General features: G+C 39.6%; 1 protein-coding gene and 1 pseudogene across 4 annotated transcripts; one reads left to right on the forward strand and one right to left on the reverse strand.

The window, feature by feature from the left end:
- Nucleotides 1-5,770: 5,770 nt before the first annotated feature.
- Nucleotides 5,771-6,167, reverse strand: LOC113934144 (annotated as a pseudogene).
- Nucleotides 6,168-16,069: 9,902 nt separating this feature from the next.
- On the forward strand, nt 16,070-48,438 carry CDC7 (cell division cycle 7). 4 transcript variants are annotated; one of them, XM_027614633.1, is made up of 12 exons: nt 16,070-16,175; nt 16,899-17,093; nt 32,674-32,757; nt 34,512-34,647; nt 37,940-38,033; nt 38,115-38,257; nt 39,215-39,467; nt 40,086-40,181; nt 40,954-41,132; nt 41,956-42,038; nt 44,259-44,408; nt 46,707-48,438. In XM_027614633.1, exons 2-12 carry the CDS (start codon nt 16,979-16,981, stop codon nt 47,099-47,101), a joined length of 1,728 nt encoding a protein of 575 aa, XP_027470434.1. In that variant the 5' UTR covers nt 16,070-16,175; nt 16,899-16,978; the 3' UTR covers nt 47,102-48,438. The 4 variants fall into 4 exon arrangements, with proteins under 4 accessions (XP_027470434.1, XP_027470447.1, XP_027470443.1 ...); XM_027614641.1 differs by having other exon boundaries at nt 16,071-16,175; nt 16,916-17,093; nt 46,707-47,101; XM_027614646.1 differs by lacking the exon at nt 40,086-40,181.
- The last annotated feature ends 23,651 nt before the right edge of the window (nt 48,439-72,089 follow it).

The raw sequence follows: 72,089 nt of genomic DNA on the forward strand, positions 1-72,089 counted from the left end.
GAGAAGCAGGCTTCCGGCGGAGCAGGGAGCCCGATGCGGGGCTCGATCCCAGGACTCTGGGATCATGACCTGAGCCAAAGCAGACGCTTAATGACTGAGCCACCCAGGCGCCCCTAGATAGTAAATATTTTAGATTTCGTGGGCCACACAGCTCTGTGGCAACTACTCATCCTGCCATGGTAGGCAAAAGTAACCACAGACAATACATAAACAAATGAGTGTGGCTGTGTACCAATAAAACTTTTTTTATGGACACTGAAATTTGTTTTTTATAAAATTTCATGTCACAAAATATTATTTAAATTTTTTTCAATAATTAAAGATGTAAAAATACATTCTTGCTATATGCACAAAAACAGACAACGAACTAGATTTGGCACACAGAGTATAATTCACAGACCACTGATGCTCCAATGTCAAACTCATTAAAGTTTATCATTGTGTGTAAAGCTCAAGAGTAAATTCTGCCTGTGGCTCCATTTAAATTACATTTTAACACTTTGGGGGAGGGGCAGGGATTTATAACCTAACTGTAAAGTTCTTTTTGGGGATAAAATTTGGTATTTAAAACCTAAAGCCAAGAAAAAAAATTATTCCACATCTGAAAAATCTCTAGCACTGAACCCCAATCGACATCACTGTATTAAACTATATCTTGATAAACTATTTTAAAATTAATGGCCATTTACCCCCTTTGGGTTTTTTTTTTTAAGATTTTATTTATTTATTCATGAAAGACAGAGAGAGAGAGAGAGGCAGAGGGAGAAGCAGGCTCCTAAGGAGCAGGGAGCCCGACGCGGGACTCGATCCCAGGACCCTGGGATCATGACCTGAGCCTAAGGCAGACGCTTAACCATCTGAGCCACCCAGGCGCCCCCCACTTTGGGTTTTTTAAATAAAAGTTGACTAATTGTATAATTGTAATCTTATTCTGGAATTTTAAAACATACAGGGATATTAAAAGTTCTATATAATACTGATACATCATTTTAAGAATTTCCTCTCTAGTGTATTTCTTTTCCAGCAAAAGGGCACCAAGACAAAGGCCCTGAACTTGGAATTTCTAGGGATTTTTCAAAATGTTAAATCATCTTCTTTAAAGATAACAAGGAATTTGGAAGCCAAACCATTATGACTTCACTGGAGTGAATATTCTTCCCATTAATGGCTAAACTGAAATTGTCAGCCTACTTCAAAGTGGTACCAGATGCTACAGAGTTTCAGTGCCTGGAGATGAAACTTGACACATCACAGAATTTGCTCCTTGACCTCCCAATTCTACTAGTGTTTTACTTCATGAAGGAGCCCAGTGAATTAAAAAAGAAAAAAGACAAAACAAACAAAACAAAACTCAACTTTTGTAAGTTTACATTTAAATTTTAAAAATACAAATTTGGTCCTCTAATTCTCTGAATTTAGTAATAATGACAAGATTTATTTCAGAGTGTTTGAAATCTATGTTTTGGGGGGAAAATATGTTTTTTTCTTTGTATGCTTCAGTCACCTTCAGGTATAGCATGTTTATTTTATCCTATAAATACTTTTTCTTCTTTGTTAGATTTCCAGATATTTCTTACAGCACTTCCCATTCTTCACATTTTTATTTTTATTTTATTTATTTAAGATTTATTTATTTATTTATTTATTTATATTTTTATTTTAAGATCTTATTTTTTTAAAGATTTTTTATTTATTTATTTGAGAGAGAGAATGAGATAGAGAGCATGAGAGGGGAGAGGGTCAGAGGGAGAAGCAGACTCCCTGCTGAGCAGGGAGCCCGAGGCAGGGCTCCATCCCAGGACCCTGAGATCATGACCTGAGCTGAAGGCAGACGCTTAACCAACTGAGCCACCCAGGCGCCCTTAAGATCTTATTTTTTTAAGTAATCTCTACACCCAACATGGGGGCTCAAACTCACGACGCCAAGCTCAAGAGTCACATGTTCCTCTGACTGAGGCAGCCGGGTGCCTCTTTATATTTTTAATTTTGAAACTGGGTTACAACTACCCACAGGTACCACAAAGATGGACAGATGAACAGACAGACAAGACAACAAGACAGGTATTATACTAAACAGCTTGGCTTCCTTTTTTTTTTTTTAAGATTTTATTTATTTACTTGATAGACAGAGAGAGCACAAGCAGGTGGAGAGTCAGAGGGAGAAGCAGACTCCCCACTGAGCAGGGAGCCCGAGGCAGGGCTCCATCCCAGGACCCTGAGATCATGACCTGAGCTGAAGGCAGACGCTTAACCAACTGAGCCACCCAGGCGCCCCTTGGCTTCCTTTTTTTTTAAAATTTTTTATAGTTATGTTAATCACCATACATTACATCATTAGTTTTTTGATGTAGTGTTCCATGATTCATTGTGTGTGTATAACACCAAGTGCTCCATGCAGAACGTGCTCTCTTTAATACCTATCACCAGGCTAACCCATCCCCCACCCCCTCCCCTCTAGAACCCTCAGTTAAAACCTAATCCTAAAAGAATTCTATCTCTTTAAACTATGCCACAAAATCAGTATGTTCTTTCCAATGTGGAATATGAAATCATTTGTACTTTCAAACTGAATTTAAAATTAACTTAACCTGAGCCATTTATGTGTTAGCTATGTTGATAAAAACTTTTTTTTTAAAGGGGGGAGAAAGGAGGTGTGGGGAGGGGTGGAGGGAGAGAATCTTAAGCAGGCTCCACACCCACCAAGGAGCCCAACACAGGGCTTGATCTCATGACCTAAGTTGAAATCGAGTCTGATGCTTAACCAATTGAGCCACCCAGGTGCCCTGAACAAGACATTTTAAAAAATATAGTTGAGGTCGTGGCTCCTGGGTGCCTCAGTCAGTTGAACCTCTGACTCTTGAATGCGGCTCAGGTCATGATCTCAGGGTCGTGAGATTGAGCCCCACATCTCCCTCTGCCTCTCCCCCTGTTCATGAGCATGTGCTTTCTCTCTCTCAAATAAATAAATAAAATCTTTAAAATATATATATATATATATATATTTGATGTCTACTGGAAAGACTGAATATCCACATGCAAAAGAATGGAGTTGAGCTTTTACCTAAAACTATATACAAAAATGGACCAAAATGGTCCATTAAATGCACCAAAATCCTAAACATAAGAGCTAAATGGACCAAAATCCTAAACATAAGAGCTAAAACTATATCTCTTAGAAGAAAACAAAGGCATATCTTCACAACATTAGACTTGGCAATGATTTCTTGGATATGACAGCAAAGGTACAGTCAACAAAAGAAAAAATAGACTAATTGGGTTTTATGAAAATGAAAAAAATTTTGTGCATCAAAAGACACTAACAACAGAGTAATAAGGCAACCCAGAGAATAGGAGAAAATATTTGTAAATCATATAGCTGATAGGGGATTAACATCCAGAATATATAGGGAATACCTAAAATTCAACAACAACAAAATCCAATTCAAAAAATGGGCAAAGGACATGAATAGACATTTCTTCAAAGAAGATAATACAAGTGATCAACAAGCACTTGAAAAGATGCTCAACTTCACTAATCATTAGGGAAATGCAAGTCAAAACCACAATGAGATACAACCTCACACCCATTAGAATGGCTCCTATTTCACCAAGATGTCCATCAACAGATGAATGGATAAAGATATGGTATATATATATATATATATATATATATACACACACACACAATGGAATATTATGCAGGCATAAAAAAACCAAAATCTTGCCATTTGCAACGACATGGATGGAACTAGATGGTATAATGCTAAATGAAATAAGTCAATCAGAGAAAGACATGTATCATATGATCCCACTGATATGAGGAATTCTTAATCTCAGGAAACAAACTGAGTGTTGCTGGAGTGGTGGGGGGTGGGAGGGATGGGGTGGCTGGGTGATGGGCATTGGGGAGGGTATGTGCTACGGTGAGTGCTGTGAATTGTGTAAGACTGATGAATCACTGACCTGTACCTTTGAAACAAATAATACATTATATGTTAAAAAGAAGAAGAAGAAGAAGATAGTAGGAAGGGAAAAATGAAGGGGGGAAAATAGGAGGGGGAGACGAACCATGAGAGACTATGGACTCTGAGAAACAAACTGAGGGTTCTAGAGGGGAGTGGGGTGGGGGGATGGGTTAGCCTGGTGATGCGTATTAAAGAGGGCATGTACTGAATGGAGCACATATTAAATGGAGCACTGGGTGTTATATGCAAACAATGAATCATGGAACACTACATCAAAAACTAATGATGTAATGTATGGTGATTAACATAACAATAAAATTAAATTAAATAAAAGAGTGGCTCCTATTTCAAAACAAAACAAAACAAAACAGAAAATGACAAGTGTTAATGAGAATGTAGAGAAATTAGAACACTTGTGCACTGTTGATAGGAATGTAAAATGGGACAGCTGCTGTGGAAAACTGTATGGCAATTCCTCAAAAAATTAAAAATAGAATTACCATATAATCCACTACTTCTAGTTATATACCCCAAAGAATTGAAAGTGAGGTCTCTAAGAGATATGTGGATACCCATATTCATAGTAGCATTATTCACAATAGCTAAAATGTAGAAGCAACCTAAATGTCCACCAATGGATGAGTGAATAATCAAAATGTGGTATAGGCATACAATCAAATATTATTCAGCCTGAGAAAGAAAATTCTGACATATGCCACAACATGGATAAACCTTGAGGATATTTTGCTAAGTGGAATAAGTTGGGCACAAAAAGACAAATACTGTATGATTCTGTTTACATGTGGTATCTAAAATAGTCAAATTCATAGAAACAGAAAATAGAATGAAGGTTGCCAGGAATTGGGGGAGGTGAGGAATGGGGACTGACTGTTTCATGGGTGTAGAGTTTTAGTCTTGTAGAATGAAAAGAGTTCTGAAGATAGATGGTGATGTTGCTCTGTGACAATAGGAATGTACTTAATACCACTGAACTGTACACTTAAAAATGGGTAAGATGGTTAAGATTTTGTGTATTTTACCACAATAAAAAAGTTTTTTAAAAATATAATTGATATCGAATATAAATAAAGACCTTTGTAACCAAAGAGTCCTAAATTCCAATTCCAGCTCTACCACTTACTGGCTTGTCAGCAATTTAGCCGTTTCTAAAGCTCACTTTCCTGGTCCATAAAAAGGTTCAATAATGAAAGAATTAATAAGATAGCATATAAAAGTCGTAATTCAGTGCCGATTCAGTGCTTATGATACACTCATTTAATGTACCCTCTTCTTTTTCTCTCATTATACCAATAATTCAAGCGTACAGCAAAAGGGATTGAGAAGGACTTCTTGGAGGTTTCCCTTAATGCACTTCTATTGTTGAACTTTCCTAGTTTCTTTTTCTTTTTTAAGATTTATTTATTTATTTATTTATTTATTTATTTATTTATTTATTTATTTATTTATTTATTTATTTAGAGAAAGGATGCATGAACAGGGAGAGGGGCAGAAGGAGGAGAGAATCTCAAGCAGACTCCTCCGGCTGAGCACGCAGCTCCACTCCAGGCTTCATCTCACGACCCTGAGACCTGAGCCAAAATCAAGAGTTGGACACTCAGCCACCTGAGCCACCCAGTTGCGCCAAACTTTCCTAATTTCTGTTCAGGATGCCTGAATGGGAGTGAAGTCTTAACAGTTTGGTCACTATAATTATGTCCCTCGATGCCACGGGAAAATGCCCATTTTCCTCACTATTTTTTTTTTTGTCCATTGAGGCATTTTATTTGCAAGTATGTATTACATCCCTAGAAAAAGAATCCCAGGATTTTCCCTCCTTTGTGTTTTCGTCTTGCTTCTTCATGGTCCATGATGCGAGCTGAGGTTGTCCAGTACAATGAAACCAAACTGGTGGGACGGGAGCAGGTTATTCTGCCATTTTTCTAGATCTTTCAGTTATACATCAAATCTGGGGCTGATCACTCCACACTTGTTTAACCTGCCCGTGAGGTTAACAACAATCTTCCCTGCTCTGTGATCATCAGTGATCTCAAATTCGCCAATGTAACCATGCTTCATCATCACAGTGAGAAACTGGACGCTGACTTTGGAGCATGGCCTAATAAGAACCTGGTGTTTGCCTCACTTCTCAACATTGTTAATGCTCTTGAGAGCATCTGCCAGGACATTCATGCGCACCATTATGGCGGCGCGGAAAGATGGCGGAAAAAGCTTCCTCACTATTTTAATGCAGGACTAAGCTTAAATATTATTTACCTACCTCAACTACAACCAAACCCTGAAGAAAGGGGTTTGGGTTGGAATCATTTACCCCAGTTGTCTCTCAACTATTCACCAGCTTCTTTTTTTTTTCAAGTAGGCTCCACACCCAGTGTGAAGCCCAACACTGGGCTTGAGCCCAGGATCCTGAGATCAAGACCTGAGCTGAGATCAAGAGTCAGATGCCCAACGGGCTGAGCCAGAAAGGCACCTCCTCCAAAAATGGCTACATAAAAAGAAGGGAACTATTTTTCATTGGCTAATTTGTTCCTACATTCACTCATTAGAATTGTTGACTTAGTTAATATTGCTTCAACTGTTTTCTCTTGTAAAGGAGACCACATTGGCAACACTAGAAACAACATTCTTGTGGTCAGGTCAGCAATGATGAGAACAGAGTTGCTACTTTTGCTTTCTTGTACACCTTTTAGTTCATAAGCAAACTAGAGGCTTGCTCTCCTTTCAACATCCCACAGGGAGATATAAACCCAAGCAAAATAGAAATGACTTGAATGCCGCATAAAGCCATGAAAGAGGAAACACACAAAAAATGAAGCTTTTCCAAAAAGAGACCATTTCAGGTCTGTTTCAAGTTCTTGCTCCTACTAACTCTAAACATTTATTGAATAGGTCACCCAATTATAGCCTCTTTCTCCTATAGTTAATTTTCTGCACTCTTCCCAAAGTGATCTTAATAAAACTCAGTTTATATTTTTCTTACCCCCGTTTAACTTTATTATCTTGCTATTACCCGTTTTGGAGAATAGCACACAAGGAGGTTCTTGATGAAGTCCGTTTCTACTCTCTAGCTCCTCTCCCTCCAATCTTTTTCTTTTCTAAACAACTTATAGTTCCCTGAGCACATTTGTCTGTTCCAGTTCTCTTTCAATGGCTAAGAGAATGCCTCTTCCTTCCCCCATTCACCTGGTGGTAAACTCATTAATTTTTTAAAACTCAGCTTGGGCTTCAGTTTCCCCAGAAAAGTTCTCTGATTCAGAGTTAATAACTCGTTCTTCTGTGCACTTACTCCATTTTACTCATTCATTCATTTGACAAGATTCAATAACATTCAACAGATATTTACTGACCTAGTTAACCCATGTCAAGTACTGTGCTAGGGAATCTCATCTTCACCTCTGTCTTCCTGGCTAATACTCACGTACAGTTCACCATGTGGCAGGCACTGTTCTAAACAACACACATTTATTAATTTATTTACCTGAGCAACAACTTTGTGAAGTAGATACTCTTACTATCACCATTGTATAAATGAAGCAACTGAATCCCAGAGAGGTTAAGTAAGTTTCCCACGGTCACCCTAACAGTCCAGCTTCTGAGCGCATGTTCAAGACAGGCCTCGTCCCTATTATAAGAGATAACAAGTCTAATGAGGAAGATCAACATTAACAAGTAATTGTAACAAAATTGATAAAAGAAAGTACAGAATGCTCTGGAAGCAGACACCTAGAGACCTAACCTGTTCAGTTGGCGACGCTTCCTTGAGAAAGAGGTGCTGAAAGCCAGGTCATGAAGGATGAACATGAAAACTGTTTCTTTCAGCCCCTAGATAGACTTTAAGCCACTTAGAAGAGGAGTCCTCTTCTTAGTCATGTCCATACGACAGGACCTATTCTATTGGCTAGGCACAAGTATGAGAAGGTATTTATTAATTTAATAAATTAATTAAAATGCTAGATGTCTTCTATGAGCTTTACCAAAAGCTTTAAATGTTTTATTCAATCTGTGTAACATTCCTGCAATCCCAGGACCCCGGGATCATGACCTGAGCCGAAGGCAGGTGTTTAACTGACTGAGTCACCCAGGCGCCCTATAGTTTTATTTTTGAAATAGTATTTCCCCATGAAATGCTAAGTGTTTTGTCCCACGTGTATTTTACAATGAATGTGTAGACTTTCATTTTATAATATGGAGGTTTATTTCATGTACCTATTTTGTCTTAGTCCATTCAGGCTGCTATAACAAAACTGCTGCAGATTGGTGGCTTAAACAACAGACACTTATTTCTCACATTTCTGGAGGCTGGCAAGTCCAAGATCAAGGACCAGATGGATGAGAACATTTTCCTGGTTTTGTTGTGCCCTCACCTGGCAGAAGGGACAAGGGAGCTCTGTGGGGTCTCTTTATAAGGACATTAATTCCAACTGCAGCTCTCACTCCCAGGATCTAATCACCTCTCAAAGGCATCACCTCTTTACACCATCACAACAGGGATTAGGTTTCAAAATCAACATGTGAAAGGGGGGCCTCCAGAAACATTAAATCTATAGCTATTGTCTTAAGAGAAATTTTCTGTTCATATTCAAAAGCTATGTATTTGTTTTATCTTTATCCTAGGTTATCTATCTTTGGGGATTTCCTGAGAGAGTGCCTCTGCTTCATAGTGGAGGTTAAAAAAAAAAAAGTGGGAAAGGGGATAAGACTTCCAATAACTTTTCCTGTTAACAGGTGCCTCCACGAGAAGAAAAAAAGATGAGCAAAATTCTTTGAAAGTTGTGCTGGGAACTTATTCTGAGTTGATCATACAACTGACAGGGACTCCCTACTTTTCCTAGAGGGAGCGGCTTCACCCAACTCAAATTTCCACCTGCTCCAAGGTCTCCACCTGCTGGGTACCAGGTTTTCCCAGAGAAGTTATCTATAATCACTTAGCATCTAAACACAGATTGTCTGATGCCCAAGCAGTTTGAAACGCACTAAGATTGTCCCCATGTGTTCCCTATGAGAAAGGAGAAAAATAGGAGGGCAGGACAACCTTTGCTGCAGCACAGACCCACAATCTCACTAGTAACAAGAGGTCCATAGCTTCTCTTGCTCACTGTTAGCTAATAACTTTTCCCAATAAAGTTTATTCCTTTTTCCAGACTGTGTGATTCTGACACTATGGAATTCACTCTTAGCCACCTTGGAGGACAGCCTTAAATGATTCCTTATTTGTCAAATAAAAATTTCTGCTTTACGTAGCACTCAGGAGTAAAAGGTTTTGAGAAGCAGCCGTGTTAGGGGTTTGAGGGGGAGAAGTGGTCTGCTGACAGGGAAAGATTTTTAACACAACTGGATAAACATAGGCAGACTTGGGGCCATATGGTACCCCATGCCCCAGCCCAGGTAGACAATGGCTTAATTGTCCCTCTAATTGCTCACTCCTCCAATGAAAAATGCACAGGCTTTGGGACATGAAGAGTAGAATTGTAAGTCCTGACTTACCTGTTTTATTGTGTGAACTTATCAAGCAAGTTCGACTTCCAACTCAGCTGTTCAAAAAACTGCTGCATTTATTTACCTGAATCCAATTTAATTTGCCCCTGAGACATCATTCTGCTGAGATGGTAGGAAATTCATTCTCTTCATCCCCTCTGACCCTGGCAGGAATTATGCAAAGATTCCAGGTTGGTGTCTTATGTAGCACCAAAGCACTGGGGAGACCACCTCTTAGTGATGAGGTATCCATTGTCCCATTGTCCAGCCCACCTGGTCCCTCCCTGCTCCTGTCAACTGAGATGGGCATCTTGCCAGGCCTAGGAAGCAGTCTTCCTAGAAGCACTGCTCATTCTCCATTCAAGTCTTCCATCTCCCCCTCCAGGGGACAGGATCTACCAACATGGTTGTCCCCCACTGAAGGAACCCCACCCCCCCCATTAACTTTTTCCCTCTCTTACAGGACATCTAGAATAATAAGATTAAAGCTTGCACAGTGGTCTGTACTTTCACAGGTTAATTCCCTTCTCTACTTCCACTTTCTTTCTTACTTCCCCTTAGCATTCCCTATCTCTTACCTTTGAAGATAAAGAATTCAAAACAGTTATTTTACATAGTCCTTGTCTTTTCTCTGACACAGTTTAGAATCATAGAAGGACCTATGTAAAAACCCTGTTCTGCTATCAGTTGCCTAAAATCACTGCAGAACTTTCTCATGCCTTTGAAATAAAATGACCTCCAGATTCCTATTCCAATGGTTTCTGCTTCTGTCTCTTTTAAGTCTCAGTCCCCAATTCTCTGTTTCCCCTTCTTGGCAATCCTTCACTTTTGCCTGTGTAAGTGGAGGAAAGAGAGAACAACCTACTGTTACAGGGTTTCTTTTCCTTTAGTGCCCACGGTTCTTGGTCACGCTGCTTCAAAGAATGAAGAGGTAGACCAGATGAAGAGTGGTGGGCAGCAAAGCAAAGTTTAATGAGCAATAGTATCAAGTGCAGTACAAAGCTCCCGAAGAGGGAGGGGACCCAAGAGGGTTGCCACTGGAGTTTCTAAACCTAGGGGTTTTTATGGGCTTGTTGGTGGGTTGTTTTAATCTGATTAACCCTCTGTGTGCCTGTCACCCAAACAGGTTTTTGTCAACTATCTGTCATGTGGGAAAGGGTGGAGGGTCCTTCCAGGGTGGTGTAAAATCCCTCTAAGCATGGTTTCCTCTTAGGGTGACTAGGTTCCCTAGTCCCTGCCTACCTTTCTTCTGTCCTCCATTGCTACTGGATAAACAAACTCCCTTTCTCAGAATATGAGTTCATTTACGTAGGATCAAAAACTCAGTAGATACATTGTACACTGGAAACTAATATAACACTGTATGTGTTAACTAACTGTAATTAAAATAAAAACTTAAAAAACTCAGCATATGTTGATGATGACTGCAAAAAGCATTAGTAAAACACCTACTCTGTGGCTAGCATGGAATTAAGTGCTATGACGGATAAAAGAGATCCTTAGAAGAAAAGGTCCTTCTCCACAAGACTGCAGTCAAGTTGGAACATGAAATGCACAGAAGAGCAGTGCACTTCAGAGAACATGAAAGTATATTTAATAAGGAACTAAATTGTTCAATAGTTAATTAGAAAACAAAACAGCACATGATAAGTTTACTTGTAGATGGTCCATAAGGAGTTAACCATGAATTAGGAAAGGGACAGATCCTGGGGTGCCTGGGTGGCTCAGATGGTTAAGCGTCTGCCTTCGGCTCAGGTCATGATCCCAGAGTCCTGGGATCGAGTCCCACATCGGGCTCCCTGCTCCTTGGGAGCCTGCTTCTCCCTCTGCCTCTCTTTCTCTCTCTCTCTCCCCCTCTCTCTGTCTCTCATGAATAAATAAATAAAATTTAAAAAAAAAAAAAAAGGAAAGGGACAGATCCTGAGCTGGGATATCTGGAGAAATGGAACCTTCACTAACTTTAGAGGATGCATAGATATAAAAGAAAATACATAAAAGATAAAAACGAGACACACACACCACAACACACACACACACACACACACACACACACACACTCTGTGGAGGCCGAATAAACATGCTGTTAACGGAAAAATAGTGAAAGCTCTGGTCTGACCCTAAAGAAAACTTTGTGTTACAGAGTTATCAACATCCCTAAGTAACAACTCTTAATTCAACACACAAGTCAACAATTATTAAACTTCTATTTAATAATTAAATGTCAATTATATGCCCATTTGTATTATTAAACTGAATTTTATAATTAAAATTCAACAATCATTAAATCAACTCATCTTCTATTTGTTCCTGGAGATAAAAAAGCAACCAGCCATTTAAAACCTAAATTCTAGGGGCGCCTGGGTGGCTCAGGTGGTTGTGTCTGACTCTTGATTTTGGCTCAAGCCATGATCTCAGAGTTGGGTGGATGTGGAGCCTGCTTAAGAGTCCCCTCTCTCCCTCTGCCTCTGCCCCTCCTCCCCCACTCTCTGCCTCTCTCCCTCTTTAAAAAAAGTAAAAATAATAATAATAATAAAATCTAAACTCTAATTGTTCATTAATTCCATAGTCATTTATTGTGTCTCTACTTTGTGGACAGCACTGGGGATAGGACATAGGGAAAGAGGAAAAAATACCGAATATAAATGAAATGAGCTAACATAGTCAGGCTTACTAGGCTAAGCATTTTAACATGTCTTATTTTACTTTATCTAACTCAATCCCTCCAGCAAAACCAAGCAAGGATTTTGTCCATTTTACATTTTTGAAATAGTTACTGTCTCTCACTCAGATATTGAGTAATCCATGCAGGCTACACAGGTAGTATAAAGCTTATAAACAATTTGAGACACAAGATACAGTCATTCAAATAAGTAGTTACTGCGCACTTAGTGTAAAAGATAGAAAAGAGAGGTTAAAAACTACAGAGGTAATTCTATGATTAAATGAAGGGAAATAGGGGCGCCTGTGTGGCTCAGTCGGTTAAGAGACTAACTTCGGCTCAGGTTATGATCCCAGGGGTCCTGGGATCAAGCCCTGCATCAGACTCCTTGCTGGGGTGGCAGGGGGAGTCTGCCTCTCCCTCTCCATCTGCCTCTCCCCCAGCTCATGCTCTCTCTCTCTCAAATAAATAAATAAAATCTTTAAAAAATAAAAAATAAATGAGGGGAAATAACTTTGGCAAAGATTATGATAACAAGCTTTAGAGATTAATGTGACCAAATCTAAATTAGTGTTTTTTACCCTGTTGCACATTGGCGTCAAATGGGGGAGCTTTAAAGGAATCTGATGTTTGGATCCCAACTCCAGAAATTCTGATGTAATTGATCTGAGGTATAGTCTGGGCTTCAGAATTTTAACAGCTTCTCAAGTGATTCGAATGTGCAGGCAAGGTTGAGAGCCGGTGTTCTAGAACAGTGCTTCTGAGGCTTTAGAGATCATACAAATAACCTGGGGAGCCTGTTTTACTGAAGATTCTGATTCCGTAGGTCTGTGGTAGGGCTCAGATTCTTCATGTCTTTCCTATGCCTGTGTGCTGAAATGGCAGCATGCATAAAATACTAATGGAACCCAGAGGAGGGGATATTACTTACTGCTTGGGGAGAAAGTGCATTAGGCAAAATAACTGATATCTTCCTGGCCTGAGCATGGGTTTTGGACTCAGGATAATACAATCTTTTCGCACCAAAACAGATCTTTTTCTCCAGCAAAGTAAACTACCCTCTCGAATGCTTGTTATCTCTGAAATCCCAATTTTCACCATTCTGTGCACCATCTACTAGCTCTATCCTTTTAGCTCAACCTTATACTTCAATTATACCAATTCTTAGATTACAGAGAGTTCCAATCCATAGTTCCCAGGACTTTTTATCTATGTATTGATCTGTCAATCTATATATCAGGATCTATCACCTTCCTATAACCTTTCCTTCTTGCCTCCCAAAGATTCCATGATGCATTATTACAATCATTTCCTTATAAACACCCTCATTTGCCCCTCTGTGTGATATTCATCCTCAGTTAAGTCCAACCATTCTTTTCCATGTCTTCCTTCTCTTGACTGAAGGTTAATTGAGAAATTCATACCACTATTCCATCTGGACTCACTTTATTTTTTTTTTAAGATTTTATTTATTTATTTGACAGAGAGAGAGTGAGAGAGGGAACACAAGCAGGGGGAGTGGGAGAGGGAGAAGCAGGCTTCCCGTGGAGCAGGGAGCCCTATCCCAGGACCCTGGGATCATGACCTGAGCCGAAGGCACACACTCAACGACTGAGCCACCCAGGCGCCCCTGGACTCACTTTAAATTGAAAATACGTGCTCAATTCAGCTGGCAATATCACAGTCTTTCCACAGTTCACCTTCTCACTCTCAGAATATATCTCTGGTCTTCTCACCCCTCTGCCCTCTTACCCCCGCTTTGCCTCACTCTCAGCTGAAGACCTCATCTCATTTTATTAAGAAAATGCATGTGATCTGGTAGGAACTACTTTATCTTCCCACCCATACACAAACCATCTGCACCTGAATTCATCTTCTGTTTTTTCCCTCCTGTTAAAAGGATGGGAATCTAGGTTCTTCCCCCCCCCCCCCCATCTAGGTTCTTTTCGAAGGCCCACTTATGTTTTGGATCCATTCCTTCATTCTCCTCTATGATTTCATTCCTGTAGCTATTCCCTTTTTCTCCAACATCAACAATTTCTCTCCCTACTACACCATTTCCATCATTATATAAGCATTTATCTGTCAACAACATTAATAAAAAACTCCCCTTGCTCTGTTGAACCCACTCTAGCCACCATCCTATTTCTCCAATCTTCAACCCCCCACCGCACCCCACCAAAAAAACTCCAAGAAACCAACCAAAGAAACAAAACTTTAAGACTTGTCCACACTTGTTCATCTTCTGTTCTTTAGTACACTTCAGTCTTTCTGCCTCACATCCTGAAACTATTCTCGCCAGAGACTCTAATGATTGCTATGTTGCCAAATCCATTGGTCATTTCTGTATACTCACTACATGACTTCTATGCAGCATTTGCTATAGTTGACCACTTCCTTTCAATTGGAAAACTTCCTTCTCTTGACTTCTATGACATCAACTTCTCACCTCACAGGTCGTTCCTTCTTAGTCTCTTGTTAGCTCTTCTTCCTCTGCCCAACTTTGAAATGTTGGAGGTTCTCACAGCTCAGTTCTCTGTCTGTAGTCTGCCTAGGTAATCTCAAGTAGTCCCAAGGTTTTAGGTTTCGTGTATAAACTCATAACTGCCAATTTTATGTCTCCAGCCTAGACTCAGACCAATATATCCATCTGTTTACTTGACGTTACCATTTGGATATCTAATAGGCCTCTCAGACTTGATTATTGTCAATGCCCATCAACCAAAAACCACTGGGAATAAAACTGTAGTTGAACAAGCTGGGTTTATTGTCTTAGTAGGTGAGAACACACACCATGGAGAACCTTGGGCATCTTAGTAAGAGGGTGTTAGAAATTTGGACTTGTTAGGTGATTTACAGGAGGGTTCAAGGAAGAGGGACTTTGCTCTGGATTGGAAAATGTAGGAGGCAGGAGTAATTTTATAATTGGAAATTTTAATAAGTATTATCTAGAAGGACTGAGTATTATCTACTGGGCTGAGGCTAAACCTGTAATCGGTAAAGCAGCGGCAGTCACTCATATTAGCCAGGATAGGAAAATGTTTGCTTATTTTCGTGCCTCAGGCAATGTTTCTGTTTTGCCTACAGTTAGATATGGTTACAGGTATAATTACAAAAATAACTTTTATTTTTGTCTTGATTTATCATGGTCATAGGGTAGCTTTGTCAGATGTTGATTTTCTGTGAATTTACACCCCCTCTTACCACCTCCCCCAACATACCAAGTTCATTTCTACCCCTGCACTTGCTCTATCCCTTGCCTGGTAGTCTCTTTCCCTATCGGCTCCCACCATGGTGCTTCTTTTCTAGTCACTTACACATCCTTCCACTTGATTTCCTTCAAAGAGCTAATCAATATCTGGAAGAAATTTGTTCATTTGTTCGTTTCTTTGTTGTCGTCTCCTTACTGGAATTTTGCTTCATACAGGGTTGATGTTTTTCTGCGGTGTTCCCGGGTGTAACCCCAGCCTCCAGAAACCTGCCTTACAGCCATGGGCTCAGTAGGAATGAACGAATGTTTGAATGTCGCTGGGCTCATTTCTGCAATAAAATCATAAACAACCGGCAGTTGCATTTTTTGTTTGTTCTAATTTAGTAGGGCGCTCAACAAAAAGAAGTGAAAAGCAGGGGTCAGGAAACTGACCATCTTTTATCCACAGTGTGCCCAGTGTCTTGTGTGGCCACGGTATGTCAGGATGTGCTAGAACTTCTAGAACCTGAGACCTTTCTGTATCTGAATTATCTTTCCTGAAAATAGTGCTGGATCCTTAACCTTACGGCTCACTATTTTTTTTTAAGCAAAGAATTATTCCCGGGCTTTAGTTCTGTAACCGCTCTTTTAGCCAACCACCGCCTAGGGGAAGAAACCCAACCCTCTTGCGCAAGCGCCCAGTAGCCGATTGCGCGACTCCGAGGGCTCTACAGTGCGCATGAGCAACCTGAAGCGGCGAGGCGGGAAGTGTTGCGCAGGCGCGTTTGGCAGACTCGCTAGGTGGGGAGCTCTTGGAGGCGGCGACCCAGGCGTCTGGGGAGCCACAGAAGTCGTATTCCCTTAAACTGTGAGTTTCCGACGGTTTGTTCCATGGCGCGGGATTTTGAGGGATTAGAAACGAATTCTGGATCGTGACTTCGGTCTTGTCGCAGCGCAGTAACTCCCTCACCCCCTTCGGATCCCGCTGACCCACGGCGGGAAAGTCCTGCGCCTGCGCACTAAGCATCCCGTTCGCTCTCGGGTCTGAGGGAGGAAGGTCCTTCCCGGCTGAGCTCGCGGCCTGTGCTCCTAGAAGGATCCCATTCATTCCATTTTCTCTTTGCCCGGCGTTCGTGGCCTGTATCGGATCAGTTCTCCATCAGCTTGCACGGGGCATCGGACAAGCCTCCTGGCGCTCCCTTTGAGTAGTCACACCATTTCCTCCTTCAGTCCTCTCCCTCAGGTCAAACCGCTCTCCTCACAAGGCCTACCCCAACCTGTCCCTACTCCCCCATTCTCCAGCTGGCTGGTGCCGGGGCGGGCTGCCACCCCGGTTCCCACCAACACCCTTTCCTTTGCCGCCGGCCGCCGAGGATGCTCCCCTGACTAGGACATTTTGCCTTCGTTCCCCCTGCTTGTGTTTCTGGAAGGTGAAAGTGAAGCAAATGGAATCCTTAGAAATGGCCCACAGGTTTCCCACCTTTGGGGATTTTAGACATATGGTGCATTCTTAAATGTTTGCCCCTTGGGGGAGAGTGGCATTTTTTAGTGCTTGGTTCAGTAAGTGACTTAAACTTCTCATCTTCTCCAGTATTCTAATTTTCACAGCTGCTTTGTTCCCCCTGTGGACATGACCCCTTAGCTGGCATTTTGCATCCCAGTTGTTTGGTGATGGAGGCATCTTTGGGGATTCAGATGGATGAACCAATGGCTTTTTCTCCCCAGCGTGACCAGGTTCAGGCGGATGGCTCGTTAAAAAAACACGAGCAGAATTTTAAACTACCAGGTATGTGTTTAATTCCAAGGATGTGCAGGCAACAATTCTGTGATTTCGATTATTTTTTTTTAAAGGGAACTTCCTGAATGGTAAAGTGAGTTGTATGTTTATATGGGAGCATTTTACAAATCAGTAAAGCATCCTAAGATCTAGATTTAGGATTGGATTGCTATCCAGTGGGATGGATAGCAATGGATTACAGACCATCGGCGTCATTTTACAGATGAAGTTGCTAAGGTGGTTATCCAAGAACACAGTTTGTTGATAACTCAAACTAGAATTTCTTTTCTCCTAGGCCTGTGTTCTTATCTCTAGTCACCATATTGCATTAAACTTGGATTTAGAAGTCAACATTGGAGGGATTTTCAGTTAAAGTATTGAAAAGCAGAATTCACTGACAAAAATAAATGGTTTACCAATAGTAAAGCACTGTTTCTCCGTGTACCTTATGAAGTGGTGTTTGACCCTAATCCAGACCCTGAAGTGAGAAGGAGGGGAACGAACAGTACTTGATCTTGTACACTAAAATGTGCACCTTCATTCCTGCTCCAGCAGTGCCTGGGACATAATAGACCTTTAATAAATACTTGTTAAATAGGGGAGTCCCAGTTGACCATTTTTCTTTTTCCTAAAAGGTAGCTAAATCTTTTCCATCTTTGTTTTAAACATATTTAGTGCTTGTCCAAAAGATACTAATTTGACCTCCTATCCATGATAAACTTATTCACTACAAAATAGACTTTAACAACACCCTAGAAGAATGACATCACTTGCTTTTGCTTTTTGACTGAAAGTAAACTCTTCTTTGGTTTCAAAATGAGTACCCTTTCTGATGTCCCTATTTTTGGTGATGAAAGCCACTATTATTCCAGTTACCTGTGCTTAAAACTTTAAAGATGTCTTCACTTGTGATTTGTATTTGCTCCCCATATCCGGTTACCCAGCTTTATCTTCTTTTTAATATATGTATGGCATTGCTTCTTTCCATTCCCACTTCTACTACAGTAATTTGTTCCCTTACACTTTGCTCCTGAACTGCAATGAAGTTTCTTATCTAAACTGCCTGCTTTCACTTCTTTTCCATCCTCCAGTTCATCTGGGACACTGCTACTAGAACAATCTTAAAATGCCACTTCATCCAGTTTCATGGATGCTGTCCCTCTTCCATTTTTCCTGTTCTTCGCAATTCAGCTTTCCCCTATGTCATTGGACACATAATACAATAACAGTCATTGTATTATCGTTTTTGTATTTTTTAGCACTCCGTGTATTTTGTCTTTCCAGTTATCCTGTAAGCTCCTTGAAGGCAGTATCTCATACAGCTCCTGGTGTATGTTGTGCTTCAGGCAGAGTATATGAACAGATGCATCTGACTTGGTTCTAGTATTATGTTCAAGTGAAAGCTACTTTTCTAATATTCTTCTGAAAATCTGAGAAATAAAAGATGAATTTTATTCTAAATTTCTAAAGTTTTATGGCTTTTACATATCAGAACATTGAACCTTATAAGCAGTACTTTTTTTTTTTAAGATTTTATTTATTTATTTGACAGAGAGAGACACAGTGAGAGAGGGAACACAAGCAGGGGGAGTGGGAGAGGGAGAAGCAGGCTTCCTGCTCAGCAGGGAGCCCGATGTGGGGCTTGATCCCAGGACCCTGGGATCATGATCTGAGCCGAAGGCAGACACTTAACCAACTGAGCCACCCAGGCGCCCCAAGCAATACCTTTGATAATTCATAAAACATGCTGAAATTTTAGTCATACCTTTTTTCTAATGACTCTTAGTAAAAGCTAAGGTTATATCAAAAACAACTTCAGTCAGGAGTAAAGCTGATGAGATCCAGGCCCATAACTGTCTCATGATCTAATATGATTTACTTTCCCTTGATGGAATAACTTTTGAATGCTGGGAACTTTTTATGTATCTTTGTATTCCCGGAACCTAATAGTGTCTAGCACATAGTAGGTGCTTGAAAATACTTGAATGAATGGTTTATTTTCTTTTAAAGATTTTATTTATTCATTTGAGAGAGAGAGAGCACAAGCAGGGGAGGGGCAGAGGGAGAAGCTGACTCCTCGCTGAGCGGGGAGCCGGACTTGGGGCTCCATTCTAGGACCCTAAGATCATGACCTGAGCTGAAGACATGCCCAGGTGTCCCTGAGCCACCCATGCACCCCCAGTGAATGGCTTAATGCAAGGATATAAAGTAAAATACTTAGTGTAATGGATGAATAGCATGATCTTTTGTTTTGGGATATTTGTCAGTTTTTTATAGCTTTTTTTTTGATAAAAAATTATACATGCTTATTGAAGAAAATTTACAAAGTATAGAAAGCCAAAATAAGGAAATAGTATCCCACTATATAAATACTACCACTGTTGACATTTTGTTACAGCCCTTATTCTTCCTGTGCATACAGAGGTACATTTAAGAAAAGAATAAATTAGGAATGTAACAAACTTACTTCTAATCTTTATTTTTTTTACTTAGCAATATGTAACTTGAACATTTCTTATGTAATTAAATCTACAGCTTGATTTAAATTGACTGCCTAATGTTTCATTGCATAGTATGCTATAATTTAATTACCTTTTTTATTGAAACTTTAGATCGTTTTCCATTTTTACCTATTAAGAAAAATGCTCCAATGAACAAAGTACTGGGCATAATATTGTATCAAATGTTTATTTTCCTCTGTATTGTTGAACTATACCATAAGGCATGCATTTGGTGTGTTATGTGGGTGCTCTTAGTTGATACTACTAAAATAGGTTATACGTGCCATATGATTTGCCTGGGACAGATCCAGTTTATGCCTGTTGTCACACTGTCCTTATTATTAGCACCCCTTTTCACTCTCAAGACTGCCTCAGTTTGGGTTAAATTATATGATCTTCCTAGTTTAAGAGATGTAAGTCAGGCAGTACATGAAGCTCCAGAATAAGCATCACATATATTCCTAGAGTGTCAGTTTTACTCCTTGGTAAGTAATTGAAAACATTTCATTTATATGATGAATATTAAATGTTTATTATGTGCAGTTACTTCTCTAGGTGCTGGGATAAATCAGTGCATAAAATAGACAAAAATCAATGCCCTCAGTCTAGGGGAAAGATAGACAATAAAGAAATATTCAAAAGTGGTTTAGTACTGTGAAGAAAATATAGAAGGGAAGTGGAGATAGGAAGCATTGGAGGAGGAGATTGTGATTTTAATAAGTGTAATTGGTCAGAGAAGACCTCAGTGTGGTAACAGTTGAACTAAGACTTGAAGGTGGTAAAGGAGTGAGCTATGTAGAAATCTGGGGGAGAGCATTCCCTGGCAGAGGAAACAGCAAGGGAGAAGGCCCTGAGATGGGAGGTGCCTAGCATTTAGGAGTAGCAAGGAGGTCCTTGTGACTGGAAGCTGGAGGGTGATGGGATTGATGGCAGAGAGGTGTGAGGAGGGGAGGTAGTTCCTTGGCTTTTATACGAAGCGAGTTATGAAACTATTAGTGAGTTTGAGCAAAATGGTGACATGGTGACTTAGCTTTCACAGGATCACTCTGGCTATGTTACAAATAGATTATATAGGCCAGCAATGATGAAAACAGTGAGTATAGTGGCTTTATTAAAACCACTTGGATATGTTTGGAAAAAAATAAATAAAACCACTTGGATATATTATGTAGCAGGAAAAAAAATTTTACTTAAAATTTCAAAACAGAAGCCTAGACCTTTATGTTTAAAATATAGGCATTTAATTTTTTGGCTTGTAGACTTTTCACAGTCTTGCCCTCATCCTCAAAGTATATATTCATTCATCTCTGCCTTTAATAGTAGTTTCCATTGTTTAACATTAACACTCTGCTGTTTACTCTCATCTCCACTTTAGATTTGAGGATTTTGCATTTAGTTTGGTTGTCAGAAAGTTTTACTGTTGTTTAAAAATGTCAGAGTTGTTGTGTAGTGACAGGAAACTAAGCATATTTTGAGTTTTGTAAAGACCGGTAAGTACATAGCAAGTTAGTGAATGGTATGGAAGCACATTGAGCTTACATAGTCATTCACATGGTTTGTGCATTACAGTAGTTCCTTATTACATGTATTTTTCTCTGGTGATTTCTAATAGTTAACCAGCATCTCTACTACTAACTGCCAGCTCATGCTACTACAGAGGGAAGTTCCAAAATATGGAGCTCAGACTTGGAAGTAAAGTTTGTCTAATCTGACCCCTTTGATTTGCAGGTTAAGAAACTGGACATTAATGTGGTTTAGTGATAAAGAGTTGAATCTAGGCTCTCTTCTATATCAGCACTCTAGTAGTACCTTCTGTGATAATGGAGATGTCTCTGTTGTCACCTGTGGCTAGTGTGACTGGGAAAATTTTTAATTTTTTTAAACTTTAGCTTAAATTTAAATAGTAGCATGAAACTAGTAGACAGCACAACCCTGTGTCATACTACTACAAAGCTTTTGGTGTTATTAATCATATATACACATACAACAAAAGATGCACACAAACACTTTAATATATTTAGTAATAAAAAGACTACAAACAGGCTTCTTAACATATTTCATCATATATAAATATCATTGTTAGATACACCATTTTATATACTGCTCAGAAATGCTGCCAGTTATACTATGACACAATGCTTTCTTATCACCTAGAATTTTTAATTTAAACTTTTTGAAAGAGTTCTTTGAGATCTAATTAGACAAATAATTGTATGTCTCTGGTACATAATTAAAAAGGAAAACAAACATTTCACCTCTTTCTCTTCTGAATCAATTTTAGTACTTAGACTCACTGACATCCTATTTTTCCCCCCTCACAATATTGTTCTCTCTACATTAGTGATGCAGCATTTCTTTGAAGAGTTTATTTTTTTAAAGCCATTGTTAATGGACTCCTAAAAGCCCAATTATGTGGAGTTGGCCTACGTCTGATTTCTCCTTCACCACCTTTACCATTGCTCCCTACAACCATCTGCACTTAAGGGTTAAATGTGAATGCTCCTTTATGATTTCTTGGATTTTCTTTAAGGTACTGATACCTGTTCTGTAAGTTTGTTGATGCTGGCTGACAGTAATTGTAGGTTGCATCCCAATTTCAGAGTTTTAAAAATTGTTTTTCAGAATCAAGGAAATGTAATATAAAATTGAACATACCCATTTTAGTACCTTTCATGGTACCTTTTCTATAACACTGGAATTTGAAGCTGGTTGGAATTGACACTCATTAGGAAAGATTGTAATTGACTGTGGCAACTATGACTGCTAGAAAGCTGACTTTACCCCCCAGGCCTTGGTTTTGGTTTTTAGAGTGAAGTAGTGTGGTAACTGATAGTGAGGTAGCTGTTACTGTCTTTGGCTTCACTCTTTTGTAGCTTCTTAAACTTTGATTTTTTTTTTCCCCACAGCTATCTCTGAATGCCCCATAATGATAGTAATCATTCACTCATTGAACAAATATGCCAGGCATTTCTAACTAGGAGCTGAATGTACTATGGTAAATTATATAAATAGGGAAATGTACTGATGGAGCTTATATTCTAGTGGGAGGAGGCAGACAGCAAACAAACAAACAGGATGATTTTATAGTGAGTAAGTACTCTAAAGACAATAAGCAGGGTAATTTGAGTAATGAGAGGAATGCTTTTAAATAGGGTGTCAGAGAAGACTGAACATTGAGCCAGCCACATGAAATTATATGGGAAAAAGATTTCAAGTAGAGGGAATAATAAAAGCAGAAGTGATAAATAATGTTAATAACAATAATTACAATAAGAATTATCACTTTTATTTAATATTTACTATGTGCCAGGCATTGTTGTTAAAAGTTTCTCTTATGTATATTATTTCATTTAATCCTCACAGTATCTCAGTGGCATGGGTACAGTTATTACCCCTTTTCTGTAGATGGGGAGACTAAGGCTCAAGGTGATAAGCTGTGTGCTCAAGGAAGGTCATACTGCCTCTTAAATATTGGAGCCAGGATTTTAATTTAGGCCTCCCGTCTCTAATACTGGTACGCATAATTACGGTTATAGTCTTGCCTCTTGTATTGAAACCCATAAAGCTTCTCCACTTCACCTATGAAGTAGATGGGAAAGTAATCTTTATATTGATTGATAGAGTGGAAAGAATATTGGACTAGATCTTCTTGGCCTGTTACATAGTTCCAGCTCTTTTTTTTTTTTATTCATTTGAGAGAGAGAATGTGTGTGCGCACCCCCCCCCACACACACACACTAGAGCATGGGGGGAGGTCAGAGGGAGAGGGAGAAGCAGCTTCCCACTGAGCAGGGAGTCCCATGCAGGACTTGATCCCAGGACCCTAGGATCATGACCTAAGCCAAAGGCAGCCACTTAACTGACTGAGCCACCCAGGCGCCCCTAGTCTCTGAAAGCTCTTAATGTTGTTCTTCCTTCCCCTCAAATTCGTCTTCTACTTATCATCCTGCTTAAAAATTTCCATTGCTTTCACTTGTATTCTCTGTCCTTCCCTTCTTCAGCCACATTGAATTTCATTACTTCCCTCACCCACCTCTCCCCCCCAAAATAATCCACGTCTTTTTCCTTTTCCATGTCTTTACATACATAATTCCTTCTTCCTAAAATACCTCATCCACTTTTTCTACTTGGTGAGTGCTTCAGAACACAGCTTAACTGTCACCTGAAGCTTCCTGGTACCTTCAGATATGTTCATGCCCCTCCCCCTCCTTCTATCTAGTAATATATGCATTCCTGTATTATTATAATTACTGTCTTATATTCAGAGTGAGCTTTTAAAATCTGTCTTTCCCACTAGACTGAGTTCCTAGAGAACAGGGGCTGCACCAAATTGTTAAATTTTTTTTAACTACCCATCGCTAAGCATTTTTAAAAAATACAGTGTTTGTTAAATGGACAAATGATTTCACTTCCCTGAGTAGGGTTTCTTATCTGAAAATCAGGATAATCGCTTCTCGGCCTTTTGGCTAAGATCAAGTGAAAATCAGGATAATACCTGTTCTCCCAATATCTCAGTGCTATTGTGAAGATCTGAAAAGATAATACATGTGAAAACGATTTGAAAATAGCTTAAACCATTATATACACTATTCATATTATTATTATAACTGAAAAAGTAGCTGATGGTTGGCTTAGATACTGTAATAAAATCCAATGACTTTTTATTATGTTAATCACCATACATTACATCGTTATTTTTTTTTTAAAGATTATATTTATTTATTTGACAGAGAGAGACACAGTGAAAGAGGGAACACAAGCAAGGGGGAGTGGGAGAGGGAGAAGCAGGCTTGCTGCCAAGCAGGGAGCCCGAAGTGGGACTCGATCCCAGGACCCTGGGACCCTGGCCTGAGCCAAAGGCAGACGCCTAACAACTGAGCCACCCAGGCGCCCCACATCATTAGTTTTTTTGATGTAGTGTTCCATGATTCATTGTTTGCATATAACACCCAGTGCTCCATTCAATACGTGCCCTCTTTAATACCCATCACCAGGCTAACCCATCCCCCCACCCCCCTCCCCTCTAGAACCCTCAGTTTGTTTCTCAGAGTCCTAGTCTCATATGGTTTGTTTCCCCCTCCGATTTCCCTCCCTTCATTTTTCCCTTCCTACTATCTTCTTCTTTTTTTTTTTTAACATATAATGTATTATTTGTTTCAGAGGTACAGGTCTGTGATTCAACAGTCTTAACACAATTCATAGCGCTCACCATAGCACATACCCTCCCCATTGTCTATCACCCAGCCACTCCATCCCTCCCACCCCCCACCACTCCAGCAACTCTCAGTTTGTTTCCTGAGATTAAGAATTCCTCATATCATTGAGGTCATATGATACATGTATTTCTCTGATTGACTTATTTCACTCAGCATAATACCCTCCAGTTCCATCCACGTCATTGCAAATGGCAAGATCTCATTCCTTTTGATGGCTGCATAATATTCCGTTGTATATATATATACCACATCTTTATCCATTCATCTGTCGATGGACATCTTGGCTCTTTCCATAGTTTGGCTATTGTGGACATTGCTGTTATCAACATTGGAGTGCACGTACCCCTTTGGATCCCTACATTTGTATCTTTGTGGTGAATACCCAGTAGTGCAATTGCTGGATCGTATGGTAGCTCTATTTTCAACTTTTTGAGGACCCTCCATACTGTTTTCCAGAGTGGCTGCCCCAGCTTGCATTCCCACCAACAGTGTAGGAGGGTTCCCCTTTCTCCGCATCCCCGCCAACATCTGTTGTTTACTGACTTATTAATTTTAGCCATTCTGACTGGTGTGAGGTGGTAGCTCATTTGAGGTTTTGATTTGGATTTCCCTGATGCTGAGTGATGTTGAGCACTTTTTCATGTGTCTGTTGGCCATTTGGATGTCATCTTTGGAAAAATATCTGTTCGTGTCTTCTGCCCATTTCTTGGTTGGATCATTTGTTCTTTGGGTGTCGAGTTTGATAAGTTCTTTATAGATTTTGGATATTAGCCCTTTATCTGATAGGTCATTTGCAAGTATCTTCTCCCATTCTGTCAGTTGTCTTTTGGTTTTGTGGACTGTTTCTTTGGCTGTGCAAAAGCTTTTTATCTTGATGAAGTCCCTGTAAGTTCATTTTTGCCCTTGCTTCCCTTGCCTTTGGCAATGTTTCTAGGAAGAAGTTGCTGTGGCTGAGATCGAAGAGGTTGCTGCCTGTGTTCTCCTTTAGGATTTTGATGGACTCCTGTCTCACATTGAGGTCTTTCAACCATTTGGAGTCTATTTTCGTGTGTGGTGTAAGGAAATGGTCCAGTTTCATTCTTCTGCATGTGGCTGTCCAATTTTCCCAACACCATTTGTTGAAGAGACTTTTTTCCATTGGACATTCTTTCCTGCTTTGTCAAAGATGAGTTGACCATAGAGTTGTGGGTCCATTTCTGGGCTCTCTATTCCGTTCCATTGATCTATGTGTTTTTGTGCCAGTACCATACTGTCTTGATGATTACAGCTTTGTAATAGAGCTTGAAGTCTGGCATTATGATGCCACCAGCTTTGCTTTTCTTTTTCAACATTCCTCTGGCTATTTGGGTTCTTTTCTGGTTCCATACAAATTTTAGGATTATTTGTTCCATTTCTTTGAAAAAAGTGGATGGTATTTTGATAGGGATTGCATTGAATGTGTAGATTGCTCTAGGTAGCCATTGACATCTTCACAGTATTTGTTCTTCCAATCCATGAGCATGGAACGTTTTTCCATTTCTTCGTGTCTTCCTCAGTTTCTTTCATGAGTATTTTATAGTTTTCTGAGTACAGATTCTTTGCCCCTTTGGTTAGATTTATTCGTAGGTAGGGCACCTGGGTGGCTCAGTTGGTTAAGCGACTGGCTTCGGCTCAGGTCATGATCCTGGAGTCCCGGGATCGAGTCCCGCATCGGGCTCCCTGCTCAGCAGGGAGTCTGCTTCTCCCTCTGACCCTCCCCCCTCTCATGCTCTCTCTCTCTCTATCTCATTCTCTCTCTCAAATAAATAAAATAAAATCTTTCAAAAAAAATTCTATTAAATAAAAAAGATTTATTCCTAGGTATCTTATGCTTTTGGGTGTAATTATAAATGGGATAGACTCCTTAATTTCTCTCTCTTCTGTCTTGTTGGTGTATAGGAATGCCACTGCTTTCTGTGCATTGATTTTATATCCTGCCACTTTACTGAATTCCTGTATGAGTTCTAGCAGTTTTGGGGTGGAGGGGTTTGGGTTTTCCACATAAAGTATCATATCATCTGCAAATAGAGTTTGACTTCTTCTTTGCTGATTCGGATGCCTTTTATTTCTTTTTGTTGTCTCATTGCTGTGGCTAGGACTTCTAATACTATGTTGAATAGCACTGGTGATAGTGGACATCCCTGCCGAGTTCCTGACCTTAGGGGGAAAGCTCTCAGTTTTTCCTCGCTGTGGGTTTTTCATAGATGGCTTTTATGATATTGAGGTATGTACCCTCTAAACCTATACTCTGAGGAGTTTTGATCAAGAAAGGATGCTGTACGTTGTGAAATGCTTTTTCTGCATCTATTAAGAGGATCATATGTTCTTGTTCTTTCTTTTATTAATGTATCACATTGATTGATTTGCAGATGTTGAACCAACCTTGCAGCCCAGGCATAAATCCCACTTAGTCATGGTGAATAATCCTTTTAATGTACTCTTGGATCCTACTGGCTAGTATTTTGGTGAGAATTTTTGCATTGATGTTCATCAAGGATACTGGTCTGTAATTCTTTTTGATGGGGTCTTTGTTTTGGGGATCGAGGTAATGGTGGCCTCATAAAACGAGTTTGGAAGTTTTCCTTCCATTTCTATTTTTTTGGAACAGTTTCAGAAGAATAGGTATTAGTTCTTCTTTAAATGTTTGGTAGAATTCCCCTGGGAAGCCATCTGGCCCTGGGCTCTTGTTGGGAGATTTTTGATGACTGCTTCAATTTCCTTAGTGGTTATAGGTCTGTTCAGGTTTTCTATTTCTTCCTGGTTCAATTTTGGTAGTTTATACATCTCTAGGAATGCATCTATTTCTTCCACATTATCTAATTTACTGGCATATAGTTGCTCATAATATGTTCTTATAATTGTTTGTATTTCTTTGGTGTTGGTTGTGATCTCTCCTCTTTCATTCATGATTTTGTTGATTTGGGTCATTTTTCTTTTTGATAAGTCTGGCCATGGGTTTATCAATCTTGTTAATTCTTTCAGAGAACCAGCTCCTAGTTTCGTTGATCTGTTCTGTTCTTTTGGTTTCTGTTTTTTTGATTTCTGCTCTGATCTTTATTATTCCTGTTCTCCTGCTGGGTTTAGGCTTTATTTGCTTTTCTTTCTCCAGCTCCTTTAGGTGGAGGGTTAGGTTGTGTATTTGAGACCTTTCTTGTTTCTTGAGAAAGGCTTTTATTGCTATATACTTTCCCCTTAGGACTGCCTTTGCTGCATCCCAAAGATTTTGAACAGTTGTGTTTTCATTTTCATTGGTTTCCATGAATTTTTTTAATTCTTTAATTTCCTGGTTGACCCATTCATTCTTTAGTAGGATGCTCTTTAGCCTCCGTGTATTTGAGTTCTTTCCGACTTTCCTCTTGTGATTGAGTTCTAGTTTCAAAGCATTGTGGTCTGAAAATATGCAGGGAATGATCCCAGTCTTTTGGTACCGGTTGAGACCTGATTTGTGACCTAGGATGTGATCAATTCTGGAGAATGTTCCATGGGCACTAGAGAAGAATGTGTATTCTGTTGCTTTGGGATGGAATGTTCTGAATATATCTGTGAAGTCCATTTGGTCCAGTGTGTCATTTAAAGTCTTTATTTCCTTGTTGATCTTTTGCTTAGATGATCTGTCCATTTCAGTGTTAAAGTCCCCCACTATTATTGTATTGTTGTCGATGTGTTTCTTTGCTTTTGTTATTAATTGGCTTATATAATTGGTTGCTCCCATGTTAGGGGCATAGATATTTACAATTGTTAGATCTTCTTGTTGGATAGACCCTTTAAGTATGATATAGTGTCCTTCCTCATCTCTTATTATAGTCTTTAGTTTAAAATCTAATTTGTCTGATATAAGGATTGCCACCTCAGCTTTCTTTTGGTGTTCATCAGCATGGTAAATGGTTTTCCACCCCCTCAGTTTCAATCCGGGGGTGTTTTGGGGTCTAAAATGAGTCTCTTGTAGACAGCATATCGATGGGTCTTATTTTTTTATCCAGTCTGATAGCCTGTGTCTTTTGATTGGGGCATTTAGTCCATTTACATTCAGGTTTTACTTTTTTTTTTAACGATTTTTATTTATTTATTTGACAGAGAGGGAGGGAGCAAGCACAAGCAGGGGGGATGGCAGGCAGGGGAGAAGCAGACTCTCTGCCAAGCAGGGAGCCTGATGCGGGGCTCGATCCCAGGACCCTGGGACCATGATCCGAGCCGAAGGCAGCGGCTTAACCGACTGAGCCACTCAGGCACCACCAGGGTTTACTATTGAAAGATATGAATTTAGTGCCATTGTATTGCCTGTAAGGTGACTGTTACTGTATATTGTCTGTGTTCCTTTCTGGGCTGTGTTACATTTAGGCTCTCTCTTTGCTTAGAGGACCCCTTTCAATATTTCTTGTAGGGCTGGTTTCATGTTTGCAAATTCCTTTAGTTTTTGTTTGTCCTGGAAGCTTTTTATCTCTCCTATTTTCTTTTTTTTTTTTAAGATTTTATTTATTTCTTTTACAAAGAGAGAGACAGAGAGGGAACACAGCAAGGGGGAGTGGGAGAGGGAGGAGAAGCAGGCCTCCCGCCTAGCAGGGAGCCCGATGTGGGGCTTGATCCCAGGACCCTGGGATCATGACCTGAGCCGAAGGCAGACGCTTAACGACTGAACCACCCAGGTGCCCCTCTCCTATTTTCAGTGACAGCCTAGGTGGATAGAGTATTCTTGGCTGCATATTTTTCTCATTTAGTTCTCTGAATATATCATGCCAGTCCTTTCTGGCCTGCCAGGTCTCTGTGGATAGGTCTGTTGCCAATCTAATGTTTCTACCATTGTAGGTTACAGGTCTCTTCTCCCGAGCTGCTTTCAGGATTTTCTCTTTGTCTCTGAGACTCGTAAGTTTTACTATTAAATGTTGGGGTGTTGACCTATTTTTATTGATTTTGAGGGGTTTTCTCTGTGCCTCCTGGATTTTGATGCCTGTTTCCTTCTCCAAATTAGGGAAGTTCTCTGCTATAATTGGCTCCAATATACCTTCTGCCCCTCTCTCTCTTTCTTCTTCTTCTGGGATCCCAATTATTCTAATATTGTTTTGTCTTATGGTATCACTTATCTCTCAAATTCTGCCCTCGTGATCCAGTAGTTGTTTATCTCTCTTTTTCTCAGCTTCTTTATTTTCCATCATTTGGTCTTCTGTATCACTAATTCTCTCTTCTGTGTCATTTATCCTAGCAGAGCCTCCATTTTTTATTGCACCTCATTAGTAGCCTTTTTGATTTTGACTTGGTTGGATTTTAGTTTATTTCTCCAGAAAGGGTTTCTCTAATATCTTCCATGCTTTTTTCAAGCCAGCTAGTATCTTTAAAATCATCATTCTGAACTCTAGTTCAGACATCTTACTAATGTCTATATTGATTAGGTTCCTGGCAGTTGGTACTGCCTCTTGTTCTTTTTGTTGAGGTGATTTTTTTCCATCTTGTCATTTTGTCCAGAGGAGAATAGATGAATGAGAGAACAAAATGCTAACAGGGTAACAACATCCCCAGAAAAATACACACTAAAAAAATCAGAAAAGACCTGAAACTGGGGGAAAAGAAAGAGAAAGAAAGAAAAAAGAAAAAGGTAAAAACAAACAACAACAAAAAACAGAATATGATCGAATATGATCAGTCTGGTGCATAGATCAGTGCCCCACACCAGATTTTGGGCTTATTTTGGTCTGTTAGAAGAAAGTGCCTCCCAAAATTTTAAAGAAAGAAAAACTTATATATGTACAACATGAGAGTTAATATGATGAAGGTATGGAATATGACTGTAAAAATGAAAATTATAAAAAATTTTATAAAAGGAATTGATAAGTTGGTTGAAAAAATGATTTTAAAAAAAGAATGTGATGAGGCAGGAGACTAGAACAAAGCCATACACTAGAGATTTAGGGTATATTTTGGTCTGTTAGAAGAAATTGTATCCCCAAATTTTAAAGAGAGAACGACTTTATATTATATATAACAAAAATAAGGTTAACTACTATGAAGGGATAGAATAGGACTCTAAAAATGAAAAATAAAAAGGGATTGATAAGATGTTGTTTGAAAAAGGGAAGAAGAAAAATACAAAAAAGAAAAAGTTAAAAAAAAAATTAACTTTGAAAGACTAAAGAATCATGGGGAAAAAAGCCATGAATTCTATGTGCAGTATTCCCCTAGCGCTGGAGTTTTGCCATTCTCATTGATGGATAAACTTGGTCTTGGCTGGCTCTTCTTGCTGATCCTCTGGGGGAGGGGCCTGTTGCCATGGTTCCCAAATGTTTTTGTGGGAGGTGGAATTGCACCGTCCTTGCCCGTCTGGACTATGTAATCTGCTCGGGTTTGCTCTCAGGAGCTTTTGTTCCCTGCAAGCTTTCCATAGAGTGAAATGGTGGCCTCCCAGTCTTTGCTGAGGAGGAGCCGAGAACTTGGGGCTCCACTCCTCAGTGAGCCCCAGCGAAAAGCAGTCAATCACTCCCGTCTCCCTGGTCTCCGGCCCACCCTGTGCTCACCCAGCCTGTGACCGAGCATTTCTATCTCTGGCACCTGACCTGGTGTGGAGTCTCCAAACCCAGCAGACCCCTGCAGTGCGCTCCCGCGCCGCTCCTCCTGGGGGAGGAACGGGAGTCTCCCTGGATCTGCTGCTTGTTGGGTCCCCGCTGGAGGAGCAGTGGCCCAACTGTGCCGCGGATCACAGATTATGGCAACCCGAGCTGAGAGCCCAGGCCTCCTGCAGCCGGCTTCCCTATTCTGTTAACTGGGAGCTCTGTTGCACTCAGGCACCCCTGGTCTTTGTTACCCCGAGGGTCCTGAGACCCCACTGTCCCAGCAAGTGTTCCAGCCCCCGTTTAGCCACTGGAGTGACGTCCCTCAGCGGAGCAGATTTCTAAAAGTTCTGATTTTGTACTTGGCTGCTCTATCACTTGCCAGTAGCAGCTAACGGAGGCCCCCTCCCCCACCATCTATCTTCCCGAATGTCGCCTTGGATTCACTTCTCCACACATCCTACCTTCCAGAAAGTGGTCGCTTTTCTGTTCAGAGAGTTGCTATTTTCTTCGATCTCCTGTTGAGTTCGTAGGTGTTCAGAATGGTTTGAGCCCTATCTAGCTGAATTCCTGGGACGAGACATAATTTAGGTCTCCTGCTCCTCCGCCATCTTGCCCCTCCCCCTCCAAAATCCAGTGACTCTTAATAAGTATGTAGTTTTCTTTTATATTCAGTAGTTTATCACAAACAGGTATTATTACCTCTCATTTTAACCATGTGTATTTTTGTAAAGAGCTTATATTTAAAAATAGCAATTTATCATATTTGCTCTCAAGGATAGAGGATACTATTGATAATTGGGACAATTCTTTAAAAGTATTTCTAACATTCCTGAGGACTTTAGTACTTTTCTGTTGGAAGATACACTATGAATATTCAATATATAAAACTTTCCCAAGCCTGTAAGATTTTGTGTCTTTAGGGGAGAGAAATAGTTTTAAAGAAGATTGCATTATGTCCTTGTCATGCCATCTAGTGATCGCAGGACAAATTGTTTATTTTTTCTAATTTAGCTTGTTTATTGTGTTGTACTCTATGCAGTCACAATGTATCTGCTAGTATGTAATTCCAGAATAATACCGATTTGATGTGTGTGATTCTGGGACTTACCAGTTTTATCTGTTTGTTCAAGAGGTGTGTGTGTGTTACAGCAATTTAATGGGATTTTAAGTATTTTTATCATGATTTGAGATTTATCATAGCAATTTTTTAATTTGTAATTTAATTACTCTTGTTTTAGAATTTATTTCGAGTTTATTTTAACTTAAAGTATAAAATATAGTCTCATTATAACTATAAATTATTCCTCCTTGATAGGTGTTAAAAAAGATATTGAGAAGCTTTATGAAGCTGTACCACAGCTTGGTAGTCTGTTTAAGATTAAGGACAAAATTGGAGAAGGTAATTTAGAGATAACTTTATAAGTTTCTTTTCCTTATATTTTCCTTTGTATAATCTTGATTTTCATTACTATTTCCTATTGAAAAGTATATCCTTTCTAAAATATTAAGACCATGGTCATTTTACTAATTATGACATCACGTTTTCTTTTTCCCCTGGAAAGAGTGAAAGAATAAGTATTTACAGTAAAATGAACAGTGCTATTTTAATCTTTATGCTGTTATACCATTAAAAGTATTGATATACTAATATACCATTAATAATTATTAAGAATGAGAAATTGTAAATTCATATGGAGGAATTTGATCAAGGGAAGTCAGGAAGTCAGCTCCTTTTCCTTTCTCCATTATAGTTAGGTAGAACTGTACATTGAAACATGTATGAAACCTAAGGTGGCAAAATAGATGAAAAGAAAGTGGTACAATATTTATAAAATAGTCAGTATTGGGGTGCCTGGGTGGCTCAGTTGGTTAAGTGTCCGACTCTTGGTTTCAGCTCAGGTCACGATCTCAGGGTCAAAGGATTGAGCCCTACATCGGGCTCCACACTCAGTGGGGAGTCTGCTTGAGATTCTCTTTTTTCCTCCCCCCACCCCCAATAAGTAAATTTTTTTAAAAAGATGGTCTGTGTTAACATAAATGTCATTGAGAGACTGGCAATCTTGTTGACTGAATGAAGGGTGAATTTATCAATTGTGAAGTGAATGAGAAGGTAAAAGATAATAGAAATTTTTGGTGGCTATATTGGGAAATGCCTAAATAGTTAAAAACAAAAAACCTTCCACTTACTTCATTGTTTGCTTTTTACAATGAAAAGCGTCAGACAAGAAAAGGCTGGGTCATTGGGGGCAGAAAAATTAGAAGATGAGATGATTTGGGATGTAAGAAGTAGATCTTTCCATCTTTTCCTTACCTTTTTTGTTTTTTAAGAAATTTTTAAAGAAGATTTTATTTACTTCAGAGAGAAAGAGCATGATCAGGGCAGAGGGGTAGAGGGAGAGGGAGAAGAAACTCCCTGCTGAGCAGGGTGCAGGACTGAATCCCAGTGTGTTCTGACTTAGTGTTCAAAACTCTGTTCTGGAATCCACTGGTGTCCTCCTAACAAATTGATAGCTATTCTTGGAGGGGGGAAGGAGGAGGAGGGTGTTCTATAGCTAAGTAAGTTGGAAAATGTAGTAGGTATAGCTCCCTTTTGGTTATTCGTGATGTACTTAAAACACATTAAAGCTCTGGAAAATTTTGTAGTAGAGAAATTTATCAATTTGTTTTAACTCAGTATTTCTCAAATTTAACTGGCCACTCTTTTATGGTTTCTGTTTAGTTTAATGCTGTTTAGTTTAATGCCTAGGTGTTTTTGTAGGGTTTTTTTCCCTGAAGACTATTAACATTTATGCTTCTAACAGACCTGTATCCAAGTCGTAAGAAAGTAATTTCAAATGACAGTATTATAGAAAAATACTTACTAGAATGGATTGTGACCATGGAAAAATTTTATTTTAACCCAGGCAAATAGATTTGCTGTAGAGCTTTGGTAAATTAATATACCCTTTAAAGAACTGAGAACAGTTAAGAATTTATTAAAAATTGAAAGTTCTATTTATAAATGTTGTTACTCTTTATGTTTACTATCATTAAATATATTAATGATTAGAATAATTTTATGGATTCCAAACAGTTTTTAGGTTCTATTTTAGCATTGTTTCATTGACATTTTTAAAAACCAAATATTGAAAAATCTAATAAATTGTTTTACAGGTACTTTTAGCTCTGTTTATTTGGCCACAGCACAGTTACAAGTAGGACCTGAAGAGAAAATTGCTCTAAAACACTTAATTCCAACAAGTCATCCTATAAGAATTGCAGCTGAACTTCAGTGCCTAACAGTGGCTGGGTAGGTAATTTAAAGATATTTTAATTGAACTGGCTGTGTATAATTTTTAAGATTTTTTTAAGGTATATCTAACAGGGATGATGAGGTTATCCATGAATTAAACATTTTTTAGTCAGGTGTTTGCAGTTTGGTAGCATTTTTCCTCTAACGTTGGGATGGTTAATTAAATTTATATTTTTAGAGTGGATTACCCTTGAGGCTCAGCTTGATTTCCTGTTCTCTTCCCACTTTTTCTAATCTTCCTGCCAAATCCTAAACCATGATCTAGATATTTTTTAAAATGTAGGGAATTCATATTTCATATCTCCTCAGCTATTGACAGCCTCATTTCATACTTCAATTTTGAACAACAGAAACATCTGTCATGTCTTTCTTATTGGTCTCTCTCTTCTGGGTCATTCCTGTCAACTAAGGTACATGATCTAGTATCTCTTATGCCCCTGTATTGCCATTCCTCTTCCAGCTGCTCCGTCAAGTCTTTGCTGCCCTTCCCCGCCAGACTTCCCAAAAATGATCTACATATACTGTTTTCACTTTCACACCATACCTTCACTACTCATAGTGTCTGCTGTCCTCTGTGCTAAACCGAAGCTACTTTAGATAGAGTCAACCATGACTTCTGTTTTGCCAGTTTTCTTTTTCTGTTCATATGAACATAGGCAGTGCGTAACATTGATTTGAACCATTGTCTTTTGACTTCGGTACTGCCACACACTCCTTGTTTTCTTTCTGCTTTATTTGGCTTTTCATTTTCAGTATCCTTTGGCCAGTTCTTCGTCTTCTACCTGACGTCTAAATGTTGGAGTGCCTGATCTTGGGCTTTCTTGCTCCAGACTCTTCTGTAGGTAGTATTTATTTCCATGTGGTTTTCAGTGTATGGTAGGGATTTCCATAAGTATGTATCTTGCCTCAGACCTCTTACCTGCAGATTTGTATATACCCACCTGCTGATTTGACATACCCACTTGAGCACCTAATAAATATCTCAAACATATTCTGTAAACTAAATTTTAATACTCCTTTGCCCAAAAACCCCTATTGCAACAGCCTGTTTTATCTGCTCATCTTGGCATCCATCATCAGGTCTTGGCCATTTTACCGCCAAAATATATCTAAAAATCCATCCATGTTTTTCTGTCTTCTCAACCACTACTTCAGACCGAGCCTAGATTGCTAAACTAGGCTGCTGCTTCTCTTTCTCCCTGAATCCCATTGTTACAAAACAGCCGGAATGATGTTTAAAGTATAAAAATTTGTGTGTGTGTGTGTGTGTGTATAATGTAAATTGTATACTATTAGTTCCATCCCTTAAAATCCTTCAGTGGTTTCCCAGTGTCCTTTGGGGGAAAAAAAAATCCAGCCTTATCAATACCACTCTCAGTGCCACTCTTCCTATCTCCCTCTCTCTGTGCTCTAATTTCTTTAGTTCCTCAGATTTGTCTCAAGCTTCCTCATCTTATTGTCACTACCCATACTGTTCCCCAGTGAGACCTCTGCCAGTCTTTGCATGCTGACCTCTCTTCTTTCTGATCTGAGCAAGAGATCAGACACTTCAAAGATGTCTTCTGAGGGGCACCCAGGTGGCTCAGTTAAGCATCTGATTCTTGATTTCACCTCGGGTCTTGATCTCAGGGTCCTGAGTTCAGGCCTCGAGTCAGGCTCCCCTCCAGGCCTGGAGCCTACTTAAAAACAAACAAAAACAAAGATGTCTTCTGAATTAAATTAGATTCACTTATTTGTTATTTTCACAGTACCTTTTGATCTCTTTCAAAACCCTTGTAATCTGTCATATGTTATTTTATTATCTGTTATTGCTCATTAGATAATAAACTCCATGAGGGCAGAAATCATGTTAATTTTAATTCACCTTCCCTTTCCTAATATCTAACATAATGTCTGCCACATAACTGCCCACTGAATATTTATTGGATGAATGGACAAGTCTATTTCTTCGTTTCACCCCCCTGTTTATTAGAGAAGACAAGACGATGAGATGGCCTCTCTAAGGCAGAATTACATATGTTCTAGTCACTTGGATAAAATTGTTTTTCCATATTTTAAATATTTTCTCTACCATTTTTCCTTTCCATATACTCCAAAAAAGTGCATGCTAAAAAAAAAAAAAAATCTTTATCTGATCTTGCTTCCTTTCTAGCTCCCACACTGGTTTTTCTTCTTTGCCAGATATTTCAGGCAAATTGAGTGTTCTGCTTCCGTTGTATCCTGTTTTCCCTCCTTAAGTCCTGTTTGGCCTCTTCCTTTCCACTTAAATTGCTTTCTGAAAAATTACCAGTTAATTCCTTTTTGCCAAACTAAAAGACTTCCCTCAGTCCTTAGTCTCATGACCTTCATACTGATTACTACCTTCCTTTAAAACTCATCATCTGGGTGACATCCCTTTCTGGGCTTTCTGCCTCTTCTTCCTTATTTTGCCCTCCAACTTGAGACTTTTCCAAAACTCAAGTTTTCTCTCAAATCATTTTCAGAGCTTTAGGTATCACTTCTCAAGTACTGTCACTGACCTCTCACTTCTCACATAAGATGTAATTTTGTATCTAGAAATTTTTATCAAAATGTCTTATTTTTCAATGCTTCTTTTCCTGATTTCTCCACATATTTTGTTGGTATCCATGTTGTTTTACTAATTGGGCTCAAAACTATGGAAGTCAGCTTTACCCTGTTTTCCTCATCTTTTATGATGCAGTATAGCATAGCAATTTAGAGCACAGATATAGAGCAGACTATCCAGATTCAAATCCTGTCTCCATGACTTACTAGGTTAGTGTCTTTGGGAACATTCCTGAACTTCTCTGTGCCTCAGTTTCCTTATCGGTACAAAAGGGGGAGGAAATAATGGCATTGTCCTGATAGAGCTGTTGTGAGGATTAAGTGAATTAGTTAATAAATGTAAAGTGCTTACTTAGATCAAAGCTTGGCATATAGTGAATGCTCAATAAATGTTAGCTGTTATTTTTTAATTAACTTATTTATTGTTATTTTATTGGCTAAGGCTTGTTAATTCATTCTTGTTATTCATGTTGTCTTTCTCATTCTGTCATTTCCCCAATTTAAAACTATAATTATCTCATGTTTGAATTATTATAGTAACCTCATAACTGGTGCTTTCTTTTTTAAACTTTATCGTGTACAGGTCAAACATGTATACTATCTTACAAGTTGGTTTTAAGTAGTTTTTTATGCATTGCTAAAACTTCATTTTTAAAGAAACTGAGCACAAAATTTCAATTCATTTGACCTTTCCTCTAAAGTTCATTATGCATTTTTCCACTAGGGGGCAAGACAATGTCATGGGAGTTAAATACTGCTTTAGGAAAAATGATCATGTGGTTATTGCTATGCCATATCTGGAGCATGAGTCCTTTTTGGTAGGTGTTAATACTTCCTGAATTTTTATTGGCTAAATAATTGAAAACAATTTTATGACCTTATTCATAATTTTATTTTAGGACATTTTGAATTCTCTTTCCTTTCAAGAAGTACGGGAATATATGTTTAATCTGTTCAAAGCTTTGAAACGCATTCATCAGTTTGGTATTGTTCACCGTGATGTTAAACCCAGCAATTTTTTATATAATAGGCGCCTGAAAAAGTAAGTATGAAAAATTACCAGAAAATAACTACAGTTGAAAGAATTTGTGCTATGGGGTTCATCTCAGAGATACAGAACATTCTGCAGCAGCCATGCACAGATTTTTTTTTGTTTCAAATTTTCATTGTGGTTGGGGAATGGAAATACAGTGAAACAAAAGATAAAATTTTATTGGTAAAGCAGTGTACATCATTGGATATACCATGGTTCAGTGGAAATATCACTTAGCTAAAAGAAACTTAGAAAAGGTCTCGGCCTTTTTGACCTTCACATTGCTCTTATCTCTGGGCTTCATTTTTCTTTTTGAGTAAAGGAGAGGATTGCCCACATGATAGCCAATTTCCTGTTTCAACACTAAAGTTGTGTTTTTATGTATATTTATATCGTATATGTTTATATGTGTGTGTGTGTGTGTTATACAGATAGAGGCATTGTAAGCTGAAAACCTAACTTTAATACTGTTCAGTATACAATCGGTCACACTGAGGATGTTAGGGAGTATAGAATTATAACTTCTTTTCTTGAATTTTATACTTCTGACTTGTCTTTTTAATTTTCTTTAAATCAAATTTTAAACCCATGATTTTAATTAAATTTTTTAAGCTTGTTTAGTTAAAAATTATCTACTGTGATGCCATCTCTGCCATTGTAAGAGAACAAAGGATTGGGCTTCTATCCTGCAGTCCTTGTCTGCGTTGTTAGCACAGGCCATTGGAGAAAGGGCAGAAAGATTTTTGTGTGTGTATGGGATGTATCATTTTTTAATTTTCAAGCCTAGTTAGCTACTAAATCATTACCTTGTCTATAAACTCATTTTTCTTGTCTTTTTTCAAGAATGTTATAAATTCTTAATTGATCCCGTAAGAATTAACTTTTGTATGAATATGACTTGAGCATATTGTTATTAAGCTTTAGTTGTTACACAGAAGTAAAAATGCTTACTTTTGTCTGTCTTAGGTATGCATTGGTAGACTTTGGTTTGGCCCAAGGAACCCATGATACGAAAATAGAGCTTCTCAAATTTGTCCAGTCTGAAGCTCAGCAGGAAAGTTGTTCACAAAATAAATCCCATGTAATCACAGGAAACAAGATTTCATTGAGTGGCCCAGCAGCACCTAAGGAGTTGGATCAGCAGCCCACCATGAAAACTTCTGTTAAAAGGCCCTACGCACATGCACAAAGTCAGATTAAACAAGGAAAAGATGGAAAGGTTCTACCTCTTTTATTTCTTAAATACTAATAAGGTTTTAGAAATGTACTTCCTCATCCAACAGAGGGAGATATAATACCAGGATAATACTTGCAATTAAAAAAATTATTTTTACATTTGTTACATATCAAATGGATTAGATTCCACTAAGATTTATAATGGATTGTTTTACCATTTCAAAACTGAAATTACTCGGTAGATTTATAATGTGTCTGTCATTACGTTATGTAACAAATATGGAAAATAACAAATTTTCCCTGCATGTTCTCAAGTTCAGATTAATTATCCTTTTTAAAAGAAAACATTAGTTATAGGGGAAAAATTCTGAAGTGTCTATCTCCATTTTAGCTGCACAGCAAAAATGTAACATCCATGCAGGTGGTTTTTAAATTCTTTAGTTATATATTATTTGTGGATTATGATTAACATTGTATGGGTGTTAAGAGTTCTGTCTAGACTATTCTCTCCTTTCACAGAAGTGTTTTGGTGCCTGAGAATGACTTGGATGCAGCTGTTTTTGTTTCATGTCACTTAACTCTTTCAAAACTGGCAGAGTACGGCTGGCAGAAAGTGTTACAGATATAATCCTTATTTTCCTTGTTTTTGTTGGTATTGTAGGAGGGATCTGTAGGCCTTTCTGTCCAGCGCTCTGTTTTTGGAGAAAGAAATTTCAATATACACAGCTCCATTTCACATGAGAGCCCTGCAGTGAAAGTAAGTAATGTAGCTTCATAGTGCAATCATCAGTCAGTCGTACACTGAAGAGAATTTAGGGATTGGTAGACTAGTATTTATTATCACTAAGTTTTTAAAAGTAGAGTTTTGCTGTGGCAGACGGTATTAACTGCTTTGAGCATCTTGTCAACAATTTTCTCCAGTTTTTTTCCTGAACTTTTCTGGTGGAATTTTTCATCATTTTTGGTTAGTTGACTGTTGTTGCTCTTTTCTAAAGGAACATTTAGAACATTAAGGCCTTTTCTCTCATTGGCTAGAATGTGAGCTCCAAATAACTAACACATTTCTGACACACAGGTGATAGTGTAAAGATGTTTGTAACGTTTACGAAATTGTAATCAATGTTAAATGGTTTTAAATTGACTTATGATATCCTGTAACAGCTAGATAGCATGAGCAACAAATTAAAACTGATTTTAGCCAATGTAATTGTGCAGTTTACAGTTCTGAAATGGAGTTAGACACTAGAACGTAACTATGTTATACTTCTGTAACATAAATCAGGAAAAGTTCTGATAAAGTGTAAGTCAAGTATTTACCAATTGAGGACTATTTAGTAAATTTTAAAATGTTTATTCAACAGGAAAACTTAAAAAGATCTTAAATAATAGACAACTGTTTACTTAAAATCCAGCAGCACATTCGGCAGTTTTAAAAGTTATGTTTCTACTGTTAACGTTTTGCCATACTAGCATTTGAAGGTATCATGTTAAATATTATGAAAATAGGAAATATGACTTTTCTTTTACAGCTTATGAAGCAGTCAAAGACTGGGGATGTACTATCTAGAAAGTTAGCAACAAAAAAGAAGGCTATTTCTACAAAAGTTATGAATAGTGGTGTGATGAGGAAAACTGCCAGTTCTTGCTCAGCTAGCCTGACCTGTGACTGTTATGCAACAGATAAAGTTTGCAGTATTTGCCTTTCAAGGTAATGTGTTCTGATGGTGCTATAAAATCACCAGCATGCTGCCAGACAAGATTAGAAATTGCATTGATTTTGGTGGGTAATTGATTTAGTGTGAGGAAAGAAACAATACAGACGCTGATGTCAGGAGAGGTACCTTGAAGAGCAAATGATAACTATTGTCATGTATTGTTCATTTGACATTTATATGCTCTTTGAAAAACACATTTGCTCTTATATGCAAATAATTTTGGTGGGGGTAGGGGAGTTTTTTTGGAACCTTAGAATCACACATTTTGTTTTCTGATTTAATCTTTTCTTTCTTTATTTCCACCTATGTAGAATAACCAGAACCAAATAATAGTGTCTTTCTCACTCCCACTTCCTACTCTTAGCCCCATAAATTCCTCCCTTTCTTTCAAAAGTTGCATGAGCTTTCATGAACCTCTCCTAACCCAAATATATGAGAATAAGTATATCAGAAACTAACTTCATGATATCACTCCAAACAGACATGAATTTTTATACCTCTGAATTCTGTTGTATTCAATTCTGTTGTATTACATTTTTCTGTTAGGGTCCTTATCATCTACTACCTATTTTTATACCTGGAAGTTACCTTAAAATTTTTCTGGAATAAGGCCTGGTTATTTGTGGGTAGAGGGGGGAGGGACCAGTAGAAACAAAAATCTAGGATTTTCATCACACTGGATTATCATTTGCTTTATAAATAACATTTATATAGATATCAAGACAGAATTTACTATGAAATAGATCAATAAGTGTTACTTTGTGGTTTTAAATAAACTTTAACATAACTAGAAAAATCTTATTTCATCATCATAAGGCGGCAACAGGTAGCCCCTAGGGCAGGTACACCGGGATTCAGAGCACCAGAGGTTTTGACAAAGTGCCCCAATCAAACTACAGGTATGTTGCACTACAAATACAGAACTCAATTAGAATTGGTTATCCCAGGTATATTTTATTTTATGATCTTTATGTTTTACTAATATTAGTGTTTTTCTGCTTTTAATAAATTATATAAGTGGTTGTAGCAGTGTGGCAGTCCCATTTTTGAGATCATGCTATTAATGAAAATTTCTACTCCTAGTGTTGCTTTTTTTTTTTTTTAACAAATTTTTTCCTGTAGATTACATCTTGCTTATCTATTTACAAGATGATTTTTGCCAGGAATTTTGTTTTGGAAGAAAAATTGTGTTTAGTAGTCTTTGCTAACTTGAGACTTGGCAGCTTTTTATCTGTTCGCCCAATACTCCAAAAGTCTTCTGTGATGCACTTGTGTGTTTGATTAAAATTATTTTTTGTTACTGTGAACATAATACAGTAACATTCAAGAGTTTTAAAAAAGGAAAAGGTTTATAATCTACAAAAGTTATCATGGAGCCAAAACCCAGGAAAAGTCTTGAGTAAATGAATCTTACCATTCGCTTGGATTATGGACTTCAAAGAAATACATTCACCCATTGTGTATATTCTAACTTGCTAATGATACAAAAAAATGAATGAAAGTATCTGCATACTGTCCAAATAATAAAAACCTGTGGAGGATGGTTATAAATCTTTATACAAGGTATTTTAGGGATACCTAACTATTCTTACCTGAAGGGAGTATGGAAGGAAATTTACAGAAGAGGGAACCTCTTGAGAAGAGATGTAAATTGGAGTGGGTGGTTGGCATTGATAAATGAGCAGAGGATCTCAAGAAACAGAATGGTCTAGTCACATAGGAAACAGGAAGTTTAGTGTTGCTAGAATGTAAGATGGAAGTGAAGGAATGGTGAGAAATAAACCTGGTAATAGGTAGACAAGTCAAATCACACATGTTAAACAGCTTGGGCTGTATCCTGTAAGTGTTGGAAAGTTATTCAAGGGAAAGACATGGTATTAATTATGTTCTAACTGGATCATGCTGGCAGGTATACAGAGTGGATAGGTTTTGGAGAGTGGTGGCTTACAGTGGTCCAAGTGAGATGCTGAAAGCCTGAATGAGGGCATCATTAATAGGAATGAAAAGAGGTGAAGGATTGGAAAGGTAGCACTTGGTAGATAATTGGGTGTGGGATTTGGGTTTGGGGTGGTGAAGGAAAAGGCACCCAGGAGTTTATCAGATTTCTAGCTTAGGGGACTTGAATGGGTGTCATTCACAAAGGTGGAGAATAAATAACTGGTTTACAAGGAAAGATAAGGTGGATTGGGGCATAATTGGCTTGAGATATTTGTGAGACACAGAGATGTCCAACAGAATAAAAGTCAAGCTCAGGGAAGTCTGGGCTGGAAATACAGTTGAATGTCATCAGTACAGAAAAGATCGTTAAAGCCATGAGGTAGATGGATCCAGTCAGGGAGAGTATACAGGGGAAGAAGAAGTTGGAACTCTGAGGAACCTCAGCCTTAAGGCTTGGAGAGAATGTCGAAGGAGGAAGCAGATGTACTGAGGGAACGAAGAAAGGCAGGTGATACAAATCCAAGGGAATAGAGAGCAAATAACTTGGACTTACTAGGAGGTCAACAATTAGGAGAGAAGATGTCCCTAAAAGAAAAAAATAGTTTCTTAACGTGAGCCTGGGCTGGTATTAATGTTAACTGCCAGAATTCTAGAGATTAAAGTTTCTATAGCAGAAGTTAGGGTTAGCACCTGGCTGAAGAAAAGCTTCTGATGTTCAGTACTTTTCACTAAAATAAACCACTTTCACTATGGTGGGTAATTCTTGAGGAGCATCCAGATTTTTCCCACATAGCTATTTTTGGATTTCTTTTGATCTTATAAAATACATATCTACTTATTGTTTTCTAATGATGAAATATCCTTTAAACTTACTAACATGTTGCTTAAGAAAGAAGACATTGTATTTTGTATTAAGAATGTTGGACCAGGATTTCTCAGTCCTGATGTCACACTATAGCATCTGAGGAACTTAAAAAAAATACTGATGCCTGAGCCATACTCCAGAACAATTAAGTCAGAATCTCTGAGGGAGTGGGCCTGGGCATCAGAATTTTTGTAAGGCTCAAGATAATTTGCACAGCAAAAGTTGAGAACTATGGATGTAACATTGATATAAACTGACTATTGGTGATAAAATTACAGATTTGGGATTTTTTTTTAAAGTTTGTTTTCTGTTACAGCAATTGACATGTGGTCTGCAGGTGTCATATTCCTCTCTTTGCTTAGTGGGCGATACCCATTCTATAAAGCAAGTGATGATTTAACTGCTTTGGCTCAAATTATGACAATTCGTGGATCCAGGGAAACTATCCAAGCTGCTAAAACTTTTGGTAAGCAGTTTTATTTCCTAGAACAAAACAAATGCCTTTATTATCTCCTATAAATCAAATTATTATGAAATTCTCTTTACAAATAAACATATTCTGTGTTCGTAAAATTCTCTGATGTTAGGTACAAAATTTCTCTGTTGCTCTAAAGTTAATTGCATTGTGTAAGAAAATAATTTATCACTTTTCTTCTATATAATCATTTAATCTTACCAAGCACAAAGTGCTATTTAAATATTTAAAATTCAACTTTATAATCTTAAAATAAGGAATAACTCCCTGTAGTTATCGTTTGACTTTATTATATAAATATTTTTAATAGTATGTTTTAAATTGTTATATTTTTTAAGTATCAGGTGTTCTTGGGCCTGCCTTAAGTGATCTTAGTCTGTACCAACAATAAACAGTTAATTATGATACAGCATAATAAGGACTATTGTAGGGAAGATAATAAAATGTGTGTTAGTTGTTAGATTCCTTAGGATTAGGGTAGCAAAGAGGAGAAATGAGCAGAACACCTTTGCTGATGGAGTTATTATTGTAAGCATATATTGGACATGGGAAATCATCTCCTAAGCTATCCAAGTTCTTACACTTCCAAGACTGGGATATGCAGTTTACTTCATAGGGCACCTGAGAATTATCTCAGCCTTGTTCTGGCCAATGACTTGAAATCAAATACCTTGTATTTATTCTCCACATACAATTATAGTTAATGTTTTCCAAAGTGGGTGGCTGTGATTGAGTCAGTATGCTAGCACATGATATAGAACACCCGTGTGGGACAAAATTTCAGGCAGCCCGCTTCAAAAGTAGCTGGGCTGCTTTGTGCCCAGCCCCAGGATCAGTGGGTCTTCCATCAGGGGTCCAGATCAAAATTATCTGAGGAACTTAAAAAAATACGTATGCTTTCTCACCCCACTCCTTCCTGGAAAATAAGATTCAGAAAAATATGATAGATAGGAAGGTCCAGGCTTGTTTGAAAAAACAAGTGATTTTGACCAAGAACAACTTCTAAGAACCACTGCAAAAATGATTGCCCCTTATTTAGACACCACTGCTACGGTCCAATCCCATCAGAAAAACTTGGTGGTGGTTGTGAAGAAAGCTTTGTGATAGAGGCTTACCAAAAAGTGTTTCTGCAGCAAAGTCAATCCACAACTTGTAGCTTTCTTGCACCTACTATAAGAAAATTTTATCTGAGGTAATACGGTGAAATAGTACACACATATAAAGGGAAAGTGACAATAAATGGAAGGCAAGATTGAGATCTTGGAAATTATATTCCTAGACATTCTTACACATATTTATTCTCAACTGATTGAGAAAACTTTTCATCTGTTGTTGAATAACTTGCTGAGAACTTCATGAACATGAAGTTTATCAGAGAATGAACACCAAAACATTTTGTTGAAGAGCTTAAATCTCCCCTATCTGTAGTCAAAGTTACAGTGAGGATCAACAATGGAAGCACAACATGCAACACAAAAACATTCTAGGGTAAGTGTCAGGATAGTAGGCAAGGGCTTTTAAAGGTTTATCATTGTAATGCTTGTTCTATTAGAAAAATAATAATGCCAGGTAGTACTTGTCTCAGTTTTATTAGTAGGACTTGTTCAGCTGTTTCAGTCATATCTTACTGTAACTTTGGGCTGAATACAGAAGGACTCAAAACTTCAGTAGTCACAGTTCTCCTTTAAGACCCAAAGAAATAGCTTGCTTGGGATTAGCAGTGGGAGTACTTTTACTTCTGTTGTGTATAACTTACCTCACTGTCCTCAACTCATAGAGCTGGCCCCACTGTGGATTGTCATCAAGTACTTGTTGAGTTCTGTCAAAGAAATTCAGAAAAACCTTGAGCTAAAACAAATGCCTGACATGGTCTGTAACAAAATTTTTTAAAGATTTATTTATTTGAGAGAGTGGGGGGAGGGGCAGGGGGAGAGAAGTTCAAGCAGACTCCAGCTGAACAGGGAACCCCACATGGGGCTCAATCCTAGGACCCTAAGATCATGACCTGAGCTGAAGTCACATCTTAACCGACCGAGCCACCCAGGCGCCCCCACATTTCTGTTTAATAAGGAAATATAAGGCCAAGATAATACACTACTGCCTGTTTGTGTGCTTTCTACTTACTACTATATAGTACAAAACAGAACTTAAATATTAGCATGTGGTGCTCTGTCTCACACACAGTATAAATATATCTACGAAGTGCATGGTTGGACTTGCATCGTTCTTATGAGAGAGGCTTCTGATATATTCAGATAATATAAAATACATGTATTTTTTCCTTTTTAGGCAAATCAGTATTGTGTAGCAAAGAAGTCCCAGCACAAGACTTGAGAAAACTCTGTGAGAAGCTCAGAGGTATTGATTCTAACACTCCCAAATTAACAAGTGATATACAGGGACTTGCTTCTCGTGACCCAACTTTTTCCGAGAAGATTGACCATAAAGCTTCTCACCTTATACAAACACCTCAAGCACAGCACTCAGGGAATTCCTTGTATAAAGGGAACATTAATGGTTGTGGGGGTAGTTTGAATACGGACACTACCAATTTAGAAGGCTGGAATGAGGTACCTGATGAAGCTTACGACCTGCTTGATAAACTTCTAGATCTAAATCCAGCTTCAAGAATAACAGCAGAAGAGGCTTTGTTGCACCCTTTTTTTAAAGATGTAAGCTTGTGATTATCGTTCTTCATGTAATGTTTGCTGTTTTGTGTTATGAGGGGGTGAAAAAGAGTTCTTTGTAATAGCTGTAACTTTTTGATTGGAGACCAGGGCAAGCAGGATGAATAATTTATTTTAAAATTTTAGTATTTGCTCTTTGGCAGATTCTAAAATATGGATTACTTAAAATGCCTGGGTAGTTCTTTGGGCTAACTACGTGATCTTTGAGTTAGATCTACCCAAGTAGAATCAGATCTTTAGCTTCCCTAATTACTTCTCACTGCCATACACAGAAAAAGCAGCTGTTTCAGCCTAGTACATAGGAGTTTCAGGTGTAAGTCTTAAAATTAATGGATGTGATCAGGACTAAGTGAGTCAAAAGATGTTAGTGGTTTCTTTAAACTGTGACCTATGTCTACTTCTGGAAAACTCAACCTGGTGCTGGTGCTCTAACCATTCTGTAGGTAAAGGAGATCATTTCCTCTTCTAGAGGCATATATTATACTTCCGAACACTAAATTAATGAGAGAATGTTGGGGGTAATATCACTTAAAACTGAATTTATCCATTTTTCAAAGTATTTGTTAAAGCATATTTTGTGTGAATTGCCATGTTTTTCTTAATGGTTTCTCTCTTGATTTTTCCACTTTCTCTTTCCCCACCTGACACATTCTCCTTGGAAATAATATGGTGCTTTCCACAAAGTTTCTGGGGTCTTTGTTAACTATTGCATGTGTATACAGTTGGGAACTCACTGCGTACACTGGTTGTTTAAAGGGAAGCTGCAGAGCCAAGGTGAATACTGAAGGTCCAAAATACTTTTCTTTTTCTCGCTGTCTTAGGTGTAATTAGGTTGCTGGCTAAAAGGAAAAATAAATACAACCTTGAGAATATTGTTGGAGATTTTTTTCCTCTGCATAGTGTGATTGAGATCTCTACATCCTGTTATAACTAAATTGGTCCTGCTCAGAGAAGGTTGATTACTAGAGACTTGGGTGTGTTGGGAAGAGAGATGAGTGGGTAAAGTAGAAGAGGACCAGAGATGGAGACTTATATATTACTACATTCCAAAATGATAAATATCATTGACAATATATCTAACTCTTTCTGTGGGAGGTAAGTCTAGGGATATGGGTCTGCTGAGAAGTTTCCCGGTGAGTAGGTTAGTAGGGTTACAGTATAGAAACAGCCTAAGGACATAAAACATACATTGTCACTTTGTGCATTCGAGTCGGTGTGTCTGCCCACCCTATTTGGTAAGCATAGTACATACAGAAACCACCACCGCTGACGGGCTCTGTCTCCTCATACCGTAAGCTTTAAAAACAACAAAACTTGAATGTTCTTGAATTTGTATGTTTAATAAAGTTATTCTTTTATATTTTTTATGTCCGACTACTCATTTGAAAAATACCCTTTAAAAAAAAAAGTATTGATCACTGGAAATATTTTCCTTCTGAGATTGATGAATGCTCTCTCCAGCAAATAGTAGGCAGATGGACAAAAATTGACCTGGCTCAACACATATGTGAAAGATGGAAGCAGATTTTTGTTATAGAAAGGTGCTCATTGACCTCATCTATAGGAAATTTATAACATAGTAAAGCAGTAAGTCATCTCAGTAATGAAGTCTTAGCTAAAAAAAAAAATGTCATGGTGTGATTTCACAATCAAGTTAACATATTCTAAGAAAATTAACAGGAAGAAAATTTAACTACCAAAAGTACAGGGCAGGAGATGTTCTCGAAGAAAGTTTAATATTCAGGGTTGTAGTTTCAAGTTTTTGTTAATACCACAGTTAGAAGAGAACTTGGCTGATATGCAAGGGGAGGTGGGAGGTAAAGGGAGCCACTGTTTTAAAAGCCATCCAGTGATGTAAATTAGTTCTCAGGGAATTTCAATCCCACTAGAGAATGTTGGGTGCTATATAGATAGAAATTAGGTGCTTCTGTACGCATATTCAAGTTTTTCAGCCTTCTAAATAATGGCATATATCAGCCTAAAAGATTTTAGTCAAAATAGTCATTTTTAGGGAAAGATGAAGAAGGTAACTAGTTAATGCCATTTCCTATTATTATGGAAGTTCCCAGAATATTCAGCTATTTTTCATTGTCAGCTTTTTAAAATTCTTACTGCTCAGACTCTTGAGATAAAACTGTTAAGGGTGTTTTCATTTATAATAAGCCTTAGACATTTAGAACTATTAATATAACAAGCTTCAAGTATTGGTTTTCGAAACAGGCTGAAGCTCTGTAGCATTTTTAATGAAACTTTTCCTTATATGGAGATGATTATGGTTGTCTTAATGGCCTAAATAAAAATGTGGCTCAAGAATGATTATTCCAAAGAATTAAACTCTGTTTCAAAATCTGAACAAAAGTCATCAAGTGATGTTAATCTCATGTTTCTGGCATCAGCATTTTAGGAACAAAATGGTGTTACAGATGTCAGAATATTGATTGCGTAAAATCTTGAAATCCACAAGACACGTAGGCTTAGGTCTTAGTAATTTCTGCTGTTTATGTAATTTCAGCCCTGCGCGTCACCGAAAAGTTATTTATCTTAAGAAACTGTGGCCAAATTTGGCGGGTAATGCTGTCTGCCAGTGTCTGCAGATGTATTGTTTCCGCCTACATTGTGCGTGCTGTGGTCTTTAAAGAATACTACCTAACACTAGGCAGAAATGTCAACTCCCTGTTCAGATATTTTCCTTTGTTCTTAGAACTGAGGTTGCCATTTCCTAATTTTGTCAAATTTTGTGTTTGAACTGTCTTCCTTTCTTGAAAGGTGTACATTATCACCCATGTAGTAGATAAGTAATCAGAAGTAGTTAATGCTGTGTCAAATTACAGTAAGATTTTCAACAAAGTAACCACAAAGGTCAGTGTTAAGGCAAATGTTTACTAAATAATGACATTTTAGATATTTGAAACGAAAAGGCTCTGATCTTAGGAAAGCAGTTGCAGGTTGGGTGAGAAAATTAAAAAATGAAGTCAGAAAAGTGATGGCAAAATAGTTCAAGCTTAATGTGACCTGCTCAATTTTTTTTCTCAATAGAAGAAAATGAATTAAAAGAATTGCCCTTGACCACTGTTTTGAGTGCTTTTAAAAAATTAATGTCTGACAAATAAAATCTTTAAAAAAAAAAGGTCTGGTAAGGAATTCAAAAGGTTAAGCAAAAATCTTATTGGGGGAGTGTGTACATAGCTTTTATAAGGCAAGGAAGATGACTAGAAAACAGTTGTAAATGGTTTAGAATTCTGATTTAAGCATGCACCGTATGCAAATGCCCATTTAAATTTAACACACCATCCCAGCCCTTAAGGGGATTCCATCTTGGACCCTACTGAAGCAATTCTTCGAGGAGAGTAACAGTTTAGCGCTAGGAAAATCTTATGAAGGAAAATAGAGAATAACTTACAGATTCATCTCTAATTCTAGATGTAGAGAAGGCAAGTGTCACTCCCTCTAGTAAGAAACCAAGATGAACCAAGGGATAGGCTTTTGAGATCCTGAAATCAGTAATAACCTATCAGCTGGGGAATGAGTGGCACAAATCAGAAAATGGAAGAGCCACCCTGATAGGTTTTTTGTTTTTTTTTTTAAGATTTAGCATGCGTGAGTGGGGGATGGGTGAGCAGAGGCAGAGAAACCCAAGTAGACTCCATGCAGAGTGCAGAGCCCGAATCAGGGCTTGACTCACAACACTGAGATCATGACCTGAGCCGAAATCAAGAGTTGGGCCCTCAACTGACTGAGCCACCCAGGCTCCCCAGCACCTGATAATTTCTTTCTAATCAGAATTTTTGTACATATTCCTTAACCTACATTCTATTGATGATGTTTTTATAGGTGTATATTTAATTATGTACTCACCCTTTGTATAAATTCCTTCTGTAACTTCTCTGAAGATTAGAAATGACTCCAACTCGGACAAGATTAAGACAGTAAATCAGAAGCAGATGTATGGCTGTGTAGCCTCACTTTGTTATTTTAGCTCTGTCCATAAGCAAAAGGAGCAGGGGGCTGGGGAATCTAGCCACCACCAAATTTTTCTAGATACTTTAATACTTTTTTACCCAGAAGTTTATTTCTTCTGGCATGTTGCTGGTCTTCCTACACTCAAATATTCTGATTAAAAACAAAACCAGCCCCACTGTATGTACGTGTATATATATATGAGTAATCTTTGGACAAGTATGAGCAATGCTCCTTTACACTTTTCCCCCAAGGTTTGTGAAATGAATGCCTGGTGTTCTGTGAGTGTCCTGTCATTTTAATTTCTTATTTTGAAACTCCACAGATAAATGGCCATATGAAATGTACACTCCTAATATTGAAACCCATTATCACTTTTATGTGTAAAAATAAACACCAGCATCTTACATCTCTTGGTTGTATATTTTGAGGAAGTATCTTTCTTATTTGTCCCTATGCAGTGTGACAACCAGGCCTGGCATTTATTGAGCAAGTGTTCAATAAGTATTTAAGTCATATTTAATTAATTTGCTTTTCTGGCAAGATATTAAGCCAAAAAACCTCTCAATACGGGTGCCTATTTTCCTAAATTTGGTACGATTTATTTGGTAGGGAGCAACATAAAAATGCCTCATTCCTTTTTACATTATCTCTTCCCAGTAGACTGTGCCGACCCCCAACAAAAATGTAATTTAAATGAAAGTAATATTTTGATGTCAGGCTTTAGGTTCTGAAGAGCCCTAAAAGGGTCTTTGGACTTTCAGTTGCCATAACCTGCAATGCCCCTCCCTCATCTCTGCATATCCCAAATGTGCTCTTAGTAGGCTGTCAGAAGTCACATTCCTCCCTCTACAAAACCTTTCCTCATCAATCCAAATGATCATTTCCTGATTTCCGATACCCAGATGACAAATTTCTGGAAGATACTGTTTTATGTCTCCCTACATTTCTTACCACATTAGAGAATCAAGTACATTGTGAAAACTTTGGGGTTGACTAGGGACCTGACACCAGGAGGTATTTCCAAACCCTACCAGGACAATCCCAGCCTAAGGACAGCCCCTTTTATTGTTTTTAAAAGATTTTATTTATTTGAGGGAGAGAGAGATTGAGCATGGGAAAGGGGAAAAAGACTCCCTGCTGAGCCCCACACAGGGCTGGGATCCCGGGACCCCCGAGATCAGCCAAAATCAAGTCTGACAACCGACTGAGCCACCCAGGCACCCCAGCCCTTTTATTTTTAAACATCTACAAGATTATACTGTTTTCCCTCTCCTGGTTTCCCAACTCCCCACCCCATCCTAGCCTTATCAGTTCTAATTTCCCTCCACTCCATTTTGCTGGTGTTCCATTCCCATTGCTTTGACCTCGGCGGAGACAGAATAGCTGGTGGACATGTGGTCTGGAATAACCTTTCACATCCTTGTATAAGAGGCAAGTGAGCAAAAATTTCATAATTATTACAGTTGTGTTTTTACCTCCTACAATGTACCAGATGCCATAACAAGTCAATTTAAGGACTTGTAAGTATGCATCCAGTACTATGGGAAAGCATTATATACACACTTGATTATACTTTGCTAAAGTGATTCGTTTTCATACTGTAGGACCCTGTTCATCTCTGATTTTCCTGAGACTGCTTCAGGTCCAAAACTGTCAGTCCTTGATGTGTTCTGTGAATTCCAAAATTTCTGCATCCAAATTGCATTTTTAAGAATGTCTCTCAACTGGAAGTAGTGTGAAAATGTTAGAAATGTATTCTAGTTTTTTAGCTTTAAAAATATGTCAAGGATGCCCACTCTTGCCATTGTTGTTCAACATAGTACTAGAAGTCCTAGCAACAGCAATCAGACCACAAAAATAAATAAAAGGTATTCAAATTGGCGAAGAAGTCAAACTCTGTCTTTTTGCAGATAACATGATACTTTATGTGGAAAACCCAAGAGGCTCCACCCCCAAATTACTAGAACTCAATACAGCAATTCAGTAATGTGGCAGAATACAAAAATCAATGAACAGAAATCAGTTGCTTTTTTAATACACTAACAATGCAACTGTAGAAAGAGAAATTAGAGAAACGATTCCATTTACAATAGCACCAAAAACCATAAGATACCTCAGAATAAACCTAACCAAAGGAGTAAAGATCTATACTCTAGGAACTACAGGACACTCATGAAAGAAATTGAAGACACAAAAAGATGGAAAAATATTCCATGCTCGTGGATCGGAAGAATAAACAATGTTAAAATGTCTGTGCTACCCAGAGCAATCTATACCTTCAACGCCATCCTGATCAAAATTCCAATGACATTTTTTCAAAGTGCTGGAACAAACAATCCTAAAATTTGTATGGAATCAGAAAAGACCCCAAACACCAAGGAAATGTTGAAAAAGAGAAACAAAGCTGGAGGCATCACGTTGCCCGATTTCAAGCTATATTACAAAGCTGTGATCACCAAGACAGCATGGTACTGGCACAAAAACAGACATATAGACCAATGGAACAGAATAGAGAACCCAGGTGTGGACCCTCAACTCTATGGTCAAATAATCTTTGACAAAGCAGGAAAAAACATGGCAATGGAAAAACACTCTCTTCAATAAATGGTGCTGGGAAAATTGGACAGCCACATGCAGAAGAATGAAACTCGACCATTCTCCAACACCATACACAAAGATAAAATGGATGAAAGACCTCAGTGTGAGACAGGAATCCATCAAAATTCTAGAGGAGAACATAGGCAGTAACCTCTTTGACATCGGCCACAGCAACTTCTTTCAAGATCCATCTCCAAAAGCTAGTGAAACAAAAGCAAAAATGAACTTTTGGGACTTCATCAAGATAAAAAGCTTCTGCACAGTAAAGGAAACAGTCAACACAGAGGCAACCCACAGAATGGGAGAAGATATTTGCAAATGACACTACAGATAAAGGGCTGGTATCCAAGATCTATAAAGAACTTCTCAAACTCAACACCCAAAAAACAAATAATCAAGTGAAAAAGTGGGCAGAAGATATGAAAAGACACGTCTCTGAAGAAGACATACAAATGGCTAACAGACACATGAAAAAATTCATCATTAGCCATCAGGGAAATTCAAATCAAAACCACATTGAGATACCACCTTACACCAGTTACAATGGCAAAAATGGACAGGGAAAGAAACAACAAATGTTGGAGAGGTTGTGGAGAAAGGGGAACCCTCTTACACTGTTGGTGGGAATGCAAGTTGGTACAGCCACTTTGGAAAACAGTGTGGAGGTTCCTCAAAAATTTAAAAATAGAGCTACCCTATGACCCAGCAATTGCCCTCCTGGGTATTTACCCCAAAGACACAGATGTAGTGAAAAGAAGGGCCATATGCACCCCAACGTTCATAGCAGCAATGTCCGCAATAGCCAAACTGTGGAAAGAGCCGAGATGCCCTTCGACAGACGAATGGATAAAGAAGATGTGGTCCATATATACAAGGGAATATTACTCAGCCATCAGAAAGGATGAATACCCAACTTTTACATCAACATGGATGGGACTGGAGGAGATTATGCTAAGTGAAATAAGTCAAGCAGAGAAAGTCAATTATCATATGGTTTCACTTATTTGTGGAACATACGGAATAGCATGGAGGACATTAGGAGAAGGAAGGGAAAAATGAAGTGGGGGGGAATCGGAGGGAGAGACGAACCATGAGAGACTATGGACTCCGAAAAACAGAGGGTTCTAGAGGAGAGGGGGGATGGGTTAGCCTGGTGATGGGTATTGAGGAGGGCACGTTCTGCATGGAGCACTGGGTGTTATGAACAAACAATGAATCATGGAACACTGCACCAAAAACTAAGGATGTAATATATGGTGATTAACATAACAATAAAAAAATTAAAAAAAAAAAAAACTAATGATGTACTGTATGGTGACTAACATAGTAAAATTTTAAAAAATAAAAATAAGTAAAATATGTCCACATTAATGTGGCATTTGAAGCTCTCTTTTGCTTTGTGAACCAACTGATGTATGTATAATGAGTAAAATGGACAGTCTTCTAATGTCTTTTAAACACCAAATGGGGCCTTAAGTATTTTCATTGAGGTTAAAAGCATAAATGTAACAGCTGGGGGACCAATGCCCCTTTACTCACCTGTTACCAATTAAAAAGAAACCACATCTAGAGACAGCATAACAAAGCAGTCAGCCAAGGCTGGCTCTTCGCTGTACTTTGAGGCTTGGTTTGCTTAGCTGTAGATGGGGTTTCTATACCTACCTCATCGTTTGGAGGAATAAGCAAGAGCATGCTCCCTAAGTATAATGTTGACACAGTATGTAATTGTTTCCCTTCCCTTTTTCCCCTTACATTTCCCCCACTCCAGGGGACTCTGGCCTAAGAATATCATGTATTTCTTCCTTAACCATTTTTTTTTAAAGCTCCTATTAGGGCTTTTAAACCATTGAGTGGAAAATTGCCATAATCTGGGATGCTGTGAGCCTGACAATAATATTTATTTTCTGTGCATGATGATGTTCTGTGTAGCCACCAGATGGCAGGAGTTCCTTTGGCACGTTCTATCAGCTGTCCAGACATGTTTGGACTAGTGTATCAGTAAGGCTATGAAAACAAAAAATAACATACACAAAAATAATGGCCCTTATACAATAAAAAACATTTTGCCAGGCAAAGGGGAATGGGGTGGGGGTCGGGTGGCTAGTGATCATCTGCCACACCTTCACCGTTTCCAGGCACAAGTTTCTCATATGTTCTACTCTTTCTCTCCTGGGCTTTTTCATACCCTCCTTCCTTTGCCTGGAATACTTCACTAAACCCTGGCCTCGGTCACCTGCATATCTCCTGTTCATCCTTCAGAGCTCAACTCAGACATCACCATCTTTAGGAAGCCTTGACCTCTTTGAGTTCAGTGCCTCCTACCCTTCCTCCCTGATCCTCCGATCCTGCTCATCGTTTGTTTCCTGTTCAAATGTTGCCTCCTCAAACAGGCCTCCCGATTTATTTATCATCTCTTCCTCAATAATCTAGAACAGTGCTTTGGACAAGTGGACAGCAAAACCCTATGGTACTCACTCCTGTGTGGAATTTAAGAAAACAGAGGGTCATAGGGGAAGAGAGGAAAAAATAAAACAAGATGAAATCGGAGAGGGAGACAAGCTGTAAGAGACTCTTAATCATAGGAAACAAACTAAGGGTTGCTGGAGGGGTGGGGATGGGGTAACTGGGTGATGGACATTGAGGGCACGTGATGTAATGAGCACCGGGTATTATATGCAACTGATGAATCGCTGACCTCTACCTCTGAAATCAATAAAATACGAATTGAATTTAAATTAAAAAAAAGTTTTAAAAAACCTTATGGTAAGGAATGACTACTTCCACAGCACCCTGTAGCCTCCAGTCATTTCCATGTGGCACTTACAGCATATATCATCAGGCTCTCATCTGTATCATCTACTAGATTATCAACTTCATAAGAAGAACCGTGCCTCTTATGCACCACTGTATCTTCAGTGCCTAGCATATAGTGAGGCCCCACTCAATATTTGTTGGAAAATAAGCATGTATAACTTAAATATACACATAGGTGCATAGTAGGACTACAGTGAAGCAAACTGTTTTTTGAGGAACTCAGTGAAGTAGAGGACTCATGGTAGCAGGGTTACTACTTATACTAGGTTTTGTTTTGTTTTTTCTTACAATAGCCTCTGTGTGTTTATTGTCAGCCTCCAAACAAACGGGTTCTAAGCTTTCTGACCCAGGGGTGGAGAATGAATACCCGGCTAAAAGAAAGCCACGTTCGAGAGATGAAGCTTGTGTGTGGATTAAGGGTGAGGAGATGTCGGGTATATTTTTGTAAGTCTCCAAGTGTACGCGCTGGAGGCTTCGCTGTTCCTAAGTTCCCAAGTGGAAAAAAATGCAGCGGTGCCTGGCCCGTCACAGGCCTGCAGAAATACTGAGTGGCCCTGCTCTCTACTGCTGATGGAACACCGATTCTGTTTTTCTTCCTCTCCCCCATGGTGAAAGCCAGGCTAAACAATGCCCCCTGCTCCCAAACAGGCTCCCCACTCACCTGCTTCCTCAGCCTCCCCTTCTTGCGCGTCCCCACGCCCCGGCCCTCCTCCTGCAACCACCGACTAAAGACAAGCTGAGGGCCTGGTACTAAGTGAAGAAGCCGTGGCACTCCCCACCCTACAGCAGATCCTAAACTGATTTTCCCTGACCCCAGGGAGTCATGAGGGGCACCTGGTGCTCTCAGTAAAGCCAGGTTGTTTTGATGATCCCGATGGGACCAAGATGTTTACATTATTCTCACTCTCTCACCACCACAACCTGAGAGGGATCCAAATATGTTGCAACAGCGTGGCCTTGGGCCTGCAACTCTTGAGTTATGAAATGTTGTGGCAAACTCTGCTTGTACAGAGATGTTATCAGCAGAAGACTCTGTCCTGAACCTTATCAGTAAGAATGCTAGAGGGCTTTCTCCCTGTCTGTGCCCACAGATTTTCTGAAGTATCTCCCTGATGGAACAAACATCTGAAATCTTCATAGGAGTCTAGGCAGGACTCCTCTGGCTCCCCTTTTTCCTTCCCAGATACCATGTTTATCCAGGCCATTGGAGCTTAGCAGTGGCACACGAGGCCCCTGAACCTGATGCTTCCCTAAGTGCACGTTTCAGGGGTGACAGATGCTTGAATTGGCGGCTGGGCTGCAGTGGGTGGAAATAAGAACATTGTGTTTCTTTCCACGTGGAGTCATGTATAGTTTCTCCAGCATGTGATAAAGTTGCAATAGGAAGGAAAATCTGAACTTCAGTTTTTTGCTTTTCCTCTGGATATAAATTTTAGGGAATCTCACCGTATTGTAAAATCTCTTAGGACTTTCTCCCTCTTTCAGAGCCTTGCATTGTCCTGCCTTTATTCTGCCTTGCATTGTCCTGATTTATATGCCTATCTTATCCTTGAGCCATGTCTTACAGATTTTCACATTCCAAACTCATCCTTTCCCCACCCAGGTTCTCCCATAGTGCTTTACACTGAGCAGGCACTCAGTGACGATTGTTAAGTGGATTTGGAGCTGTTTTCATCCAAGCCTTCTATTACCCAGTTTGATTTGAGGAGCTTAGTATTTAAAATACTAGAAAGATGGCTGTAGGAGACTCAAGTTGGGCTATATGCTCAAATCTCAACAGCTCCCTTTTCCTTTGGGGAACTCTCCAATACACACCAGGTCCCCCAGGCTGGTGAGAGTACACTGAAGGATGGATGGAACTGTAAGATGCAGGAATGGCAGAAGGAATTCATTCTGAGAGTGACAAATAATCCAGGCAAAGACATGTATGTCGGAAAGCAGAAGAAGCAGAGAACAACTCTGGAGCATGAGATTGCTTGTTTTAAAGTATAAGTTTTATTATTATTTAGGTATGGCAAGGCCAACTGAAGATTAGGAGAAGACTGCCCTTGAAAAGGTAGTTATACTTACAATCCCAGGAGAAAGGGCACACCACGCCACAGGGGGCCACATGGGGAAGCATGGGGAAGCATCGAGGTCAGTCAGCAAGCAGAAGGAGCAGGGTAAAACATGGGCAAGAGCCTTTACTGTGGTTTCCATGGGAAGGAATGGGCAAGACAGGGTGAGCAAATCTAGAGCTGGCTACTTGGAACAATTTTAGGGGGCCCAGGGGCCTAGGGACTGGCCCCAGGGTGTTTCAGGCAGGAGAATAGTAGCTTTGAGAGTAAGAGAGAGAGGAGGTAGTTGGGGTGTGGGCTCTGGATTGGTTGGTTTGCCTTTTTTTTTTAAGTAAGCTCTATGCCCAGTATGGGGCTTAAACTCACAATGCCAAGATCAAGTGTTGCATGCTCTACTGAGTTAGCCAAGCACCCTGGTTTGCTTTTTTTCTTTTCTTTTCTTTTTTTGAAGTAAACTCTACACCCAATGTGGGGTTCGAACTCATGACCCCAACATCAAGAGTCTCATGCTCCACCAACTGAACCAGCCAGATGCCCCTGGTTTGCCTTTGAAAGGTGCATTCTGTGGCTAGTTATTTACTATCTCTAAGAATTGGCTAGCCCTAGGAGGGGCAAACCCTCCAGGGTCAGCAAGGCCCAGATGTCAAAGAATCACAATACAGGGGCTCCTGGGTGGCTCAGTTGACTGAGCGTCTGCCTTTTGGCTCAGTCATAATCCTGACATCTTGGGATCAAGTCCCACATTGGGCTCTCTGCTCAGTGGGGGACCTGCTTCTCCCTCTCCCTCTGCCGTTCTCCCCTACTTGTGTGTCAAAAAAGTAAATAAAATCTTAAAAAAAAATCACAATATTAAAAAAAACCCAAAAGCAAAAAGCCATGGCTGATACATTCCTGTAGGAGACTTGAGGGAGGAAATGGGAGTTGGGACTAGATCATGAGGCACCACAGGCATTAAAAGCTAAGGAGTTTGGGTTTCATTCTACAAATTCTTCTGAAGCACCCTGAAGGACTTTGAGCAGGGGCATGATTATTAGAAATACTATTCTGATGTCTTTGGACAGGACGAGGTTGAATTTAAGGATCAGATCAACAGGACCTGGTGACTAACTGGATGTGGGGAGGAGGGAAGAAAGGAGTAAAAACTAAGTTCAGTATTTCAAGCCTTTGTGATTGGAAGATACTATCACTATTAATAGATACAAGTGCCTGAGCAGAAGGCACCCCCAGTAGGAGAAGTGGGAGAAAAGTGGGCAGAAATGATGAGAAGGGTTTCACAGATGTCAAGAGGGGAACTGCACCAGAACACCAGAACACATGTGCCGAACACCAGTCCATGTAACCCTGGCCAGCAGGCAGTCTCCATGTATTGCTCCTTTGTGTGATTATCTGGCACTGTGGGTATCTCAACTCCTCAGGTATGTCAGAAGAACCCTAAAGGACTTGTGTCTTATTGTCTTTGTCCCTCCCCAGCACATAGCCCAGAGCCTCGTTCCCTTTGTCCCTGCCATTTGGGAGGTTAACCTAGACTATTTGTCAGAAGGCACATCCACTAGACTTGTCCATGTGAACAAGGAACCAGTCTCTTTCACTGCCTAGCAAAGGTGTCACGAGGTTACACACTCAGGACACAGATAACAGACTTAATACCTGTGAGCACTGGCTTCCTCATCTGCCAAGGAAGGGGCTTTCTAGATGTTCTCTAAGGTCTTTCCTTGTGCTAACATTTTATGAATCATTTCTAAAAATGCATGAGTTCTGAGACTGTGTGATGCTAGAAAGTAGGTGCCTAATAGATCAGGGCAGTTGCCTGCTCTTGTCCGTATCACCTTTAGGCACACGCCTCTTCCACCTTGACTCCTACCAGACAAGGTTGTTGGTGTCAGAAGCAGTCAATTCTAAAGGTGTAAGTGCCTTCCAATTCCCTCCCCCATCTTCCCAACCTTGGCCTCCATTTATGCCTGGGTAAGCCCATCTGTTGGGGTGAGTAGCTTCCAACTTCTGCCACAGACCCAATAGGCAGAATCCAGTCAGGACTTCTCTGAAATATCCTAATTCTACTGTAAGAACATGGCAAAGATCAAGAAGATGAAGAAGAAAACAGGAGAAAGAAAGGGGAAAGGAAGTCACATTTACTAAGGCCCTTCCTTATGTGGCCTCTAATGGATTCTTTGAATCCCCTTATTAACCACTCCCATAGTGCCTTGTACAGTCTATAGTAACATCGTCAGACTTGTAAACCCAAGTTCCCTGTCTCTCTTCCCATTAGAAGTGTGTGTTTCCTGAAGACAGGGACTGTATTACATCTGTCTTGTTCACGTCTCTATTCTGGATCCTCACAGAATATAAAGATAATGGTGGCTAGGAGTAGATACTAAATGAACGAGAGAATAAATATATTTAATCCTAATAGTTCTACAAAGTAATAGTATCTCCATTCTACAGAAGAAGCTGAGGTTCAGAGGGATTGAGTAGCTTGCCTGTGGCCACATGGTTAGAGTTGGAGTGGGATGGCTGATGGTAGATGACCGAGGCTGGGCTCTCTCTACCCCCGCGCGTGTCCTCCGTGAAGCCTGCCCTAAGCAAGAGCCATGGCCATGCTCTATGTCTGTTCTTTGAAATGGAAATAGACCACCGCTAAGCAAAACAACTTACTGGGATGATCTCAGAGGCTCACAAAATAAGAGAAGAGTTAACAAACCAGGGCTGAGGCGGGTATAAGTAAAGGTTGAACAAGGGCCTGGAGTCAGATCCTCTCCAACAGACTTGGTTCCATTCTTATCGGTAACTCAGCTCGACTCAGAATCCACAAGGGAGATTTTAATTGGCCAGAGGAGGGCAGCATACCTGTATGGACAGTTCCACCAAGATCAGACATAATGGGGAAAGGAACTTCCCCAAAAAAGAACCCACATGATCTTACCAGAAAAAAATAGGAATGGGTGCTGGGCATCCAAAAATATAGCAGGTGTCTTTTACAAACTGTTACATGGAGCACCGCCAGGATCCTGAGCCAGAAATTAGTTGTCCCCTCAAGCTGCTACGTTTCCCTCTGCTCCTCCAGGAGGTGCTAATGGAGGAGGGGAGAGGGAGTGGAGGAATCTATCACAAAGCCATCCTTGAATCCCAGATGGGCTCCTCCTTAGAAGTTCCTCAAGTATTGAAGAAAGTGAGAACTCACTTGTCTCCCAACCCAATACCCCCCTGTCAGACCTGGCCTAGCTGACTTTGTTGCTTCTGTTGTTATTCACACTTCCTGTGGGATCATTTCAAATCCCTATTTCCTGATGGTCCGACATCCTTCTGCAATGAACTGGCAGGGGGTGAAGCCTGCCAAAACCTCAGGTAGCAGCCCTGCCCAGCACCATTTTCAGCAACATCCTGTGTTCACAGCTTTTCAGTTCAGCTCCAAATGCTAATTTTGGTTTGTGAAAATTTCCATGGCCTCCTGCTAGGCTGATGTTCACATATCCCAGTGCACAGGCACAGTGACCTTGGCCAGACTATGTTCCTCTCGCCCCAGACCCCAGCCCCCACTCTGTGCTCTGTGCTATCATTACCTTACACAAAACACCTTTAATGTTGGCAGTAAGCTCTGACTTCCGGAGCATCCTGGCAACCCTGTTTGGATTATTCAAGTAAAGTTAAACATAAGTGGGCATATCTTGGGAACCTAGAGAGTTTAAGAAACCCCCTTATAGTTATGTGGTGTGATTGTGGCAGAAACAGTACTGGAAACCAAGGCTTTTGGCCCCTGGTCCGAGGCTTCTTCATTAATAAGGCTGCTAAATCAGGTCAGTGAGAGGCTTGTAATTCTGTTATAATACACCCAGAGAGCCCATAATTTTACAGTTCCAACAGAGCCCTGAATTTTCTGTAGAACTAATTGGTTTAGAAATTTCTCTCAGTGAGTACCTGCTATGTCGTCAGATTCTTGCCTAAGCACTTTACATCCATTGCCTTCAATGCTCACAACTACCTCAGTATTTACTATTAGCCCCACTTCACTGAGGCTCACAGGTTAAGTAATTTGTTTCAAGTCCATCCAGGTAGTAAGTGGTAGATGCCAGATTCAGACCCAGCAGTCTGGCTCCAGAGCCCCTGTTCTTCCACTGCACTTCAATTCATAACTACCTCCCATAGGTGTTTTCTTTCTTCCTGTAATGCACACGCATACACCCTCCCCCAAAGACCTTTCTAGGAACCTCCCTGTCCTTCGGTTTAACAGCTTTTCCCCCCTCCGTTTTATAGGTATGAAAACAAGGTGCAGAAGAACTTGCCTAAGTGTAGGATTTTTAAATAAGATTTATTTATTGTGTGTGTGTGAGAGAGAGAGAGTGTGTGTGTGTGCGCAGAGGGACAGGGAGAGAGAATCTCAAGCAGACTCCCTGCTGAGTGTGGAGCCTGATGCGGGGCTCCATCTCATGACCCTGAAATCACCATCTGAGTCAAAATCAAGAGTCAGTGGCTTAACCAACTGAGCCACCCAGGCACCCCTGTTTTAACAGCTTTAATGAAGTATAATTTACATACTATAAAGGTCACCCATCATACGTGTACAGCTTGATTATTCAAGTAAAGTTAAACAGCAGTACAATCACAATTATCATAATAATCCAGTTTTAGAATGCTTCCATCCCACCAGAATGGTCCCTCCTATTCTTATGTAGTTCACTGATGTTTCTAACTCTACTCCTCTATACTCTTGCCCTTTCTAAAAATTCCATATAAACAAAATCATACAAAAATGTAGGCTTCTGAGTGACTTTTTCTACTGTGCATGTCTTTGTAGTTCATCTGGGTTTTTGCACATCAGTAGTTCGTTCCTTTTTGTTTATCCCCTCGTATGGATAAGCCAGATTTTGTTTATTTACATACTAGTCGACAGACATTTGATTATTTCCAATTTGGGGTGTAGGGAAGGAAAAACCATTTTCCCTCTACTTTTCTGACTACTTGGCCAACACCCTTATAACAAAAAACAGATTAATAAGAAAAAAAAACAGAGGTTTATTAACATGGATACCTCAGTTATACATGGGAGACCCCCAGGGAATAATGGGTAATTCCCTGAGGTGGACTAACCCTCCAGCTGGAATACTATTTTCAGCTAAAGTAAGAAGAAAGTTGTGTGTAGGGAGGGAGTGTGGGGGTGGAGGCCAGTTAGGGGAAGTTACTAGAAAAAGCATGGTAGAACAGGGTAAGGTTTGTTATGCAGTTTTAGGTCAGTGCCTTCTCTGTTAATAAGGTTCTCTTGTGATTTAGAATTATCCTTCCCTTCCTGATACAGAAAGGGAGACATCCTTACAAATGGAGATTTCTTTCATAAATGTAAATTTCCCTTACAAAGGGTAAATTTGCTGTTTTCAGAGCTTCTTCTGTGTCTGATGTTTCTTAAAATAATCCTTATACCAAAGAGGCATATTTTGGGGTGGCATATTCTGCTACCCTTCAGGGGCTGTTTTAACGTAGCTATGAAATTTTGCATGTGTTTGTGTGGATATATGTCTTCATTTCTCTTGGGTAGATAGGTAGGAGTGGAATGTCTGGGTCATCTGGGAAATATATATTTAACATTTTAGAAACAGTTTAGAAGCAATTTAGAAAATTTAACATTTCAGAAACATTTTAGAAACATATAGAAACATTTTAGAAATGCTTAGAAACATTTTAGAAACTGTTATCCAAATTAGCTGTACTATTTTATGTTTCCAAAAGCCATGTATGAGAGTTCCAATTTCTCCATATCCTTCTCAATAATTGGTATTGTCAATCTGATACCTTAATCATTCTAGTGTAGGTGGTAGCAGCTCATTGCTCTTTTAATTTGCATTTCCTTGTGACTGATGTTGAGCATCTTTTCAGATGTTTATTGACCATTTGTAAATCTGCTTTGGTGAAGTGCCTGTTCAAGTCTTTTGCACATTTAAAAAAATCAATTTATCTTCTTATTGTAAGAGTTATTTCTATATTCTGGACAAAAGTCCTTTATCGGATATATGTTTTGCAAATGTTTTCTCCTATTGTCTGGTTTGTCTTTTCATTTTTTTAGTGGTATCTCCTGGAAAGCCAAAGTTTCTATTTGATGAAGTCCAATTTATCCATATTTTCCTTTAAGGATCATCTTAGCCTAATCCATATTCACAAAGACTTTCTCTTATGTTTTCTTCTAGAAGTTTTATAGTTTTAGCTCTTACATTTAACTCTATGATTCATTTTGAGTTAATTTTTGCATATGATGTGGGGCAAAGATATGTTCTTTTTTTTTTTTTTGCTATGGCTATCCAATTGTTTCAGCATCATTTATTGAAAAGACGGTTGAATTGCTGTGACATCTTTAGATCAAAATCAACTGACCATAAATGTCAGGGTTTACTTCTGGAGTCTATTCTGCCCCAGTTATCTGTATGCCTACATTTAGGAACAATATTGAATTTTTCAATTTATGAATATAGCATATCTCTACATTTGTCTCAATCTTCACTTTCTCTCAGCAATATTTTGAGGTTTTCAGTGCACAGGTCTTATACTTCTTTTACTAAAGTTATTGCTAAATATTTTTTTCTTTTTATGTTATTGTGAATGGAATTTTTAAAATTTCATTGTTTGGTCATTTGTTAATAGTGTATCCTGCAATTCTACTAAATTTGCTTATTAGTTCTAGTAGACTTTTGTAGACTCTTTAGGCCTTTCTACATACAAAAGCATGTCACCTGCAAATAAGAACAGTTTTACTTCTTCCTCTCCAATCTGTATATACAGTTTTTAATGTCTTTTTCTTGCTCAGTTGTACTGACTAGGATCTCCTGTTTAAAGTTGACTTGAGGGGCGCCTGGGTGGCTCCGTCGTTAAGCGTCTGCCTTTGGCTCAGCTCATGATCCCAGTGTCCTGGGATCGAGCCCCACATCAGGCTCCCTGCTCGGCAGGAAGCCTGTTTCTCCCTCTCCCACTCCCCCTGCTTGTGTTCCCTCTTTCGCTGTGTCTCTCTCTGTCAAATAAATAAAATCTTTAAAAATAAAAAAATAAAAATAAAGTTGACTTGAAGTGGTGAGCTCAAACATTCTTGCCTTTTTCTGTCCTGCCCTTTTGACAGATCCTAGATGATCTCTTTTCAAAGGGATCCCTGATGCCTCTTCCAGAAAAGGAGGAAGTACTGCAGATCCCCAGGATCTCAGTACGGCAACTTTCCAGTGGTGGCCTGAGACTCTTGTCATCTCTCTTCTCCCCAGCCCCTGCCCCCCCTATTGTAAAGTCCAGTTCCCTGTCCCCACAACCAGTTCTTTGCCCAAAGCTCTTCTGCTTTCTTAGGGTGTCCCCTCAGCATCTCCTCCTGCCTTATTGGCTTCATGCCTAAGATTTTTGAAACCCGTAAGACACTCCTTTTTCTCTCTGAAAATTTCCTCTCAGTCCCAGTTTTAGTACTTCAGGGTAGCACCTGCTTTCTTGGCCCCCTTCCATGGGGTTCAGGGAGGGGGAATTAAAAATCACCTAAAGTGCTTGAAATTCTGATGAAAGATCTCCCGAAACCCCAAAAGGAGCTGAGGATGAGTCTCAGGAGAAGACCCTGACAGCTGAGACCCTCCTAGGCACTGTGAGGTCCTGCAATGAGCTCCTTTCTAAGCTCCAACTGCCTGCACTTTCTTCTCTCCCATGCTCTTAAGAGCACCTGCTAAACCCAAACAGCCTAATCCCTTTAAAGCACCATAAACTCACCATGTTTATCTCATGGTCTTCGGTTGTGCTGCCCCTCCCGCCTGGAACGCCTCCCCACTTTCCTCTGCCTGTCCACAGCCCGCCTCTCCCTCAGCACCTAACCCCAGTTCTCCCTCTTCCACAAAGATTTTCCTGATGGCGCAGGCCCTCGGGGAGCTCCCCACCTCTCCACAGTTGTACTCAACTGCCCCCCAGTCATAGCAGGTTTGTGCTGTATAATTAATATGGATTTTCCTAGACCACTTGGATGTAAGAAATGTCACTTTTGTTTGTTCTAAACCATGATCTCTGGCTGAGACCTACCCACCAAAAATGGTGAGAAATTCAATTTCAGCCACCAACCTCCTCTTTGAGGTTCTTGTGGCTAGGGGGCAAGTCTTCAGTATATACTTCATCACTGCTAAGTTAGTCACTATCTATACCTTATAGCTCATCAGTTAGTTAAGCAGTGGAGCAAAAATCCATTGTTGGATTGTTATGCTAAGCCCAGTAATGCCTTGTTGACTCACCGATAGATGGGGTACACTGGATTCCCTCCTACTACCCCTGACTTGCTCTTTGTGCCTTCCCTCCCTACAGAGAGCAGCCTCCTGGCTCTCCTTGACTCCCCGCAGAACCCCTCAGTGGCCCTCTTGGATTGGCTAACACTGACCTCATGAACGTAGAAGTGGGTGGTGCCAGTCCTTATAGCCCAGCAGGTGGTGCTGGGGGAGCTATGGACCCTGCGGCCAGCAGGGGTGGCCAAGCCCCTCCCCCAGCAGTCCCTGCCTCCCAGAGGCTCTCCTGATGCCCGTGGTCAACCCCATCCTTGACCCTGGAACGCAAAATTGTCTCATGGTTCATGCTCTTTCTGCCTGCAAAGTACATGCCTGTCTCTCTGTCTTGCCAGCATTTTCACAGCACGCAGAGGGCCGTGAATTACAAAAGTTACTTTTCTTCAGTCAATTCAAGCTAGCCTGGCGCTCGTCCCTCATTCTCCTTTGTCAACGAGGCAAAGACTCAGTTGTTCACCCAGCTTTGTCTCTCAGTGAGGCAACCCTTTCCCGGCCCTTCCTCTCTCCCCAGAAGCCCTGAATGTGCCTTTCATTTGACCCTGCTCTGAAGTGCGTGGAAAATCAAGAAGCAGGGCCACTCCAGGGTAGATGGGAACTGGGACAGGGAGGGAGGAAGTTGGTGGCAACTCTTTGCAGTTGGCAGCTCATTAGTTGGGTGTTATTTTACTGCTGGGCACGCATGATCAAAATAACACCCGTGGGAAGGTCTCCAAAAGCCCAGGCACTGTGTGTTTCTGGGCCATCAGAGTATGGAAGGCAGGATGTGGGCTGGTTGCTGCCCCAGGTGCTCGCCCTTGGAACTAACAGAGAAGAGTGCCCTGTGGGTCCTTGACAGATTGAGGTATTTCTTTCTGACTTGATGGCTTTTAAGGGGAGGCTTCTCCTAGAACTTGTTCCTTCCTGCCTCTGTACCTCCACCTTTGAGTTCCTCAACTCAGCAGCCTCCTTCATCCATTTCCACTAATCCCCCTGGATTATCTCCTGCAAAACTCAATGTGAAATTCCCTTCTACCTGCAAGTCTATCTTCTAACGCCATCCAGTCCAGTTCCCTCCCTACATGTTTGATTTCGTTCGCATGTCTGGGCTTTGAAAGGATCTGAAATCTTCACCTCTTAATCCAAAGTCAGAGATTGTTCTTTCTCCATCCTGCACAGTGCCCCACTCACTTCTTGGCCCAAAAGATGCTGACCAACCCCTGCAAAGCCTTACATAGGCTTCACAACCAAAGCTAGGACACCTGAAGGAAAACTCCAGAGCAATTCTTGGACCTGGTAGAGTGACTACCCTCCAAGCCCTCGCATCTCAGAACTACCTGGTCCCCTGATGCGTCCGCCTGCATGGAGGCCAAGGTGTGTTCATCAGGTTGACAATTGATTTTCTGTTTGTACCCCCTTGACCCAAAGTAAAGGTTTGGTGGAAAAGGCAAGTGGAAACCCCTGAAAGGGAGCTAATTATTTCAGAGTAGATCTAGGGTTACTAGAAGAGAGTCAGGGTGTTTGTGAGAACAAGGAGGACCATTAACAACCTATGGGTTGGTCTGAGGGGGAGACCCCGGGATCTCCCATGACCCTTTATTCCATGCCCACCCATATACCCACTGCCTCCTGCAGAGGCCTCCCTCAGGAACCAGTTACTATGAATGTTCAGTTCTACATCGTGTTTCTGTTTTTTCTAGTTCTTGACATTTCGACTTTTTAATCCTGTTCTAGAACCTTAGTTTGCTTCCTGGCCTCCAACCTGACTCCCTCATTAACCTTTAAACCTTCAAGAGATAATTCTTTCAGTATCTTCTGTATAACCCCAGTAAGCACTGAGGATTCAACGTGAATCCAAGACACAATCCCTATCTCATGGGGCTTACAGCATTGCGTGGATGCCCTTACTACACATCAGGGATCGGGCTAAATGCTTCACTTCAATAATCTAACTTAATTTTCACAGTCATAATTGTGACGTTGTCCCCACTTTCTAGTTGAAGAAGCTGAGCTCAGAGTCAAGTTACCCCCACAGTCACATCTAATTAGTGGCACAGGCAAGGTTTAAACCCATCCAGTCCAGTTCCCTACCTGTTTGATTCAAAAGTCTGTCTTAAACTGAACTATAAAAGACTGTTCTCTCATCCCTGTTTCTCCGCTGCTCAGGACAGTGCCTGGACATGGGCCACACAGTCAACATTTGGGGAAGGAAGGGGCAATATTGTTTTGAGCATCCCTTGGGCTCCACCCTTCACCCACAGAGCCCCCTCAAGCTCAGCTCTGAGGTCCCTCAACACCTCTGGGGATCGCAGTTTCCCTGATTTACAGACCCCCCCCCAGCCCCCATCTAGGGCCTTATCTCTGCCTCCCAGGGACAGACAGCCAGACCAAGGAGCCCCTTTCCATCTTGTCTGAGTATAATGTATTGTTCTAAGGCTCTTGAACCAAGGAGTTGGTTCAAGACTTCTACCTAAGAAAATGCCAAAGAAATATTAGCCTGAAGTTTTATAATTTAGACAGAAGATAATAAAAATGTTGCAGGAATTTAAGTAGTTGGATATGGCACAAGCTCCACTCTGCTGGTGTTTTATGGGCCACTACACTATGCCCGCTGCCTCCCCATGACCACTCTGAGGTGAGAAGCTGGTTTCCACCCTCTCTTCCAAGCTACCTCCTGCTGCCTCCTCAGCAGAGATCAGAAGACCTTCCCTTTTCTATTCCTCTGAAGGGAAAAGGCACAGGATAGGCCACAAAGAATGAATTAGGTTTCCTGTAGTGCAGATGAGATTTTAATCGTTTTGTGATTCTACTGTGACATTTCTTGTGTACCTAGTGGATAGTGGAAAAAAATCCTGGAGACTAAAATGGATCAAAACTGTTTAGACAACCTAAATGAGAATCCTTCCCTTTGTTAGGCCTCTCAGAAAACTTCTCAGGACTGGGAAATACAGGGTACAGATTAGTCCTGTCTCACAGACTAGGAAACAGAGACAGAGAGCAGATGAGTGGGGATCTGGAGTCATACCAATGGTTCATACAGGAATGAGGCAGGACCCAGAGGCTTGACCTACTTTCCTCTTTCCACCACCCCATATACTCTCTCCTGAGTTGCACATTTTGATCCTCTTTGTTATAAGAAGACTCAAATGAAATATACCTATTGTTTTCAGAGCCCATGTTTGCTTGCTTATTTTTTGTTTTTGTTTTTGTTTTCTGCCACTCTAGAAGCATTCCATCTGTTATGATAATTACAATGAATGCTAAGATTGGAGAATTGGAGAGGTTATGGGTAAAACCTTGAATTTTAGAATCAGGAAAATCTGTCTGTACTTGGACAAGTTAATTAACCTGTTTCTGGGGCTATAAATAGAAATTACTAACCCCTCCCTCCTTGGCATATGTCATGAGGAATTAAATGAGATGATGTAGGTAAAGCACTTGGTGGAGTGCCTACCACTCAGTAAGCACTCAGCAAATGTTAGTCGTTCTATTACTAAAGCTATAGACTCCTCTTTAATGCTTGGTTGGTTAGCTTGGTTTGAGATGAGCCCACCCATGCAGCTTTCTGAGGAGTCTACCTTTTTTGGTGAACCAGCAAAGCTAGTCCTTGAGGGCCCAGTTCCATCAGTTTTGGTTTGGCATTTTTTTTTTCTTGACCCATTTTCTGACTATAGCTTCTAGCTTCAGGATTGCAACCACATCCTTTTTAGTCTTTTTTTTTTTTTTAAGGTTTATTTATTTATTTTGAGAGAGTGAGAATGAGAGAGAGAGAGAGTACATGAGAGCGGGGAGGGTTAGAGGGAGAAGCAGGCCCCTCGCCGAGCAGGGAGCCCAATGCAGGACTCAATCCCGGGACTCCAGGATCATGACCTGAGCCGAAGGCAGTTGCTTAACCAACTGAGCCACCCAGGCGCCCCCTTTTTAGTCTTTACACTCATTGGACGTGACTTCCAAAACTGAGATTTTAGTTGATTGTCTGAAGACAGTATTAGATCATAGAACAGACACACTATGTGTTCTGATGATTTCCTGATAACTCAAATCTGAAATGTCCATGCCTCAGGGTCCAGAGCAGTTAGGTTAGACAGAGAAGGTCCACATTCAAGAATTCATGTCTCTTTTGAAAAAGAGTTCTTGTTTCTTTCAGCATCTACAGCAAAAAAATTGCCTCTTGAGCATTGAATTATGTAAGACATGTTGCAAAAAAGAGATTTAATGTATATGAATAACACTAAATTCAAAACTATTTACATAGAGGGACTTTGTCAACAAGGAATTCTCAGGAATGGACTGTTCCTGAGTGTCTTTTGAGAAAACTTAATTTCAAAAAGATAAGATATTGATGCCAATTGACATTGGTTTTTCTTTGCTACAAAATGATAAACATGGCCACCTCATGGTTCTCATCTGGGACACATCCCAACCTTGGCCATTTAGTACATTTGCAAATCTGTTTTAAAACAAAACATTTGCTTTTTTATTCCTGTTTGGCCACATGTCATTCACTTATTCGTAAACACGTATGGAGCTCCTACTATGTGCTAGCCACTGTTCACCATCCTGGAGATAATGTTGAACAAAGTATTTTTTTCCCCATTCTAATGAGAAGACAGCCGATAATAAAAAAAAATGCATAAACAAGAAAACTATCAGACAGTGAGGCGCACTACACAGAAAATTAGAATGGGGGATTCAGTAGAGTGTAACTGGATGACTGCTTTATATCAAGCTGTCAGGAGGAAGCAAGTGATAAGAGCAGCCTTCCTGGAAGGGGAAAGAAATCTAGGCACAGGCTCTATGATTTGAATGAACTTGGTATTCTCTCCCTGCTCTCCTTTATTCTACCTCATTAAATTGTAAACTCCAAATGGTCAAGGCCTGGATGATCCATTTTTATGATGAGAAAGTGATTCTTTCAGCTAACATGTTAGCTTCTTCAGTCATATTAAAACTCTCTAAAGGGTAAATTAGAATTTTTCAGGAAATTTCTACAAACTTGATGAATGCAACCACTATACCCAGTTATTCAAATAGGAACTTGGGGTTCATTCAAGACTTTGGTATGAAGATCAAGATATTTTGTGTGGTAAGTTGGCTTTTTTTAATATTTTTTTTCCTAGCTAGAAAAAGATCATTAAATGTGGTCATGTTACCTGACTTAGCCAAGATAATTTCTCCTTTTCTTTCAGGGTTAAACTTAGACATCCTTATGTTTAGAGGGTATGCATAAGTTAAGGAAGGTGAGGCTAGGTTATAACAAATAAATTCCACACAAGAGTCCTTCTGTGGCTCTCCTTCAAGTGGTGACTCAGGGTT

The sequence above is a fragment of the Zalophus californianus genome, chromosome 4 (assembly GCF_009762305.2).
Source record: "Zalophus californianus isolate mZalCal1 chromosome 4, mZalCal1.pri.v2, whole genome shotgun sequence".
Taxonomy (NCBI): domain Eukaryota; kingdom Metazoa; phylum Chordata; class Mammalia; order Carnivora; family Otariidae; genus Zalophus; species Zalophus californianus.

Bases quoted from the DNA above. Each gene is read 5' to 3' on its own strand.
- CDC7 (XM_027614633.1), top strand. From the start codon at position 16,979: ATGGAGGCATCTTTGGGGATTCAGATGGATGAACCAATGGCTTTTTCT. The intron at 17,094-32,673 runs GTATGTGTTTAA...CCTCCTTGATAG, and splicing joins GCAGAATTTTAAACTACCAG to GTGTTAAAAAAGATATTGAG. The intron at 32,758-34,511 runs GTAATTTAGAGA...ATTGTTTTACAG, and splicing joins TAAGGACAAAATTGGAGAAG to GTACTTTTAGCTCTGTTTAT.